General features: G+C 41.3%; 1 pseudogene; it reads left to right on the forward strand.

Annotated features, from left to right (window-relative positions):
- The first annotated feature begins 70,463 nt into the window (after positions 1-70,463).
- LOC124717452 lies at positions 70,464-70,581 on the forward strand (annotated as a pseudogene).
- Positions 70,582-72,089: the final 1,508 nt, after the last annotated feature.

Genomic DNA, 72,089 nt, shown 5'->3' on the forward strand with positions numbered 1-72,089 from the left:
CGTCCACTGTGCCTCTTCCCAACGTCAGAGCAGACTAGTCACGTGATTTTGGGAAGATACTGCTTGTCTACAGCTTGCAGTAATAGCGAAACTTGAATATTACACGTATTCGGCTTGTTACATATTCTTTTCTGCACGTTTGAGTTTTAGTAACAGCTATGGAGTACTATTTTCGTTACTATGGATGTAAACAGAAGTATGTGGAAGGAAGATCAGTCAGTTTTCATAGGTCTGCACAACAAATGTATTGTAATAAATGTCATACTAATATGAGTCATTTTGTACGTCGAAAAATATCGGAACGTAGTATTATAAAACCTTATATTTTAGAGATGATTTCTGCGTCTTTGTGGCCATATGCTTATGAGTCCAGTGCTAGAAAAATTTACAGGTGTGTCTGTGTAAACTGCTAGTCAGTCTATAAATACTGACGCTATGTACATATGTAGATAAAATATGTACATAAGAATCTGATTAATTTCTTCCAATTCCAGCAGGTTCTCAAACCCTTGTGTGTATCTATGTATTTCTTCATGAGGCAGTTACCCGTACAGTATCGTTGTAACGCAATTAATTAGAACATATTAGACAGTGTAAATCGCTGCAGTAGAAAACATAAATATATTGTTGACTGTCACTTCTCTTATTATTCCAAAATTCGACCACAGATTTTTTTTATTTTTTTTATTTTTTTGCGCAGTGTATGGTTTTACTTTCCTGATGAGAGGACGAAAAAATGTTACTGATATTTTACTTGCCTATAAAAAGGAAAAGCGTAAAAAAAGAAAAAAAATTGAAAATAATAATGACCGAGCAGATGGTGAAAATCGCTTGCGGTGTCTATTGTAACAAATTCATAGTTTCAAATGCGTCGTTTTCGCGTGACACTCGGGCGCTCTCTACAGCTTCTTTGTGATGTAATAAATTAGAACAGTGATACGACAATATGAATAAGTGCAACAGAAAACGTAAAAAATATTGTTGACTGTCACATTGTATCCTGTTATCGAAAAATCGTAAATAATACGGAATTTGAGCTATGATACTGTGGCGTAAAAGCGCAGTGCTATTGCCCTTTACATATTTAAACCAACTCCAGTTCCTGGTATCAAATTGTTCAGGTGTATTGTAAAACGCGTATACAAAGTTTCACGGTACTTCTGAAGGTGATCTGTCTGTAGCAGTGAAGCAATAACACTCAAAATGCGCTGAGTGCTATACGGGTTAAAATGCGCCGTCCCAAAATCACGTGACTTGAGCTGCAGGAGATGCTGTGGGCAGAATTGTGTTTCTGCACATCCGAATGCTCACTCTACAGACATTTATCCTCTATGGATCTACATAATGCAAGGTCCCTGGCCTGTCCAGCGTTTCTAGTATAACATTTTAGAATACTGGTTTCGTGTAGTTGCCATTAACATATATTACAGTCATTTAATCAATGATCACTGCCAATAAAATAATATGCTGGAACCAATATAAAGATTATAAAATAAATGAAGTGATAATTTTGAGGCACTGTGTTGTAGTGTTATATTCTGTACCCAAAACAAGTAGAAGACATGTTACATGGAATATTTTACAAATGTTTTTGGATGGGGTTCGCCTTTAGCAAAACACAATTTTGGTTTTTGTCCCAGACATGTTTCATTCACTGCAGTTGGAGCATCATCAGTGGGCTTTTTTTTATGGCTGTTAAACATAAAGGATGATCTTTACTGTTTGTATACATGTAATAGTTTTTAAACTGTAGTCACAGATTTTCGAAGAAACAAATAAAATTATGAATTCGTACCTTTTTACCATATGGTGTGGTTTTTCTGATGTGTTATGTTTTTACAGTGACTGATTTCTTTCACAGTTTGTCATCTGCAACCATATACAAATTAGTGTGGACAAAATTATTGAAGCAAAATTACGTTTTTGAGAGTGTTATGGCTATGCCTGAAATTAATTAATTCTATGTGGAAGTTTGTTTGTTTGTGTGTGTGTGTGTGTGTGTGTGTGTGTAAAGGGAGAGAGGGAGAGAGACAGTAGGTTTGAGGATTTTTCATTATTATATATATACACTACTGGCCATTAAAATTGCTGCACCAAGAAGAAACGCACTTGATAAACGGGTATTCATTGCACAAATATATTATACTAGAACTGACATATGATTACATTTTCACGCAATTTGGGTGCATAGATCCTGGAAAATCAGTACCCAGAACAACCACCTCTGGCCGTAATAACGGCCGTGATACGCCTGGGCATTGTGCCAACCAGAGCTTGGATAGCGTGTACAGGTACAGCTGCGCATGCAGCTTCAACACGATACCACAGTTCATCAAGAGTAGTGACTGGCGTATTGTGACGAGCAAGTTGCTCGGCCACCATTGACCAGACATTTTCAATTGGGGAGAGATCTGGAGAACGTGCTGGCCAGGGCAGCAGTCGAACATTTTCTGTATGCAGAAAGGCCCATACAGGACCTGCAACATGCGGTCGTGCATTATCCGGCTCAAATGTAGGGTTTCGCAGGGATCGAATGGAGGGTAGAGCCACGGGTCGTAAGACATCTGAAATGCAACGTCCACTGTTTAAAGTGCCGTCAATGCGAACAAGAGGTGACCGAGCCGTGTAACGAATGGCACCCCATACCATCACGCCGGGTGATACGCCAGTATGGCGATGACGAATACACGCTTCCAATGTGCGTTCACCGCGATGTCGCCAATCACGGATCCGACCATCATGATGCTGTAAATAAAACCTGGATTCATCCGAAAAAATGACGTTTTGCCATTCGTGCACCCCAGGTTCGTCGTTGAGTACATCATCGTAGGCGCTCCTGTCCGTGATGCAGCGTCAAGGGTAACTGCAGCCATGGTCTCCGAGCTGATAGTCCATGTTGCTGCAAACGTCGTCGAACTGTTTGTGCAGATGGTTGTTGTTTTGCAAACGTCCCCATCTGTTGACTCAGGGATCGAGAAGTAGGTGCACGGTCCGTTACAGCAATGCGGATAAGATGCCTGTCATCTCGACTGCTAGTGATACGAGCCCGTTGGGCTCCAGCACGGCGTTCCGTTGTTACCCTCCTGAACCCACCGATTCCATATTCTGCTAACAGTCATTGGATCTCGACCAACGCAAGCAGCAATGTCGCGATACGACAAACTGCAATCCGACGCTTATCAAAGTCGGAAACGTGATGGTACGCATTTCTCCTTCTTTCACGAGGCATCACAACAACGTTTCACCAGTTTCACGAGCAGTCGAGATGACAGGCATCTTATCCGTATTGCTGTAACGGATCGTACAGCCACGTCTCGATCCCTAAGTCAACAGATGGGGACGTTTCCAAAACAACAACCATCTGCACGAACAGTTCGACGATGTTTGCAGCAGCATAGACTATCAGCTCGGAGACCATGGCTGCGGTTACCCTTGACCTTGCATCACGGACAGGAGCGCCTGCGATGGTGTACTCAGCGACGAACCTGGGTGAACGAATAGCAAAACGTCATTTTTTCGGATGAATCCAGGTTCTGTTTACAGCATCATGATGGTCGCATCCGTGTTTGGCGACATCGCGGTGAACGCACATTGGAAGCGTGTATTCGTCATCGCCATACTGGCGTATCACTCGTGTGATGGTATGGGGTGCCATTGGTTACACGTCTCGGTCACCTCTTGTTCGCATTGACGGCACTTTTAACAGTGGACGTTACGTTTCAGATGTGTTACAACCCGTGGCTCTACCCTCCATTCGATCCCTGCGAAACCCTACATTTCAGCAGGATAATGCACGACCGCATGTTGCAGGTCCTGTACGGGCCTTTCTGGACACAGAAAATGTTCGACTGCTGCCCTGGCCAGCACATTCTCCAGATATCTCACCAATTGAAAACGTCTGGTCAATGGTGGCCGAGCAACTGGCTCGTCACAATACGCCAGTCACTACTCTCGATGAACTGTGGCATTGTGTTGAAGCTGCATGGGCAGCTGTACCTGTACACGCCGTCCAAGCTCTGTTTGATTCAATGCCCAGGCGTATCAAGGCCGTTATTACGGCCAGAGGTGGATGTTATGGGTACTGATTTTTCAGGATCTATGCACTCAAATTGCGTGAAAATGTAATCACATGTCAGTTCTAGTATAATATATTTGTCCAATGAATACCCGTTTATCATCTGCATTTCTTCTTGGTGTAGCAATTTTAATGGGCAGTAGTGTAGACATTGAAACCTAGATCAGTTTACTAGACTGTAATTTGCAACCGGTTGGCTGTGTAATTCCCGTGTTAGCTAATAAAAATTGTTCGTTACTGAAGGATGAGCCTGATGCCAGTTATTGTTGCCACCACCTGCCGCTTCGTCACAAAGTAAGACTGTGTCATTTAGCAGTGTAGCAATGAAAAAGTCTTTCCAGTGCTGTAGATTCAATATTTTCGAACATTAATGGGATACATTCTAGGGTCCGATTCCATTCGACGGACAATGACGCCATACCAGAGGCGGGCAAGGCAGCTTTGGTTTCAAGCGGCGGAGACGCTATACACAGGGAATCGTCAAAAGTAGCGGATTATTATTCGTAAACAAATGAATTTAGTATACAATAAAATTACAACCACAAATTGGTTCAAGTGGCTCTGACACTATGGGACTTAACATCTGTGGTCATAAGTCCCCTAGAACTTAGAACCACTTAAACCTAACTAACCTAAGGACAGCACACTCATCCATGCCCGAGGCAGGATTCCAACCTGCGACCGTAGCGGTCACGCGGTTACAGAGTGAAGCGCCTAGAACCGCACGGCCACACCAGCTGATTTACAACCACAATTCATACGTTTATCTGTTGTGAACTGTATCGAAACGAATTAAAGATAAGAGAACTAGATAAGCATCTTGATGTTGAAGCTCTTTTGTCTGTGTTTGCTTTAACAATAACATACTATGTTTATGAGTGGTGTCCGCCTTTAGCAAAACACAATTTTGTTTTTGTTCGAAACATGTTTCACTTCAGATGCAGCATCATCAGTGGGTTTTTTATTATTATGGCTGTTAAACATAAGGAATGTTCTTTACTGTTTAAATACATATAAATATTAATTTCTAAATCGTAATTGCAGGTTTCTGAAGAGCACATAAAATTGTGTATTAATACTTTCTTAGCACATGGTGTGGTTTTCCTACTGTAAATAAGAACAAAACAAAAGGAAAATATGTATGTGTGAAATAAATCACTATCGTAATTTATGGAATAAGAAAAGCATAGAGAGAACCTTTAAATTCCATTGGAGTATAGCACTCAATGAAGTAAAATAGCGTTGATTTATGAAAATATTTATTGATTCTAGCGGTACTACTGCGGGAAAGTGGGATTTTCGGGCGGGAAGAAACTAAAACGTAGCATAACAACGGGAAAATGAAATAAATAATAAAGTGTGTGAAACTGTAGCATGAAATGTGCAAAAACGACACATTAATCCCAAAAATGCCAGTACACAAATAAGGAAAATTCAGAATAAGTAACAAATACTGGAATCGATAACTAGCATTGACCTATATATGTTAATTCTAGTTGCTGATTCCAATACTAATTTTTTTTTTCAGTAGTTCAGAGAACAGTTACAGGTAAAGAAACCATATTACGTTTCAGTGCACATGCCAGCTGCAAAACCAATCTAAATAATGAACCATGCAAGGTTTTGAATTGGTAACTGGAACTGTCCTCTTATATAACTGAATTCTGGTTACCAATATTTATCATTTATTCGCAGTAGTTTAGAGAGCAATTACAAATGCAGAAATCCTATTACATTTCAGAGCACAACCGTGCCACAAAAATGATCTGTATAATGAATCATATAATTGTTGGAATCGGTAACTAGAATAGTCCTATTTAGGAGGTCAACTACAGCGGAAAAGTAACAAATATTGTGGGTACCGACTACAAAATCTTTTTTTTCTTTTTCATGGTAGTGAAGAGAGTAACACCACATGTAGAAATCCTATAATACTGTAGTGCATACACTTGCTTCACAAGTGGTGTAAATAAAGAACCATGAATGGTGGGAATTGGTAGCTACAACGTCTGACAATATACTTCGGTGAGTGAAGTCAGAAGTGTCGATCAGGCAACACCGGCGACCCGCAACGCTGCGCCTGTGGAGCTGCCGACCGCTGTTGACAACCTGCCCCACCGTACGTCAGTCGAGCACTGCGTGTGTTCCGTGTCACACCTGTTGGACGAAGTGCTTGTTTAGTGCGTTGGTTCTGAAGTGAGCACAGGACAATGAACGAGCGAAGGAGCAGTTTAAAGTTTTGTTTTAAGCTTGGCATGACACTGAAAGAAATGCATGCAATGCTGGTACGTGTTTATGGGAATCAAGCACTGCCCATTGTAATGGTACTTGAATTACGCAACCATTACGGCACCTCACCTGAACTTATCGATACCAGTAATATTCTACTGTGTTTCTGTTAACTACTTGACATATTTCTGAGACAACATTCAGATTTGATTTCATTTGTGATACATCGATATGTTTATATTGCAATGATATTATTCTTATGTGTATTCTTTCTTTTGTCACTATGATCTTTGACGTACTTGTAACTCGGATTTTTGGGAGCATAAGCGATTGTTAGTTGGTTGTTAACTTGTTAGAGAGTCGGACGTTGAGAAAGTCAAGTCGTGGACGTCATGTTGGAAAGACGAATATTGTCGTCAGCTTATAAAATGTGAACTTTAACAGTGACTGTGAGGAAGATGTTTTCAAGTATGTTTTGTATTAAGAAGTGATGTTTTGTGTGATACATGATATTGCAATAAAAGCAATTAAAAGGAAGTGTAACTTAAATTCGGAGTGCTGATAATTTTTTTACGTCACCATTGTGCTAAGTTTGAAAAGTGTAATCTTCAAGAATGGTTTGTGAAGCGCATCTACAAAAACTTTTGAATATAGCAGAATAAAACCTAGGCCCCTTTGCATCCAAGCTTGGAATCATAATCACCTAGATTTTCAAAATTGAGCCATGATAATACGAGATCAGCGTGGGAAACACAAAAAGATGAGTGCCTAGTTTTTTTATTATAACATGAAATGTCTATTAATAGTGCTCTAATGACACCTGCCACATAATATGACTGATGTTGCCCGAAAATGCAGTATTTAGTAGCATGAGCCACACCACAATCGTTATTAAAATTTTGACCTTTGTTGTGGTAGGGTTGTTAGACTATGAAGTGTGTGTACGAGTGGTTCGCCCGTTTTCGAGTAGGCTGGAAAGTGTTTTTGACAATCCCCATAGCGGACGACCGACGACCGCCGTCAGTGACGAAAACATTGAGAAAGTGACAACATTAATCACGAACGGCCGTCGATTAACTATGCGCATGATATAGCAGATGAATTGCAGATGAACCACGATCTGTGCATCAAATCCTTACCCAGGAGTTAGGGAAGAGGAAAACGTGTTGTTGCTTTGTGCCACATCACTTGACTGACGATCAGAAGCAGCCATGTTTAGGGGCTTCACAGGATTTTGTCAAAACAGTGGATGTGACACTCAATTTCTTGAATCGTATTGTCACTGAGGATGAAACCTGGTGTCTCCTGAAACGAAATGGCAAAGCATCAAATGGCCTTCTCCTACATGACCTCGTTGGAAAAAGGTCAGAGCCGAAAACTCACGCATCAAAAAGACGCTCATCACCTTTTTTTGGATAGTCAAGGCATTATTCACAAGGAGGGAACGACGTTGAATGCTGCACGATACATTGAAATTTTGACCCGTTTCATGCAACGTCTACACAGCGTACGTCTCCAGTACGCACGACACGGTTCCTGTTTTTTTTGTTCACGACAACGCTCTCCCACTCACAGCCAATATCGTCATAAAAGGGGGTGGTGCATCTTGATCATCCACCATACTCACTGTATCTCAATCCTCCAGACTTCTTCCTATTCCTGACTCAAACTCACTTTGAAAGGAAAGAGGTTTGACGATATTCCTGACATCCAACGAAACGTCACGCAACTTTTGAACATCATCCCAAAGGAAGACTTCATGCAAAGTTTCTAGGACATGTATCCCAGATCTCAGAGGTGCATAGTTATGGGAGGTGACTATTTTGAAGGACAGTAAGGTAACTGTAGTTCATAGTTCATCTAAATTAATGTTAAAGGACTATTCACCGAACTATATTCTCAGAGGTTGTATAATTAACCAATATTGGTCAATATTTGTTATTTTTCCGCATAGGTAAGAGAGAAATTGCAATTATACAAATAATATTATATATCAGTATGCACAACTGCTGGAAAAATGATCATGTAACATTTGGCATTGGTAACTAGAACTGAATGATACAGGTTAATTTTAGTGACCGATTCCAATATTTGTTACTTTTTGTGAGTGTAGGTTACTTGTGTACTGGCTTTTCTTTTAGGATTTCTGTGTCAGTTTCTCCACATTTCATTATAGTGTTCTTTTCATGTTTCTGATTTATTTCATTTTTCTTTTGTTCTGTTATATTTTACTTTCTCCCCACCCAGAACCCTCACTTTCCTAAGGAGTCCTGTTAGATTCAATAATTATTATTGAAAATCAATGCTGTTTCACAATATTACGACTTCACCATGGGCTGCATTTCTTACTCTCGTAAATTACGATAATAATTTATTGCAGACATATGTATCGGTATTTCTCTATTTCTGTTCTTATTTAATTTCGTTACCTCCAATTCTTAATGATGAAGTTCATGGCTAAGTAATTAATTGTGGGAACTGTGATTGTAATTTTATCGTATGCTACAGTCGTGATTACTAATATGATCAGTTACTTTCAAATGTTGCTCTATGTAGTGCCTTTGCCATAGGTATGACGTCATTGCTCAAAGCCAACGGGTGAAATCGGACATCAGAATGGAACCCATTATAATGCTTTCTGATAAACTGTACTTAGCATTCAGCTTTAATGATTGTCCCAAATCATCAGTAGGCTCCTTTCCTGTCATCATTATTACTGGGTGAAACATCATTAAATAGGTATTATTTGATACGGAAGAACTTAATGCGTTTGCCATTAGAACTTAAATTTGGCCAATTGATGAAACTAGAACCCGTGATGATTATCTGAGTTCATACGTCATTGTAACACGTTAAATGCATTCTATAATTAAGTGAGAAGGAAATTTACTGCATATTAAGGATATTTCAAATCACACAAAGTATAGTGAAATTTTACACTACTGGCCATTAAAATTGCTACACCAAGATGACATGCAGATGATCAATGAGTATTCATTGGACAAATATATTATACTGGAACTGACATGTGATTACATTTTTACGCAGTTTGGGTGCATAGATCCTGAAAAATCAGTACCCAGAACAACCACCTCTGGCCGTAATAACGGCCTTGATACTCCTGGGCATTGAGTCAAACAGAGCTTGGATGGCGTGTACAGGTACAGCTGCCCATGCAGCTTCAACATGATACCACAGTTCATCAAGAGTAGTGACTGGCGTATTGTGACGAGCCAGTTGCTCGGCCACCATTGACCAGACGGTTTCAATTGGGGAGAGATCTGGATAATGTGGTGGCCAGGGCAGCAGTCGAACATTTTCTGTATCTAGAAAGGCCAGTACAGGACCTGCAACATGCGGTCGTGCATTATCCTGCTGAAATATAGGGTTTCGCAGGGATCGAACGAAGGGTAGAGTCACGGGTCGTAACACATCTGAAATGTAACGTAGGCTGTTCAAAGAGGCGTCAGTGCAAACAAGAGGTGACCGAGACGTGTAACCAGTGGCACCCCATACCATCACGAAGTATGGCGATGACGAATACACGGTTCCAACGTGTGCTCACCGCGATGTCGCCAAACATGGATGCGACCATCATGATGCTGTACACAGAACCTGGATTCATCCGAAAAAATTACGTTTTGCCATTCGTTCTCCCAGGTTGGTCGTTGAGTACACCATCGCACGTGGTCCTGTCTGTGATGCAGTGTCAAGGGTAACCGCAGCCATGGTCTCCCAGCTGATAGTCCACGCTGCTGCAAACGTCATCGAACTGTTCGTGCAGATGGTTGTTGTCTTGCAAACGTCCCCATCTGTTGATTCAGGGATCGAGACGTGGCTGCACGATCCGTTATAGCCATGCGGATAAGATGCTTGTCATCTCGACTGCTAGTGATAGGAGCCCGTTGGGATCAAGCACGGCGTTCCGTATTACCCTTCTGAAACCATCGATTCCATATTCTGCTAACAGTCTTTGGATCTCGACCAACGCGAGCAGCAATGTCCCGATACGATAAACCACAATCGCGATAGGCTACAATCCGACCTTTATCAAAGTCGGAAACGTGATGGTACGCATTTCTCCTCCTTACACGAGGCATGACAAGGACGTTTCACCAGGCAACGCCGGTCAACTGCTGTTTGTGTATGAGAAATCGGTTGGAATCTTTCCTCATGTCAGTGCGTTGTAGGTGTCGCCACCGACACCAACCTTGTGTGAATGCTCTGGAAAGCTAATCATTTGCTTATCACAGCATCTTCTTCCTGTTGGTTAAATTTCGCGTCTGTAGCACGTCATCTTCTTGGTGTAGCAATTTTAATGGCTGGTAGTGTATATTCAAACAAAAGTGATTACATTTTCAGTATTTTGTAAACGTATTGCTTCATCTTCACTCGGCATTCTGTGCAGTTATCAGTGCAATAATCTTGTTGAGCATAACAGGTGTAAAATCTGGCATGTAATATAGATTAATCGTAGATATTGCTTCACAAAATATTACTACAGTCAACGTTATTGTGCGTGGAGTTTCTGAGTCTTTACTGCTTCGTGTGTTGCTACTTAATCACTCTTGATTTGCCATCTTCCTAAAGTTGATTGCCATTCGTGTTATTTTACGTGTCCTTACTGTGACAAAATATACATGGCATTTTAATTTGACCTTCCATATGTGCTTTTACCTTTACCAGCTAAGCACAAGCCAGTAATTGTTACGAAATACCGTAATCAACCAAACAGATACAAGTTCATAACTTGCTCAACTGTGAGTTAGCGACAGTAAGGCATCATTCAGTATTAATATTTTAGGTTAATTTCAGATACACAAGTAATTAAAATGTGGCAAGCAACATTACATTAATTAACTTGAATAAAAAGTTTCTTTCTGAACGATGTTGTACCGTAGCAATACTTAATGGTTCGATAACCATCAATGATAATCTTGCTGGCATTCTTTCAGTCGAAGTTTATCCTTCGGATCGTTGCCTTTCTGCAATGTACAGATCATTAAGTTAGATGGATCATTAAACCACCAGAGAGTGTGGATGCACTATAAGAGCTGCAGCTGCTAGAATGTAAACCACACAAATTTTCACAGAAAGTGTTAAACAAACGCACATGATTAGTTTTAAAGTTGACTTTCCTAAGTTTCACATCTGACGTCAGTACATTTCGAATTCTCTTGAAGATATCACGTATAGCTTTTCCGAGGTCTTCTTGGCGTTCTTTTATTTGTGCAGCACTATTCATAATCCGAATGATCAGTTCGTCTCTTGTTTTTACTTTTTCTTTGTAGACGTCGCCATTCAACGATCCCCACATGCAAAAATACACTGTAGATCCAACGAAATTGCTACAGCTGCCTCATATCGTGTAGGGCCCCCGTGAGCACGCAGAAATGCCGGCGCACGACGTGGCATGGTCTCGATTAATGTCTGAAGTAGTGTTGGAGGGAACTGACATCATGAATCCTGCAGGGCTATACATAAATCCGTAAAAGTACGAAGGCGTGTACAGCGAAGCAATTCTGGACGTGTGGAATATCGATTTGTGCTGCCTAAACGTATCAGGGGTCCCATATCACTCCAACTGCACACGCCCCACACCATTACAGAGCCTCCATCAACTTGAACAGTCCCCTGCTGACATGCGGGGTCCATGGATTCACGAGGTTGTCTCAATACCGGTACACCACCATCCGCTCGATACAATTTGAAACGAGACTCGTCCGACCACCCAAAATATTTCTAGGCATCAACAGTCCAATGTCGATGTTGACGGGCCCAGGAGAAGCGTAAAGCTTTGTGTCGTGCAGTAATCAAGGGTACACGAGTGGGCCTTCGGCTCCCAAAGGCCATATGGTTGACGTTTCGTTGAATGATTCGCACGCTGACATGATGGTCGAGCATTGAAATCTGCATCAAATTGCGGAAGGGTTGCACTTCTGTCACGTTGAACGATTCTATTCAGTCGTCGTTGGTCCCGTTCTTGCAGGATCTTTTTCCGCTCTCAGTTATGTCGCAGATTTGATGTTTTACTAAATTCCTGATATTCATGGTACACTCGTAAAATGGTCGTCCGGGAAAATCTCCGCTTCATCACTACCTCGGAGATGCTGTGTCCCATCGCTCGTGCGCCGACTATGACACCACGTTTAAACTCACTTAAATCTTGATAACCTGCCATTGTAGCAACAGTAACCGATTTAACAACTGCGCCAGACACTTAATTTCTTATATAGACCGTAGTGCCGTATTCTGCCCGTTTACATATCTCTGTATTTGAATACGCATGGCTTTAGCAGTTTCTTTGGTGCTTCAGTCTATAAATGAGTGATGTCTGGGGACCTCGGTGGCTAAGAAATGTGACCAATTTTGCCGATCCACTTTCCGGAGAATGTTGGGTTCGGATGATATGTCACTTGTCGACTAGAATGTACATGGGCCCCGTCATCTTGCCAGAACACACCAATCCTTGGTATCCAAAGGAACCTCTTCCAATAACTGATTTTCAAGAAACTACAGCTAACAGGGCCCTGCTTCACGTTGTTGTAATACAACAGCACCGGTCAATTGATTTAATGCTTTCATCAGATGAGAACCAACAGCCTTTAAGGAAACATTCCCCAGGCTGAGGCTAAGCCATGTCTCCGGAATATATCCTTTCTTTCAGGAGTGCTAGTTCTGCAAGGTTTGCAGGAGAGCTTCTGTAAAGTTTGGAAGGTAGGAGACGAGGTACAGTTAGAAGTAAAGCTGTGAGAACGCAGCGTGAGTCGTGCTTGGGTAGCTCAGTTGTTAGAGCACTTGCCCGCGAAAGGCAAAGGTCCCGAGTTCGAGTATCGGCCCAGCACACAGTTTTAATCTGCCAGGAAGTTTCAGCCTTTAAGGACTTTAGAAAGAACATTTTAACCATCAACTGTTTTATTTACCCTATATATATCATCTGTCGGTTTCGGTCATAGACTATCATCACTGGATGTAAGGTAAATATATCATTTAAAAACATATCCCACTTTATTTTTAAGCTGATACAACATCAAAGTTCTCACAGTTGAGTTGCTTCACTGCAAACATCTTGATGTTGTATCAGCTTAAAAGGAAAACGGGATAGGTTTTTAAGAGGTGTTTTTTACCCTATATCCAGTAGTGATGGACTATGACCGAAACCAATAAAACAGCTGATGGTTAAAATCTATTTTCTGAAGTCACCTGATACAACATCACACATTTACAGAGAACAGTTCTCAAAAATGTTGTTGGGACTTTTATGACAGAATATCACCATTAATTCAGGCCGAGCATCACCTGTAGCAGGAAAGTTGTTTTACTCTTATAATTCCTTAAAAGTGGCAGATTGCAGGCTATTATGAAGTAAGCACTTTGTTGGGGTCACCCACTGCCAGGCCAGAAACCTCTATTGTTTTGCAAGATGCATGTCTGAAGGACACTGCACAGTGGACATTAACCATAGACATTCAAACAATGTTTTCATGCCTAGGTAAATGCCGCGACAATAGTAAGTGTCTTCCTGTGCAGGAATCACTGCGATTGAGTGAGTGCAGGATGTGACCACATGGTGACACATGGATGTTTAGATCAGGCCTGCAAGCATGCTCAGATAACCGGTGTGGCTAAGATGACCGCTCACCTTAAGTGGGACACATGGGTTCGAGTTATGATCTGGCACAAATTTTCATATGTCGCCAGTAAATCGTGCAGCTGGAGTCTCATTGTATTCACAATTGTCAATATATTTCTTGTATTTCATAGAGCTGTTGTTCGCATTGCATAGTAGACCATTAAACACTGTGAATTGTGCAAATGTTTTGACATTATTTGGTTAGAAATGAAAGTAAACAGTATAGAAAAGATAAAAAGCTTTGTGTATTGTCTTCTATATATTGTTTGATGTGAAACTTCCTGGTAGATCGCATCTGTGGGCCGGACTGAGACTCCAGCCTGGGACCTTTGCCTTTCACGAGTAAGTGCTCATCCAACTGACCTACCTGAGGACAACTCAGAACCCATCTTCAAAGCTTTACTTCCACCATTATCTCACCTTGAAAGACAAAGGTCCCAGTTTCCCGTATCAGTCTGGTACAGTTCTATTCTGCCAGGAAGTTCCCTACCCAGCCTTGCCGCAGTGGCAATACCGGTTCCCGTCATATCACCAAAGTTAAGCGCTGTCAGATGCTTCAAATGGCACTGAGCACTATGGGACTTAACTTCTGAGGTCATCAGTCCCCTAGAACTTAGAACTACCTAAACCTAACTAACCTATGGACATTACACACATCCAGGCTAGTTGGTCTCGTAAACTAATTACTCTGGTCTCGTAAACTGACATATGGCTGGGAGAGCAGTGAGCTGACCACATTTCCTTCCATATCCGCATCCAGTTACGCCTGTGGCCTGAAGATGACATGGCGACCAGTCGGTACCACTGGACCTTCATGGCCTGTTCAAGCGGAGTTTAACTTAGTTTTACGATGTATCATATCAGCTCACACTCTACTGCAGAGTAAGTTGTATGATATGTTTGCAACTGCAAATTATCTGGGGCAAATAAATTTGATGTTCTGAAATATACTGCCTGACAAAAAAAATGAAGCACCCAGAAGGGAGGTAAGAAACAAAACGAAATTTCAGGGGTTGTGAAGGTATGCGATGTTCTTTCAGTGGGTGCAAAATCGAGTCAAATTCACGAATCATTTGGTATTGCGAGCCCTCTTATCAGTATGACGTTGCACCCACTCTGCCCTGGAGGCATGCACTGATTAGGTAAGTAAGGCTGTCATAAAGCAGTTCTTTCTCCTGCTGAGGCAAGCTGCGTGCAGCAGTTGTAACTGGTCCTGGATACCGACACTGATCAGAGTTGATCCCTGAGCTGGTCCTTCACGTGCAGGGTTTAATGGGTATAACTGCAGACATTTTTATTCGTGGTGCCTTAATATTACACAGATCAGTGTGTAGGTTGTTTTTTCTCTGCACCAAACAGCCTTTCCACAAACACAACACAAAATTTACCACCCCATTTTTTTCTGCATGGTCGTAAGTGCACCACTAGGTGGACTACCCCTGTCAGATAGGCTAACCGTTTTGCATTCACATATCCACACTACAACACATGACCTGCTGCCCAGGGGAAAATAAGCTTTAATGGCTTGCTGTTGCCGCCTGTACACTATGTTTTTCATATTAGGTGCATTGTGCTGCCACCTAGTGCCAGGTACTCCATATCAGCGACCTCAGTAGTCATTAGACATCGTGAGAGAGCAAAATGGGGTGCTCTGCAGAGCTCACGGACTTCGAACGTGGTCAGGTGATTAGGTGTCACCTGTGTCATACGTCTGTATGCGAGATTTCCACACTCCTAAACATCCCACTCTTTCCTATGTGATAGTGAATTGGAAACGTGAAGGGACAGATGCAGCACAAAAGCGTACAGGCCGACCTCGTCTGTTGACTGACAGAGACTGCCGACAGCTGAAGAGGGTTATAATGTGTAATATGCAGACGTCTATCCAGACCATCACGCATGAATTCCAAAGTGCATCAGGATCCACTGCAAGTACTATTGAAGTTAGGTGGGAGATGAGAAAACGGATTTAATGGTCGAGCAGCTGCTTATAAGCCACACACCTCGCCAGTAAATGCCAAACGACGCCTCGCTTGGTGTAAACATTGGACGACTGAACAGTGGAAAAACGTTATGTGGAGTGACAAATCACGGTACACAACGTTGCGATCCGTTGGCAGGGTGTGGGTATGGCGAATGCCCGGTGAACGTCATCTGCCAGCGTCTGTAGTGCCAACAGTAAAATTCGGAGGCGGTGGTGTTATGATGTGGCCGTGTTTTTCATGAAGGGGCTCGCAACCCTTGTTGTTTTGCGTGCCACTATCACAGCACCGGCCTACATTGATGTTTTAAGCACCTTCTTCCTTCCCAGTCTTGAATTCGGGGATGGCGATTGCATCTTTTAACACGAGCCAGCACCTGTTCATAATGTACGGCCTGTGGCGCAGTGGTTACACGACAGTAACAGCCCTGTAATGGAAGGGTCTGCACAGAGTCCTGACCTGAAACCTATAGAACACGTTTGGGATGATTTGGAACGCCGGCTTCGTGCCAGGCTTCACTAGGCGACATTGATACCTCTCCTCAGTGCAGCGCTCCATGAAGAATGGGCTGCCGTTCCCCAAGAAACCTTCCAGTACCTGATTGAACGTATGCCTGCGAGTGGAAGCGGCTATCAAGGCTAAGGTTGGGCCAACACCATATCGAATTCCAGCATTACCGATGGAGGGAGTCACAAACTTGTAAGTTATTTTCAGCCGGGTGTCCAGATACTTTTGATCACATAGTGTACTTTGAGGTCCTAATTAACCTAAAAACACACTAATCCTACTATCTGTAATTATGACTCTGCAAATGAAATAAATAACGATGCAATGTAGTTCAGTACACTGTTCTCAGACACCAGTAAAAATCTGCACTTATACCTGTTACACCCTGTACTCTACCACTCTGTACCTAAGACAGTACCTCAACATCAAGCAGACAATACATAGAGATACATACCACTTGTGGGAGAGCATTGTCCTGTTGAAAATTGGCACCACAGTACTTCACATGAGAGCTAACATGTGAGAACGCATCATCTGCGGGATGTATCATTATATGTGATCTGATGTCATACTCAGTGGGAGATCACACGATGATGATATGAGTAACATCACTGTGCCTCTCCAACACATTGGAAGAACTCGACCTCTCACCAGGTCGTCGCCATACTCGCCCACGATGGTCGTCCATGGCATTTCAGAACTGCGATTCATCACTGAGTGCAATGGGACACCATTCATCAGAAGTCCAAGCTTCCCAATCACACTGTAGCCTATACATTGGATAGTAATTCCCAAGTCTGACAGCTACTAGTCTCCGACCAGTGGTGCTGGATGACACAAATAGCGGTATGGAGTCCATTACTTGTCCTCAAATGACAAGCAAATGTGTGAAGGACTCCCCAATTCCTTGGTGTATGACACAGTGATTATACCATTTGGTGGTCATATCCATGCCGTCATTCTCTCATGCTCTCCAACATCGGGACACTGTCGCATCCGAATTCCTCGCAAATCCGGAAATTGCGCGATTCATCTGTCAGCAAAATGGAGACCCACAATGAGGCTGCTTTCAAACTCTGACAGATGTTGGTAACAGCATCTCGCATGAGAACGCGGCATATCTATGTCCTTCACCGTGATCATCTACGCTGCTCACACCACTTGTATACCCTATGAGGCCTGGTAAAAACACTGATGCACACTTGTGTACCTGCAAGGTTTAGGTGTTCGTTTTTCCCGCGCGCTGTTCGGGAGTGGAATGGTAGAGAGATAGTATGATTGTGGTTTGACGAACCCTCTGCCAAGCACTTAAATGTGAATTGCAGAGTAGTCATGTAGATGTAGATGTAGAATGGAGAACTGCCAGTCTATTCATTTACATATCCGCCAAAGATGTTCATGTCTATGAAGCTAATTTGACATCCACCCACCTGTGCCGAGTGCTTTCCTTTCTTTGTTAGGGAGTTTATTTGTACGTCACTTTCAAACGGAAGTTGTTGTGCCGCTCCAGTGTTTTATTAAATTGCTAGCACGCAGAAATTATTACCAAGAGTTTCTCCTCTTGCAGGCAATACCTCATCTGGTGTCCTAAAGGAGAGAATGGACTAAACAGTGTTAGTTATTGAATTTTTTTCTGTTGTGCACCACGTTTCCCATTTTCCTTTCCTTTGTGCGGCCTGGACGGTATAAATGAGTGAGTGGGTGAACTAGCAGAAAGCTTTAGGCACAGATTGTAACACTGCATGAATGGTCGTTCTGGGGTAGGGTAGTACCAACCCCCCAAGCGTGAACAAGTTTAGCAGAGACCAAGTTTGCAGGTCAGGGCAAAGATGAAACGTACGCGCGCGTATTGGCTGTCAGGTTGGCGCGCCACCCCCACCACGTTTGTAAGCGGGACGGTTAGGCGAATTCGGTTGGAAGAGCACTTGTTCCTGGGTCGTGGTACTGGACAGACATGGAGACGCAGCTCTCGTTTTGGTAATGTTAACATAGGTATTAGATTGTCTGAAATCTGCTCTGTAATGAGGTCCAGATGTTGAAATCAGGTGCGAAATTACCACTGAACCCCATAAGGGAATTGATTTTCTTAATTTACTCGAATTTCAGTAGACCTTGCGTTAGTGCCTTGTTCAGACAACACACCATGTGCCTTAAGCTCACGGTCACGTTATTGCTCTGTGCTTAACGGAAATTCAGTCATTCAATGTATTTTAATCTGCTCTTCCATTTACAGTAATATTTTGGGGATTTTTATTTATTTTCCATATGTTTTCTTTGTGAACTTGCTTTCGCGCCACGTGGTCGGTTGGAGCAACCGCCGCATTGATAAATTGTAGTTTCGGTCTGAAAATATATTGTACACGATGAATAATCATACGATAGTGAGCGAGTGTAAAATTGGGAAGGAATAATCGTGTGCGTCCATATTTTTCTGGGTTTCTGTTGGCTACTGAAACTTTGCCATGTGGGTTGAACAGCATTGAAGTGATGTTTGTTGTGCACCTCCATAACGATTTGATTTGTTGGCGATGTGGTGCGTTAAGTAAGATACTCGTGCCACTAGGAAAAGTATCGGATTTTAATGCCCACTGATTTGATAAAGATTTGCGAAATACTCTTCCACCCTGACCTAGTTTTGCTTGTAGTGTCTTTGCCGAACTTGTTCTGGGTAATCTATAGTAACTGAATGTCATAACCGTGGGTTTAGGTATAATTGTGCGGTTGTATAAAATTACATTGAAGCCAGGTCTGCGCTCCTCTGTCCCATTCCATAATTACGTGGCGAAACTGAACCATGTAAACTAGAGACCGGTTTTGATGATGTACATTGCAAGAGAAACACGACTAGTTGTTGAAATACCATCGGTACTGAATAAATATCAATTAATCTCTACCCTCGACTGATTATTTACTCCGTCAATCATAAAGAATAGGTATCAGTCAGTACCACAGTCGAATTCTGTGTCATGAAAGCAAATAAGAGCTATATACTGCCTATTAAGCCCTGTATAGGTGCCTTCTGTAGTGGTTCAAAAAAACATGCGTTATCCGTTGCGTTCAAATTTTTACCGGTTCGTTAAAACCTTCCGCTAGAAATTATTAATACCCAGCAATAACTCGCAGGGGCCAGTAATTTCGTGGACCACACGAATTTAAGAAACCATTTACTACAGACGGTAGCTTGCAGGAGCGGTAGGACAGGTCAAAGCGACGGTAACCTACCTACTTAGGTAGACTTTTACCACCACCTGTACTGGAAGGTTACGTTTCAACTTTCCTATTCTTTCACTTCTCAGTACTGTAAAAAATTTAACGTACAACTTTTTTCTATAATGTCTAGTGTGTATTTTGCTGCGGCCATTAATAAATTCCATCATAGTTACTTCCTTAATTCTGACACTTTATCCCAGCGACTTTTTGTATCACGGATGGTATCTCCTAACCTCACTTTCAGCGTACTATAGTGAGCTAAGGGCAACGGCCTTGCCGCAGTGGTAACGCCGGTTCCCGTCACATCACCGAAGTTAAGCGCCGTTGGGCTGAGCCAGCACTTGGATGGCTGACCGTCTGGTCTGCCGAGCGCCGTTGTCAATCGGGGACTACTCAGCCCTTGTGAGGTCAATTGAGGAGCTACTTGACTGGGAAGTAGCGGCTCCAGCCACGAAAACTGACCACGGCCGGCACAGTGGTGTGCTGACCATATGCCCCTCTATATCCGCATCCAGTGATGCCCGTGGGCTGAGGATAACATGACGGTCGGTCGGTACCGTTGAGCCTTCACGGCCTGTTCGGATGGAGTTTGGTTTAGTGGGCTACGGAAGTGGCTTCGTCTTAACACTCCAAAGTGCAAATCTGTGATGGCTGCTCACAACGGTAGTTTGCGGATTCTCGACAATCCGTTCACAACTATTACAACTGCTGTACAACTCATCTCTGGTGAAACGCTTCAGTTGAGAGATGTACATTCACAGAAATGTAAGAGTGGAGCATACAGTGCCAGAGGACCCACTGGACCAACGTGAAGCGAGCGATATTTAAAAACAGCATTTTCTGTGATTGTAGGACTGATTATACCATATTACATGTAACAAATACATTTCACGTGTGCGACTAAATGAGTACTGGCTAAAAGGACCGTATCTGCACCAGCCATCACCGCTTTTTCAAAGTCAGGAATCCGCACATTTTTCTGTCCTTGGTCGTTATTTTGCTGTCGGCCTTGTCCTAGTCCCTCAAGAGGCGAGGGGCTACAGCTACCTGTTAAATGTAACCAATATAATCTCTTAACACAAAGTCTATTATAAGGATAATATTGTTGGAGTAACATGGTGGTTATTTTTGATATCATCAGTCAGCAGTACTCCAGTGCATTGATAATAGCCCTCAGTCAAAAATATTCAGTGCTTTGATAATAATTCTTAAGATAAAATTCTTTATAAAGGGAAAATCTGCAACACTTTCCACAGAGTTCTGTTGGTACGCCGGCCGGGGTGGCCGAGCGGTTCTAGGCGCTACAGTCTGGAACTGCGCGACCGCTGCGGTCGCCGGTTCGAATCCTGCCTCGGGCACGGATGTGTGTGATGTCCTTAGGTTAGTTGGGTTTAAGTAGTCCTAGGGGACTGATGACCTCAGAAGTTAAGTCCCATAGTGCTCAGAGCCATTTGAACCATTTTTTTTTCTGTTGGTACAGATGCTTTATTATTCCACATATTACGAAAAGCACTATAAGAAAATATAAATGGAAATTCTGTACATACCCTGAATATTTAACTAGAAAATGTTCCTTTTCTTGCCGGCCGGCGTGGCCGTTTGGTTCTAGGCGCTGCAATCTGGAACCGAGCGACCGCTACAGTCGCAGGTTCGAATCTTGCCTCGGGCATCGATGTGTGTGATGTCCTCAGGTTAGCTAGGTTTAATTAGTTCTAAGTTCTAGGCGGCTGATGACCTCAGAAGTTAAGCCACACAGTGCTCAGAGCCATTTGTTCCTTTTCTTTTTTCTTTTTTTTTCTAAGAAAAGCCCGGTTTATGAGCACTGATGTTTGAAGCTTCAGCAAAAGTTTAATGATGTCGCAGGCTATACAAAAGGATTTTTTGAGTAGCTAGACAACTCTTCATCTGTTCCATGATTTGTATTTATTCACTCCGAGATGATGTTGTGTTTTTGTACCTCGATATGCTCGTCATTATCCTCTATACATGGTGATACAAAAAAAAAAGAACAGATTTCAGTTGTTTAGTACAGATAAACTATTAAAGATGTTGCGCTCGTAACTGGATAGAAGAAGTTCCAAAGTTTTGCGTTCGCACAGACGCTATACCATACACCCAACACGTGCAGCATGCTTTGCTCGAGAATCATCCACACGGTAGTGTATTTCGTTCAACACACAAATCAACAGATCCCTGTTTATTGAATCGACACCTTCAACAATTCGATTTCTCAGCTCTTGAAAAGTAGCTGCCATACGTGGGACCACGATTCTGTCTTTTATGTACTCCCACAGAAGAACAATCCCAAGATGTGAGGTTTGGTGATCTGAGAGGCCAAAAGCAATGAATAAGTTGTTGTCTGCCCATCTCTTCCAGTCCAGTGTTGTGAGACGGTACTCAGATAACGCCGCACCTCAACGTGAAAGTGAGGCAGGTCGCCGTCATGCGGAAAATGAAATCATTGGAATCTTCGTGAAGTTGAGGAAATAGCCGATTCTGCAGCATGTCCAGGTATGAAATTCTTATCATAGTCTACTCCCAAAAAAGAAAGATCCATAAGCTTTGTGAACAGAAACGACACAATACACGTTCAATTTCGGTGAATCTCTTCCTACAGCTACATCTACATGGTTGCTCTGCAATTCACACTTAAGTGCCTGGCAGAGGGTTCATCGAACCATTTTCATACTACTTCTCTACCATTCCACTCTCGAATGGCGCGTGGGAAAAAGAAACACCTAAATCTTTCCATTCGAGCTCTGATTTCTCTTGTTTTATTATGATGATCATTTCTCCCTACGTAGATGGGTGTGAACAAAATATTTACGCATCCGGAAGAGAAAGTTGGTGATTGAAATTTCGTAAATAGATCTCGCCGCAAAGAAAACCACCTTTTGTTTCAGTGACTGCCACCCCAACTCGCGTATCATATCAGTGACACTCTCTCCCCTACTGCGCGATAACACGAAACGACCAGCCCTTCTTCGCACTTTTTCGATGTCCTCCGTCAATCCCGCCTGGTAAGGATCCAGTAGAGGCTGTCTCTTTAGTGGGTTTGTCGCATCTTCTAAGTGTTCTGCCAACAAAGCGCAGTCTTTGTTTCGCCTTCCCCACAATATTATCTATGTGGTCTTTCCAATTTAAGTTGCTCATAATTGTAATTCCTAGGTATTTAGTCGAAATGACAGCCCTTAGATTTGTGCGATTTATCGTATACCCAAAATTTATCGGATTTCCGTTAGTACCCATGTGGATGACCTCGCACTTTTCTTTGTTTAGTGCTAATTGCCACTTTTCGCACCATACAGAAATTCTCTCTCTAGATCATTTTGTAGTTGGAATTGATCGTCTGATGATTTTACTAGACGGTAAATTACAGCGTCATCTGCAAACAGTCTGAGGGGGCTGCTCAGATTATCACCTAGATCATTTATATAAATCGGAAACAGCAGAGGGCCTATGACACTACCTTGCGGAACGCCATATATCACTTCTGTTCTACTCGATGATTTACCGTCTATCTCTGAGAGAAAATCACGATTACAGTCACACAACTGAGACGATACTCCATATGCACGCAATTTCATTAATAGTCGCTTGTGAGGAACGGTATCAAAACCCTTGTGGAAATCCATGTTCGACGAAGACGCCAGGATTCTGTGACACACAAATTCTTACATTATGTCGGTTTACTTTACCCGACAGATGAAACGTCTATTCGTCCGAAAACATGAGTCGTTAGTAAAATGTGTCGTCTGCCACATCCCGGAGAAATGACATGCAAAATTCGTACCTTCTGGTAATGTCTCCGGGATGCAACTGCTGCAGCAACTGCGACTTGTAAGGTTTCATATGCAGGCGTTCCCTGCAGAACACGCCATACCATTGTCTGAGGAAGATGAAGTTCCTGGCCTGTCCGCCTTGGGGACTTAACGAGGGCTCCATCTGAACGCCTCTAGGATACGCTTGACATTTTCACCAGACGTGCGTGGCCGACCAATGCTCATCCCTTTGCATATGCAGTTAACTTCCAAGAACTGCACGTTGCATTTGGATAATGGATTGACTTCGCGAAAATTCCAACACACAGTATGCTCTTGTATTATAGCCGCCAGTTTGCTACAAACAAACAACAGCACAGCTCTGTCAGAACTTTGAATCTTCCTCTATACAGTGATATGCGCAGTGTGTTTCTGTCTTCAATAGTTAGTGTGTAATAAACAACTTAAATCTCTTCTTTCTTTTTTAAACCCAGAATTCTTTTAGTAGCAGACCACTCACTAGCGGGCTCTCTACCTAAAACGACCTTGAGTGATAATTATCGTCTTTAATGCTCGGAAAAATTAATGTATATTCCTACCACTTGAACTCTGAACGTCAAGGACCCTGAATTTGGTATGCACGAGTCCAGTGGAAATACCTAAACGGCTTAAATTTCTAAACAGAGCTCATTTCCTGCAAACAGATGTTCAGATTACTATTGCCCAATGGTGCGGCCCATTCGTTAAAAAACGAGCATCGTTTTCGTCCTCTAGATACGAACAGATGATGACACGCTTTATCAGCGAACGACGCAGATAATGGTGATAATTACCGTCGAATAGTTCCACAATTAGATTGACTGTCATCGCAGATTTTTAACGATAACTTAGCTCCCGGAATCAAATTTTGTCGCATTTCATTCTGTCTGTTATCGATTCTTTCATCTCAGGCGGTTACTTGTGAACGTTGTATCGTGGTTTGGAGACCACGTTGAACTAATAACCGGTTGTGTAAGTCAGTACAGAGGTTGGCAGAAGTCATCGCCTTACCACCTACAACACGGCTATACCTGGAAAAGCCCTGTGTTGTTCATACCAACTTTTGGGTCGAGGTCCGACTTACTAGCAACAAGTATGTTTCTAATTACTAATAACTATCGTTACAGCTCGAAATCACTGTATCAAATACAATGACGGAAAAAAATCACAACACCAAAAAATAATGTCAGGTAACGAAATTTCGGGAATGCATTTGTCTAAGTAACATAATCAAGTCATTAACATTTTAAGATCACAGGTTAACCCATTATATCCCGAAATAATTTTTTTTTATTTTGTTGAAACTTCATATCCACCATCTATATGGGTTAATAATTATATTCTGAATGTTAATTTGTTATTGTGGCCTGAAATTTATACTTTTTTTAACGTATGATATATCATTTGGTAGTCAGTAAGGGATGGAATTCTTTCCAGATTTTTATCACACTTAAAATGTTGAATTTTTCATTATCGTCATTCAATAACAGCACAAATAAAGAAAAAGTAATGCTCAGATTTTTATAACTTTATTATTATTATTTATATTTTAAATATACATTATTTATTCATATGTTAAGGATACATGGTAAAAACAAATTGTTGAACAAACAAGTAACTTTAATGTATTACATGAATAAAAAGACATTTCTAAAACAGAAATGCATGACAAAAATGATGGTTTATCAGGAAACTGTCTTCTTAGCGCTGGTGATACAAAATGAAACGCGGCTTCGGATGGAGTCCTACATTGCATATTACACAATGGAATTTTGTGCATTTACCACACTGTCAACATCTTCTATTTTTGCTCTGCTCGACAATCATGTGTCCAGTATTATTAAATCTGATGTCTTCTTGCATCTGGGATAGAAATCGTAGTCTCACACCTTTTGGCTTTTCAATGTTGGGCAAGGTCAGAATTGAAAGTACTATACGTCTTGAAAATTCCAATAGGCTCTACTGTTATTTAGTTGCCTGAATAAGATCCACATATTCACAACATCCGCATTCAGGCAGAACCTGATCAATGGCCAGTACCATTTCTTTGATCTTATTCGAATGCGGTATAAACTTCGCAGTTTGCCAAAAAGGTCTACACCTCCCATGTGGCGATTATATTCCTGCACAAGGGAAGGCTGTAATATGGAAACCTTCTTTCTTGATTCTATATTCCACCTCAAGCATGTAGTCTCACCTAATACACATACATCCTGTACATTTGCCCCCAAAGTCACTTTACTATGTCATTCCATTTTACAAGTGTGATAGAATTTTCTGTATCACGTAACACACGAGTAGTACCTCTGGGTGTCTTCTTTATATCTGGCATAGGTGCCTTCTCCAAGCGGTCATTTCTCAAGGTTCCTATACATTGGATTCCATGTGAAGAAAGAGATTCAAGTAGGGGCAAAGAGTTAAAGTAATTATCAATGTAGAGTCTGCTGTTCAGAGGGATGTAGCCCACACAAAGCTTTTCAACAACAGACTGCCCCAGTGTCTTCTGGGGATCTCCTTGACTTGCCCCAACATATGGCTCAAATTTGATGAGATATCCAGTAGATGTAGCAAAACACCACCATTTGAAACCATAGCGAATTGGCTTGCCCCTTATAAACTGTTTCATAAAGTGGTGGCCATAGTAAGGCTCCATGGGCTCATCCAAGGAGAAATTTGACCCTAAAGGCTCTATGAGTTCTTTAAATTTCTTATTTAGATGTGAAACTAGTGGACGAACTTTATAAACTTTATCTTCTTTTTCAATGCTGTCATTATCACTGACATGGAAGAATCTGTGAATTTTGTCAAAAGAAATTCTGGAGATAGAATTAGAAACATGGGCATTGTTTGTGTCAGGTCAGGTCTCCCAGTACATACGTCTATGCATGATCTTACAATACCCAGATAAAAGCAAAATAGCAATGTATTTGTACATGTCATCATGACTTATTTGTATGTATGAGTGTTAGCAGACATAGGCCACATAAAAATGAAAAAGCTTGCATACTTTCCTTACTTTCATTCCATAATGTCATATGGTATAATATTTTGGGGTAACTCTTCAAGTCAAACAAAAGTTTTCAGAGTCCAAAAGCGTGTAATACGTATTATTTGTGGAGTAAATTCACGGACGTCCTGTAGAAACCTTTTCAAAGAACTGGGTATACTAACTACTGCCTCTCAGTATATTTACTCCTTAATGAAATTTGTCCTAAATAATATATCTCTTTTTCCAACAAACACCTCAGTTCATACATACAATACCAGGAACAAAAATGATCTGCACAAGGACTTAAAAGCACTTACTTTAGTTCAAAAAGGGGTCCACTACTCAGGAACACTCATCTTCAATAATTTGCCAGAAAACATAAAAAATTTAGTTACAAATAAAGATCAGTTTAAAAGGAGCCTGACTTACTAGTGGACAACTCCTTCTACTCCATTAACGAATTTTTTAATAGAAACAAATGATGTATTATATATATTCATACTATTAGTATTGTTATTTCAGCTTTTAAAAAAATTGATACGTTCCACATCCACGAGGATCTGCTCAGCATGGATCGATGGAACGAAAAACTAATCTAATCTAATCTGTTGTGTCCCTTTTGCGCAGCCTATTTTACTGTAAGTTGTAAGACATTTCCAGGGGCAGATGTGGACTCTGACCACAATCTATTGGTTATGACCTGTAGATTAAAACTGAAGAAACTGCAAAAAGGTGGGAATTTAAAGAGATGGGACCTGGATAAACTAAAAGAACCAGAGGTTGTACAGAGATTCAGGGAGAGCATAAGGGAGCAATTGACAGGAATGGGGGAAATAAATACAGTAGAAGAAGAATGGGTAGCTTTGAGGGATGAAGTAGTGAAGGCAGCAGAGGATCAAGTAGGTAAAAAGACGAGGGCTAGTAGAAATCCTTGGGTAACAGAAGAAATATTGAATTTAATTGATGAAAGGAGAAAATATAAAAATGCAGTAAGTGAAACAGGCAAAAAGGAATACAAACGTCTCAAAAATGAGATCGACAGGAAGTGCAAAATGGCTAAGCAGGGATGGCTAGAGGACAAATGTAAGGATGTAGAGGCCTATCTCACTAGGGGTAAGATAGATACCGCCTACAGGAAAATTAAAGAGACCTTTGGAGATAAGAGAACGACTTGTATGAATATCAAGAGCTCAGATGGAAACCCAGTTCTAAGCAAAGAAGGGAAAGCAGAAAGGTGGAAGGAGTATATAGAGGGTCTATACAAGGGCGATGTACTTGAGGACAATATTATGGAAATGGAAGAGGATGTAGATGAAGATGAAATGGGAGATATGATACTGCGTGAAGAGTTTGACAGAGCACTGAAAGACCTGAGTCGAAACAAGGCCCCCGGAGTAGACAATATTCCATTGGAACTACTGACGGCCGTGGGAGAGCCAGTCCTGACAAAACTCTACCATCTGGTGAGCAAGATGTATGAAACAGGCGAAATACCCTCAGACTTCAAGAAGAATATAATAATTCCAATCCCAAAGAAAGCAGGTGTTGACAGATGTGAAAATTACCGAACTATCAGCTTAATAAGTCACAGCTGCAAAATACTAACACCAATTCTTTACAGACGAATGGAAAAACTAGTAGAAGGCAACCTCGGGGAAGATCAGTTTGGATTCCGTAGAAACACTGGAACACGTGAGGCAATACTGACCTTACGACTTATCTTAGAAGAAAGATTAAGGAAAGGCAAACCTACGTTTCTAGCATTTGTAGACTTAGAGAAAGCTTTTGACAATGCTGACTGGAATACTCTCTTTCAAATTCTAAAGGTGGCAGGGGTAAAATACAGGGAGCGAAAGGCTATTTACAATTTGTACAGAAACCAGATGGCAGTTATAAGAATCGAGGGACATGAAAGGGAAGCAGTGGTTGGGAAGGGAGTAAGACAGGGTTGTAGCCTCTCCCCAATGTTGTTCAATCTGTATATTGAGCAAGCAGTAAAGGAAACAAATGAAAAATTCGGAGTAGGTATTAAAATTCATGGAGAAGAATTAAAAACTTTGAGGTTCGCTGATGACATTGTAATTCTGTCAGAGACAGCAAAGGACTTGGAAGAGCAGTTGAATGGAATGGACAGTGTCTTGAAAGGAGGATATAAGATGAACATCAACAAAAGCAAAACAAGGATAATGGAATGTAGTCTAATTAAGTCGGGTGATGCTGAGGGAATTAGATTAGGAAATGAGGCACTTAAAGTAGTAAAGGAGTTTTGCTATTTGGGGAGCAAAATAACTGATGATGGTCGAAGTAGAGAGGATATAAAATGTAGGCTGGCAATGGCAAGGAAAGCGTTTCTGAAGAAGAGAAATTTGTTAACATCCAGTATTGATTTAAGTGTCAGGAAGTCATTTCTGAAAGTATTCGTATGGAGTGTAGCCATGTATGGAAGTGAAACATGGACGATAAATAGTTTGGACAAGAAGAGAATAGAAGCTTTCGAAATGTGGTGCTACAGAAGAATGCTGAAGATTAGATGGGTAGATCACATAACTAATGAGGAAGTATTGAATAGGATTGGGGAGAAGAGAAGTTTGTGGCACATCTTGACCAGAAGAAGGGATCGGTTGGTAGGACATGTTCTGAGGCATCAAGGGATCACCAATTTAGTATTGGAGGGCAGCGTGGAGGGCAAAAATCGTAGAGGGAGACCAAGAGATGAATACACTAAGCAGATTCAGAAGGATGTAGGTTGCAGTAGGTACTGGGAGATGAAAAAGCTTGCACAGGATAGAGTAGCATGGAGAGCTGCATCAAACCAGTCTCAGGACTGAGGACCACAACAACAACAACATTTTACTGTCTCTCTCATCAGAATCTCAACCAAATCATCATCAAAAACTGTACGAAAAGGTCAACTGGAGTCGAATTTGATGTGTGGAGATGTTCTATTATATCAGATGTAGGATCACGAGATAACTCAAATTTTTGTGAAGAGTCTAATTTTTCTTCTATCCAGTGTCTTTTTTTCCTAACTTGGGATCGTGATTGTGATATGCAACAGCAAGGATTTTGCTGCTGAGGGGATAAAGATGTAGCATCTTCAATAAGGTTGTCACTTTTTACTACTCTTACCTCTGCAGTTTGTCCCAGAACCTATTTCCCTAAAACAGCAACAGTGGCGGGTTGTCCTTCTGAATGACTAGCTGCGTCATCTTTATCACTTTCCTCACCATCATGTGGTGGAACAAGCACAAATTCAAGTTCCTGGCATTCATGAAATTCATCAATGGCAGTTTCATCATGATCCTCTGTGGAGAATGGTATATTTAGAACCCCTTCGAAGTCGCTCTCCTTTTTCAAATTGTATCTGAAATAAATCGTATTAATTGATAGAAAATTATCCCTTAGTGCCCACCGTATGATATTTCATATGTCAAAATATAAGCCAGTACCACAACAATGCTAATAAAGTAAACTTTTTAAGTCTGTGCTAATATATTGATTTGGAGTATTCAGATTAGTAATCCATAGTAATATGTGCAAAATTATAACAATATACATCATAATTGTATCATTACTTACCGGTTATCCATGTCGAAAAGCAGCAGAATCAATAGCAATAGAATAAATGCCTTCCGCCACGAAATAAACGATCCTGTTCTTCACTGTTATTGTTGTTTCCAACAATGGACTTCTAAACTAACAATAAAAGGTATAAAAGAGGTTTCAATTGTTGACCATGAGCTTCTGGAAACTACAATGCCTAAGAATAGCATGCATATGATAAATCATATGATGGGATATAATGGGTTAAGGGGACCACACCGTGGTTCAGGTCGAAAAAAATCTATTTTCGGTTTTCATCATATTTCGATTGATCAAGGATTTATTTAAACACTCTGAAAAGGATATTTCTGAAAAAAAATTTTCGAGCATTTAAAGAGCATTTTCCTACCACGTGTGTTTATGTGCCACGCCCACTTTTCTATGACCCACTTTTCTGAACATATTTTAAATCTTCATATCGCCTACATTGCACATTAGGGATCTTTTTTTTTACTCCCGAGTGTTTTGGCTATCCTTGGAATGCAACAGTCGGTATTCTTTTGTTTCTGATGTTTGTAAACAACACACTTTCAAACACGCAGTTAGTTTTGTTGAAGTGTGATTGCGAGTAGTTGTTATAGAAAACTTGCAGGTACACTATGGGCAGGCAATTAGGAGAAATAAAGAATGGAGGGAATGAAGAGATATGTTTGGGCCATATTCTTCCATAAGTCCTCTACTGATGATAAGCCATATCGTGGATTGTGTCCATCAGGAGAAAATTCGTGGTGCAAATACAATAGGGCTCTGGCAACTGGGGAATCTTATTCTCACCAGCATTCTGTTCCTGCTGCTGTTATTACAGCAATTAAACCTATTTTCAGATATTTGGCTCATCCTGACCTAAGGAAATGTCAGCATCGGCAGACACAGAACCCAAATGAATGTTTCAGCAGCATAATTTGGAATCGCCTTCCTAAAATCTGTATTTGTAGGCATGCATACGATGAAACTAGGAGTTCATGACGCTGTTACTACAGTCAGTTGTGGTAATATTGGAAAGTGCTGGGTACTGAAAAAGCTGGGAATTAATCCTGGTGAAAATATGTTCACTGGGCTGCAACATTGCGATAAAATGAGGATAGCCGATGCAGACAAGTCTGCATCTGATATGGCCAAGAAAGCAAGACCAACATCGAGGAAGGTGAAAAAGAAGTTGGAAGACCTGCTAGAGAGCAAAGAAGGGCCATCTTATGCAGCAGGACAGGTTCAAATGGTTCAAATGGCTCTGAGCACTATGGGACTCAACTGCTGTGGTCATAAGTCCCCTAGAACTTAGAACTACTTAAACCTAACTAACCTAAGGACATCACACACATCCATGCCCGAGGCAGGATTCGAACCTGCGACCGTAGCGGTCGTGCGGGGTCAGACTGTAGCGCCTTTAACCGCTCGGCCACTCCGGCCGGCTAGCAGGACAGTTTTAATTACCAGTAAGTAACAAATTTCAAAAGTTTTTTCTTTAAACTCAATTTCCCACAAACTAAAATTTTCAGTACATATGCCCCATTATATCAGAAATTATCATATATAAATGAATGAAATTTTTAGAGACTCTGCATAACATAAAAAGCCACCTCTGGTACTATATTCATTAATATTCCCCAATTAGGAAGTTCACAAAAAATATTTTCTGCAGAAAAAAGTTAATATTTTTTGTTAATAAATTTAAAAAAGTATTTCTTAAAAACTATAAAATGGATAAAGTACATTTTACTACAGTTGACTCTATTAGCATAATGTAACATACAGTAAAAATATTAAGGTCCTGCATCAAGTAGTGTTTTTCAGAAATGGGTCAAATACTTGCCTAAATTAGATAGGCAGGGCGTGGTCGCCTTAATGTAAGCTCGAGATAAGCCATTGCAAATGTGAAATGCTGGTACTTTAATAACCGACGTAACCGCCATAATGTTGACTGCAAACAGGAACAAATTCCATTCATTGTGTCGTACAGGTGCCGGATGTCAGTTTGTGGGGTGGAGCGCAATGGCTGGCCCACTTGGTCGGTCAATATAGGGACGGTTAATTCTGTCGTGGATGACGCGAGAGTTTTCGTCCGATGATGTCCCATGTGTGTCAGACTGGAGATAGATCTTGTGACTGAGCAGGCCAAGGCAGCATGCTGACACTCTGCGGAGCATGTTGGGTTACAACAGTATAAAGTGGACGAGCGTTATCCTGTTGGAAAACACCTGCTGCGATGCTGTTCGTGCCGGCCGTTGTGGACGAGCGGCTCTAGGCGCTACAGTCTGGAACCGCGCGACCGCTACGGTCGCAGGTTCGAATCCTTCCTCGGGCATGGATGTGTGTGATGTCCTTAGGTTAGTTAGGTTTAAGTAGTTCTAAGTTCTAGGGTACTGATGACCTCAACAGTTAAGTCCCATAGTGCTCAGAGCCATTTGAACCATTTGATGCTGTTCGTGAATGGCAGCACAACAGGTGGAATTACCAGATTGACGTACAGATTTGCAGTCAGGGCACGTGGGATAACCAAGAGAGTAGTTCTGCTGTAAAAAAAACAATCGCACCCTGGACCATTAGTCCAGGTGTAGGTCGAGCGTGTCTAGGAAACAGAAGGGTTGGTTGCAGGCCCTCAACTAGCTTCCTTCTAACCAAAACAAGACCATTACTTGCAGTGAGGCAGAACCAGGTGGTGCCAAATGCTGCTACAATTGCTTCTACAGACGCATTCCGATGCGCCTCAGCCATCGTCGTACACCTTGCCTTACCCCTCAGTAGTGGAACGTGGCCGTCCGGAATCCAGTCTTCTCCCAACAGTACATTCTCGTGACCATTTTTGCCAGCAATTATCTACAGTGGCTACATTCCTGCCAACTCTTTCTGCAGACTATCCAACTTCTCATAGCCCTATTACACAGCCTCATTGAATCTCGTAAAAACTGATAATGGTGTCCTTTCGCTTTAAAGACATTCTTGACTAACATCAACTCACAGCGTCCGATCTGAAAGGTAACTAACGCACGCGATCGTTACATCATGTATTTAAAGCAAGCCTGGTTTCCATCCTCACAGTATCGCTACTAGCGTCACGCTTTCGAGATTATATTTGAATAGACATCGCCTTTCAGATGATGAAACACACTTACAAGTTTCGTTTATGACGCACAACTCCGTCTTGGCGTCCTGATAAATTTTTTCCCGTCAGTATATGTATGAAAAGGTCACACACAGAAGCGCTGTTTGAGAAGCGGGGTATGCCTTGATTGCCAGTTCCTGTTTGAGCTAGAAACATGGGGTAAACAGTTCTTGGTTTAGCGCGCCCCAGCGGCCATTTATATAGCCATGCTAACATCTGTTCTCTGTAGCTACGTTACAGTATATTAAGCAACGTTCGAACGAAGAAATGGAGCTGGCGCCCAGGCGAATTGTGCGAATCGATTAATTCCTATTCCAAACAATTTTTATTGGGCTGAAATTCATACTCGGGTAATGGCACCATTTGTATGTGCACTGTTCCGATTTTATGTGCAAAAACAGTCACCCTTCAATAACTCCGGGCTGGAGATTGATGGTCCAAATTCGATCCACCGGTCTATCGGACATTGGACTAAGATAACTTTTAACCGTTTGAAAAATATAATCTTGCTTAGTTCCGATTTTACAAAACGTTCGTCTGGGAGGTTTTTGAAGCACGCTACTTCTGTTCTTTAAACATGTACGAACCGGATCAAACTTTGCACGGAGATACGTAAGTGGATAAAGTCAAAACGAAATTTTTTATTGAATAATCTTTATCCGTTGTTGAGGTACGGTGTGTGATATTATTGGATTTCAGACATTTTGAATATGAGAAAAGGACAGCCATCGAGCTGTAGTTTGTAATGATACTAAGCATGACAACGCGAGAGTAAAGAAACGAAATCTGTTTATAAGGTGCGCCTATACCAAGACGCGCGGCCAGCGTTTAAAAGGTACTTTTAAACACTATGACTCGCTGGGCGCAGATATTTAAAATCATTGCCGCAGAGCTTGATAGCAAGAAGCTGCGAAACAGAAGAAAGAACAATTTATCATTTGTTAGGAAAATTCTAGATTCTTTATAGTTAGTTGTACTTCTGGTCGCCGATATGTTAACATGTACTTCATTACCTTTGAGGTTTGGTCGCCGTCTTGTTAAGACGTGTTGTGTAGCACCGCTACAAGTTATATTTCATTTAGTGTGAAAAACCACGTTATCACCAAGAAAAAAAACGCTTTTGTAAACCTTGTGACGATAAAAAATACTAACGCGCACGCCAAGACATTTAATTTTTACAAAATATCACACACACAAAAGCAGCGATTGTTGGACTACTCCATGTATGAGAAAAATATAAAAATGTAAGTTTTGTATTCATTGTAAATTTGTTAATGTTTATAGTTTAACGCCTTTGTTCTTTGAGAATATATTGATGCTTCACTGTACAGAAAATCTATGCTTATTCTTTTCTTTAAATTAACCACAAATAATGTTTATGTTTAAATGAACTTTGTTACAGGTTCGCTCTTTGTCGCGGTGTCTCGATTGTAGTTGAGAGACCATTAATGTGTTCAATTTCCGATCTGACAACTTTTTTTACAAAATTTCACTGTTCTGCATTCATTTCCAATTTTTTTTATTGAAGAGTCCGATTGCGTGAAAGCAATCCGGGTTAAGAGGTCATTTGAAAAGCTATTTTCACGCAATCAATCTGTACGTCTGCTGAACACAATCGAGAACCGACGCATCGGCGATCATTCATTAATTTTTCACTCTTTCCAAGTCGTACCAAAAAACGGCCAAGGAGAACTGTCGTGAGTACGCAGCCTAGTGTTAAAGGTTGCATTCTTTATCTTGTCGGCAAACATTGCCATAAATTATCATCGTCAATGTTATATTTGGTTAAATGTGAAAAGCAAAACCTTTTAATGCTAGATGTGGCGTCCGAACAGGGACTTGACTAAAAAAACTAATTTGTTCTTTTTATTTTCATGCTACCATCTGGAGAAAATTGGAAGCCAAAACCAGTGATAAAAAAAAGGACGCATATGCGGAAAATCGCAGTAATAATCCACAACAGCAATAAATAGCAGCGCGCAAGACAACTAATGTGAGTACGATTTTTCATTACGTTTGAAGCTTTGCGTACCGAGCATTCAGTCGGCTTGGGACATTCACTCTTTACGCTTTTTTCCTTTTCCTCAAGCAATTTAATTTTCAGATTTCTGTTTCCTTTTGCTATTAGATGCGCCTCTATCACATCATTTCGCTTAGAATAGTTAGAAACAGTTAGCAAGAATTTCCATTGTTGTGCATTTTAGTGAATCACAATGGCCGCTTATCTATGCCAGTTTCAGTGCTCTATAAGTGTTTTTCATTTATTTTATCACTCCCGTTGCCATATTGGCATTTTCGTGTGTCAGAGTTTCAATTGTTTATAACGCGCATGCAATATCTGAGAAATCTGGACGCGAAATCCTTTGCCACCTGACAAGTGAAAATCATAATTTAAAAAAATTATCTTTTCTAGCTCGTGCAGTGTAACTACTTTAAATTTACGATGGCTGATGAGCAACCAAGGCAACTTAGACCGCGCGCGGGTGTAACCAAACCCGAATCTCGAGGGAACAACAGACGACGAAGCGACACGTGAGCTGTCGGCGCCATAGACCGCGTCGCAGTCACGTGAATGCTCGCTGTCAGATATACTAAAATTGTTTGCTGATATGAAAACCAGTTTTGATGCAAACATGGCACAGCTTACAAACAAGAGTGATAACATTGAAGCTCACATGGGTAATCTTGACACTCGAATGGGACAGTTAACAAACCAAAGTGACAATATTGAAACGCAAATCAGTCAGTTAGCAAATCAAAGTGACAGCAGGTTCAACAGTTTAGAATCAAGGATAGAGGACACTCAAGTGCGAATGAACAATATAAATTCTGTTATTACCGACATCCAAGCACAAATCAAAAATTCGAATGACACCATGGAGGAAAAAATTAAAGCCATTACCACTGCTTACGCAAGCGAGCTAAACGCAAGCGTACACGCAAAAATTGATAGTGTTCTTTCGATGGTGGAATCCGCCGAGACCAATATTGGTAGCAAGTTGATAGATATGCAGGCCCAAATAGATGTGTGTAAATCAACTGCGAGTGACTCTTTGAAACATTACAGTGATGTTTCAAAGAGAGTAAGCCAATTGACAGAAGGTGTCAACCACATTGGCGAGCGAGTTGAAGACATTGTTTAGCAAATATCCGATGTCAATATTGACAAAATGATCGCAGATGTCAACACCGGTATAAGCAATACACTTAATAGGGAATTTGAAGAGTGGATGCAATCCAAAGAACAGTACATCGTCAGCAAGGTACACACTGAACTAAAGGGTACGGTTAAATCTGCTACAGCAGAAATGTTAACCGCTCCCGGTACTTCTGGTGACACTTTAACCAGTGAATTAGGTGAAATCAGACGAGCATTTAGCCACGATCTTCCGGAATGGAAACGTCAGATAAGCAATGATATAGATCAACTGAAACGACAAGTTACGGAATTGCAGGGTGACAATCAAAGTGAGTATTCGCTACCGCCAGAACACGATAATCGTCAATATCCCGAGTGTCAGGTACAATTCTCACCAACAGTAAATAATACGCGTGACGAAACTTCCACGTCACGTAGTCATGCCGATCAACTAACACTCGTTGAACTAATGCGAGACGAGAGTGTGCTAAAACACAGTTTTTCAGCCTTTTATACCTGAAAAACGAAATATACATCCCATGGTATTTGTAAAATCATTCACAGGTGCTTTTCCAGAATCATGGAACGACAGGCAGCGGATACAGTTCATCTTAGGCTATCTACACGGTGAAGGATCAATTTGGGGTACAGAAATAATAGACAAATGTCACACCTATGCAGATTTTGTAAAGCTTTTTTTGAATAAATTCTGGAGTTCAGGTATACAACAAAGACTCCGAAAGGAGGTTTTCAACGCAGAACCTTTCAACACCAAAGGAGGAAGTTTGAGACGTTATTTTGAAAAATATCTACGTAAAATTCAGTATTGGGATACGCCCATTTCAACCAAAGATGTAATCATGATCTTAAAGTCAAAACGTCCTGTGTCAATAAGAGAAAAACTAGTCAATGTGAGTGAAGAAGACCTAGAAGCCTTTCTTTCTGTTCTTGACAATTTGGATATGATCTATGAGGATGTGCGTGCGAGTGCGCGGAATAATTATAATAATGGACCGCCCGCTCCGCAGCAGCATATAACAAATTGCGTCAATGGAGTGTCGTACCAACATAACACGGGACATCCAAACGCTCAGCCTTACGGCAATCATAACAGTTTCAACCGCCGTAATGGAAAACAATATAACAAATATCCACACCAGAATAGATACAATCCGATTTATCAAAACACACAGCAACAATACGGTAATTCACCGACAAATCACAACGGTAATTACAAGTACCAGAACAAGACGAATAATGGAAATCGTCACAAGGGAAAGGAATGGAACAATTATAACAGACCACAACAGTACAGTCAGCCGAGTCACTTCACTCCCTCTCACCAAATGAATTTTTCACAGCCGAAAAATGCGACATTTTCTCACCAACCCAACCAACAGTTCAGGAACAATAGTCAGGACAATTCGTCGCATGCTTTTCCTGACACTGCCGGTCATAATAGCCAAGGAAATCCGATCATTTTCTACACACAGGCGAACCAAGCACCAAACGCGATGTCAAATAACACGCAATCAAGAGATGCACAAGTCGTATGGGATACGAACGCAAATTATCGACCTGGTATGTCGCAAAATACTAGTCAAGTAAAAATAACTGACATTTCAGCTCCACCCCAGTTGGAAAACCATTATCAGCTTCTTTAGGCCTCCACGGGGAAGCTGCGGAACCAATGCGGGGGGGGGGGGGGGGGAACTTCATTAAAAGACATATCAACGTAATTAGATACGAAGACGACAGAGACTTACGGGACAAACTATTAGACGAAAAGAACACCTACGAAAACAACGACCTTTGGGAAAACCAAGTACAAGCGTCAACTCTGATTCACATTTATGATATACCAATCATTGCCATCATCGACACAGGTGCAAATATTAATGCGATGTCTATGTGTGTATATAAAAAGGTGTGCTCTGTAACAAAAATTCCTTCACTTCCTGTACAAGGATGTACTGTATCCGGAGCAGTAGGCTCCCTAGTACAGAAGGTTAGCTTGCAAGTACAAGCAACAATACAATTTAAATCCGACTGTGTACAGTGCACATTTTTGGTAGTAAAGAACCTGTCAGTGCCATGCTTGTTAGGAATGGACTTTCTACGAAGAAATCGTGCCATCATTGATTTAGCTGAAGGTAAGTGCACGTTAAGACTAGATTATAGGACACTGGTCATACATCTAATGAGAACCAAAGTCAGGATAACCAACCTGGAACGTAAAGTGAAAATACGTAGACTTTCTGACAGGCAGCATTACCACCGTGCGGTTGACGAGTTCAGTGACGTCAACAATGACCCTGACATTACCAACTGCCGACGAGTTACGCATAAAAATTGTGGAAACAGACGGACTCGACGACAGACAGAAGTATGAACTACATGACCTATTATCAACATTTGTGAACATTTTTTCCAGATAACCAGGTATCATAGCAGACTATGAATTTAACATGAGAGTGAAACTCCATGATACTTTTTGCAAAACAACCTACTCAGTTCCGCAGTCCCGTAAAGAAGCCGTCAAACAAGAAATACGTAAAATGCTTAAGCGGAAAACCAATGAACCGTCCGACTCTCCCTACAGTAGCCCGTTGTTACCTGTTTTCAAACACGATGTAAGCGTCAGACTTGTCTTGGACGCAAGGAATATTAATAAAATCATCATTCCAGTATGCACAAGACCCGAACCACTGGAGGAACAACTACAAAAATTCCATAGTGTGAGGTTCTTATCCTCAATAGACCTCCGAAGTAGCTATTGACAGGTGAAACTATCATCATAATCGAGGAAGTACACAGCCTTTATCTATGCCGGCAGATCCTATCATTTTCGTGTAGTACCTTTCGGTCTCAACATTAGTTCTGGTGTTTTTATTGCAGCACTTGATCATGTGCTAGGACCAGAGTTACTTGACCAAGTCACCGTCCATGTTGATGATTTACTGATAGCAACGACTTCCTGGGAAGAACATTTAACTCTCCTACAAAAGATCTTTCAAAGATTCTCTGATTTTGGTGTTACCGCAAATTTACAAAAATCCAAATTTGCCAAGAAAGAAGTCAAGTTTTTAGGACATATAATTTCTTCGGAAGGAATCTCACCTGATCCCAGCAAGTTAACAGCAAAAATATCCCTGTGCCTTGCACTAAAAGGCAACTAAAAGGTTTCACTGGATTCGCTTCATTCTTCCGTCGCTTCATTCGGAATCAATCAATGAACAATCCCGCATTGTTAAATTTGCTCAAGAAAAACGTCCACTGGATGTGGACTTCTGACTGCCAAAAAGACTTTGACAAGATCAAAGAAGCTCTTCTAAAGAGTAACATTTTAAGTCATCCAAACATGAGTTTAGATTTCTGCATTTCTTGCGATGCATAGTTTCAAGGATTAGGTGCATGCTTATTTCAAACAGACAAAACTGATGGGCAGGAGGAAGTCAAAATAATCAGTTTTGCCAGTCGGGTCTTAACCGAATGTGAGAGATCATATTCGGTAACCGAATTAGAGGGATTAGCCGTTGTGTCGGCTTTTCGCCGCTTTAATTACTATATTTATGGTCACAAAATCAGAGTATACTCAGATGATCAAGCACTGAGCTTCTTACTCTCTTGCAAACTGTATCATCCTCGGCTTACTCGATGGTGTTTATTTCTACAAGAGTATGATTTTGAAATTATTTACGTAAAGGGCAAGAATAACATTATTGCTGATGCATTGTCACGTATGGCGGAAGGATCGCCGGAGCCTACTGAATTAATAGAACAGATTTCTAATCACAAAATTCTTCTTATGAAAGATCCTCTACATCGGAGTTACTTTTTGCGTCTTTGCCGTCAAATGAATACTCTTCAAGACACAGATCGCAATTGGCTAGAAATTAAACAGCTTCTTCAAAACAACCCTGATCACTCGTTGTCAATATTTTATAAAGTACACAATGGAGTTTTGTTTCACCGAACTTCTCTGTTGACAGGAAGGTGGTGTGTCTGTATTCCTAAAGATTATGTTAAACATCTCATTTGGTACACTCACCTCTCCTGGGGTCACTATGGTCCAGAAAAATGCAAACGCAAGATTTCAACATACTGCTATGTACCTAATCTTCACAAGAAGGTGCACCAATTATTAAGAAATTGTTCCATTTGCCAAAAGGCGAAACCTTTCAACTTGCCAAGCCTTACTTTTAAACCCGATACGCACAGAAAGACCAAACTAAATCGTCAGTTTGGATTATGCAGGTCCACTTCCTCAGGGAAGAGGAGGTGTGAAGTATCTGGTCGTATTGTTAGATCTTTTTACCAAACACGTGAGACTCTATGCAATGAAGTCATCTAATATACTTCCACTAATCAGACGTCTTGAGAAAGACTATTTTCCTCGCTTTGGCAAGCCTGAAGCCATGTTATCTGATAACGCATCAACTTTCGTGGGGAAACGATGGAGAAATTTCCTTGTAACCAACAACATCAGACAAATTTTGATATCCCGGTACCGACCGCAAAGTAATCCGACAGAAAGAGTATTCAAAGAGTTCAATCGTTTCATACGAACGTATATTCCAAACCAGCAGACACGGTGGATTGATTTCGTCACACCCTTTGAAGAGATTAAGAAAAAAGGCGCATGACAAACACATTAGCAAAGTCCTATCGTATCGTATAAATGAACGAGTGCTATTAAAGGCCCACTTCAAACCATCTTTGATTCATGATAAGAATCGCAAGTGGCAGCACTTGTATGAAGCACCATATATTATATTACGAAAGCAGCACATTGGTTGCTATCTATTAGCTGACCCTATATCTGGACGAATAAAGGGATTGTTTCATCACGCAGACTTGAAGAAATACCGAGTCAACCATTGAAAATATCTGTTAAGTTAAGCTGCTAAAATAAAATATACACACACTATAAGTTGTCATACTATGTGTGAAGTACCAACGTATGTAAGAGTAATGCACAGGACTAACACCCTGTCGACCTGCCACAACAAGATAAGTAATTTATGTGAGCACCTGAAGTAAAACACATTTATTGTAGGAGAGCAAGATTTGCCTTAGATGTAAGTTAGTTTTAAGTTAATTGAGCCATGAACGGCCACAGCCGAAAGAGCTGACAAATAAATATTATAGTAGGGACGTGCTAAGTGCCACCTGCTACCACTAGTTTTAAGTATAGCAAAGCTCTCTCCTCTTGAATGAAATAAATTAAAATGATCATTCAGACCAGAATGATTGCTCGTAGCTAAAAAAAAAAAATTATTAAGGTCGCTTACTCTAATGAGGTAAATGTTATGTTATGCATAAGGAGTGTGTGACAACAAATTTTATGATACCACCTATGAAACGCAGCAGGCAAAAAGCAGCAGCTTAGCATATAAGAATCAAGTAAGTCAATAACGATCCAGATAGCAGGAAGGAAGTGCGCAACTCAATTATTTTATTATAATACGGAGAAAACCGTATACGCTCATAACAATTTTACGGCACAGTGCAGCTGAAATACTTACAAAGATCATTTATAAATAAACTAATTTAGTACTAGATATATCTATTTCAGGTCCTCGAGATACGACGATTTTTTTTTAGATAACCAATTTTACGATACATGGAACAGAAGATAGTTAACAGACACAGTTCACTGCTAATGCATGGTTTAAGTAATTTTAGATATCCATAGAAAATTGTTTAGAGAGCTGGATCAGACGACACTGAAGCTACTGTATCGATTTAATTATACTATTTGTCATGAAAAACTAAGGTGATAATAATTTATGTTAAACTCATCATATCATACGTCATTAACACTGTGTCTTCAAATCTCTTCACTCCATAAAAGTCTTTTGTGTTTCCCTCTAACCAGTATCCTTACCATCGTACTTTATCCAGTAGAGAAGTGAGTTTTACGAGCTGGTTGCATGATTGATACATACAGGCTATACGAATGGATAGTTGTGACACATTGGTTGTCGACGGGCTATGCTTATTCTCCGCAAATTGCGAGTTCAGTTAAGATTTGTTATGTGCAATTGCACGACAGGGAACACCAAGCTTCCCAATTTCCCTAATGGTAGTTTGAACACGAACTGTTCATCACGTAAACGAAGCCACATTGACTATGTCTTCAAACTAACGACGTAATAGAAAATAAAAGAGCTGAACTTGAGAAAAGAGTAACTATTGTAAAAAGAAAAGAATAACAAGATTTAGAACAAAGTGTAAACCTGAAGTGCCTTGGAAGCACAAACTACGAACAAGAGACACGCTTTTCGTCAGGCCTTGTAGTCACAGAGACTAAATATTTCTTTGTAAATAATTTTTAGACATGATGTGTATACTAAATGTTAACTGTACTTTGTAGTAATAATGCAGTCAGTAATAAATGGACACATATACGCTGCTGCGTGTGAACCGACTATAGATAAGTAATTAATGGACACGTATAAAAGTGGTGCGTGTGAACCTTAACATGGCTGTGTGACTTTATGCTGCTGTGTAAGGCGTGTGACCTTGAACGGGACTTAGCCGCTGAGCGAGGCAGCCGGGCAACACGGGCCCTAGTATTACTAGGCCCGTGTTGCTGGAAAATCAAACGCTGCGTTGCGCAATCGGGACTGATAAGGCGCGCTGGCGCTGTGCGCGCCTGGTGGGGGACAGGAATTAATAATAACGTGTGAACTGAAAAGGTGATAACTCCGAGGACACGTGTGAAATAACCGCGTGTGAAGTAATGTTATAAGTACTTGTACCACGAAACCACGATGTAGAAAGCCGAAGAGTGAAAGTGAATAAGTGTTGTACTTAGCACAAACGGTACTGTACGCCTTTCCACGGACACATTCTTCGAAACAGCTGCGGGAGTCGCCGCATCTGGCTGCTTCCGTAATCCAGAGTCCATGAAAAACTGTGTAAAAACTCACACCACGGCTAGTAGACACCAAACGCTCTGCTTCTCGCAGAATACTGCTGCTAGGGTTGTGGAACTGTCAAGTTATTATCACGTGATTGTGACCAACGGACGTAACACTGTGTACGCTGAGCGCTCAAAATCAATTTTTCTTTGCACAACGAGCGCGGATGCCAAATGTGTTTGAAATGCATTCAAAATAAAATATGATATAGCAATGAATTAAGCACTCATGTACCTTGTGAAATTATAAAGACACTAATCGGAAGAGTCTTAAGCTCGATTTTGACAATTGCTACCGAATTTACTGACCAGGCCGAGTAATGACGAAAACGTGTCGAACCAAATAAAACCAGAAAAATAGATAAATATGAGAACTAAGCATTCCTAAGAGAATGAGACCTTATGTACATAAACAATTGTTATCCTTACGTAATCCAATTTTCTTTTAGACTAAGTTATTAGTAAGTAAGCACATTCTAATACAGATTTTTTCTGTATTTTTCATGTACGAAAACATAAATGGAAGCACGGACATGTGTCAAGTGAAATAGAGACCGCCACCATACGGCTCAACATGTTTCAGAACCAATCTTCCAGTTCCTGACCCACGACGTATTTCCAAAGCAACATCACACCCCGACAACTACTCCAACTTCCACAGTGAAAGTGATGCCCTACTTTTCCTCCACTGTGAAAGTGTAATCAATTTCCCCACTCAAGTGCAGTGCTATCATTTACACCCGAAGTTCTACCACTCCCAGTGCAACTCATACCTACCCAAGTGTAGTGAAACATTTTTTTTTTCTGCAGGTCATGAAAGCCACAAATCCTCGACGAAACAACGACAAAAATATTCCTCTAACATGTCATTGTAAAACAAGAATGTCAATTTTTTGTAACATATTTTTTCCACGAGTGCACACACCACCCATACTTCCTGCGAAGTCAACAAATTTGTTTCTTTGTTATTTTTTAATATTCATTATGCCATGTATAATGTATCTATGTATATGTATCTTTATCTTAATTTCATTATCTTTTACCGAGAAATGAACGTTTGTTATCCTTGTACAATACATTAGAAAGAGCACAGTTCAATTGTCATGTAGTTACCCTATGGACAAGTTACTATCAATTTCAGTCGTATGAATATACTTACCTGATACTCTGTATGTTAACCACTTTGCCTGATGTAGTGTGTAAAATCTATTGTAAAGAATTTTTGCAAGTAATACTAACTTGTTTCACGAAAGCAATAATATCACGACTACGCGTGAGTCGCGATGATCCTGACGGATCACGCGGGAAGCAATGTGATATTATTGGATTTCAGACATTTTGCATATGAGAAAAGGACAGCCATCGAGCTGTAGTTTGTAATGATACTAAGCATGACAACGCGAGAGTAAAGAAACGAAATCTGTTTATAACGTGCGCCTATACCAAGACGCACAGCCAACGTTTAAAAGGTACTTTTAAACACTATGACTCGCTGGGCGCAGATATTTAAAATCATTGCCGCAGAGCTTGATAGCAAGAAGCTGCGAAACAGAAGAAAGAACAATTTATCATTTGTTAGGAAAATTCTAGAGTCTTTATAGTTAGTTGTACTTCTGGTCGCCGATATGTTAACATGTACTTCATTACCTTTGAGGTTTGGGCGCCGACTTGTTAAGACGTGTTGTGTAGCACCGCTACGAGTTATATTTCATTTAGTGTGAAAAACCACGTTATCACCAAGAAAAAAAAACGCTTTTGTAAACCTTGTGACGATAAAAAATACTTACGCGCACGCCAGGACATTTAATTTTTACAGAATATCACACATACAAAAGCAGCGATTGTTGGACTGTATGAGAAAAACATAAAAATGTAAGTTTTGTATTCATTGTAAATTTATTAATGTTTATAGTTTAACGCCTTTGTTCTTTGAGAATGTATTGACGCTTCACTGTACAGAAAATCTATGCTTATTCTTTTCTTTAAATTAACCACAAATAATGTTTATGTTTAAATGAACTTTGTTACAGGTTCGCTCTTTGTCGCGGTGTCTCGATTGTAGTTGAGAGACCATTAATGTGTTCAATTTCCGATCTGACAACTTTTTTTACAAAATTTCACTGTTCTGCATTCATTTCCAATTTTTTTTATTATTCAAATAGGTCGCTTAGGTAATTTCATTGAAGAGTCTGACTGCGTGAAAGCAATCCGGGTTAAGAGGTCATTTGAGAAACTATTTTCACGCAGTCAATCTGTACGTCTCCTGAACAAGATCGAGAACCGACGCATCGGCGATCATTCATTAATTTTTCTCTTTTTCCAAGTCGTACCAAAAAACGGTCAAGGAGAACTGCCGTGAGTGCGCAGTCTAATGTTAGTTGCATTCTTTATCTTGTCGGCAATCATTGCCATAAATTATCATCATCAATGTTATATTTGGTTAAATGTGAAAAGCAAAACCTTTTAACGCTAGAGGTGGTTTGAAGACGAGCTAAATGTAGCATTTAGACTTCGTTCTTTTGTGAGTGGTTGCGCGGAGAAAGTTTAAAGGGAATCAAGTAAATAAAAAATGAATTCTTACGCAAACCTGATAACTCGCTTTCAAAAATCTAGGTTATTCGGATTTTCTTGTAAAAAACTGGTTTCTTATGATGATCTTTCTTTCGTTGGGAACCACAGTCATATACAATTTTTTTGGGTAAAAAACATTCTTCGTGAGTTTTTCACGAGCGCCACTTCTATGTTTCGGACTGTAAGAAGGTAGACAAATGCATGTAATTAATGGTCGCTCTGTTTTTTTGTGAAAGCTTCACCCATAGTCACGATATAACCAACACAGTTATAAACACAATAAAAATACCTATACCTGGTCATTCGTCGCCCGAGTGAACAAAATTCTACATCGGTTGCCAAGATATCGCGATCTGATGTTAAAATTATGGTAAAGTTGGGGACCAGAGTAAGAAATGTTCTTATCACACCACAAAAAGCACAAAAAAGACAAATATGTTCTGGGCAGTGTTAGGGATGTAAAAGAACGGAAGTACCTCTTCGATTTATATGGCAACTTCAAAGATATTTAAATCAAAATGGTTTGACATAGCTACGTTTTTTTACTACAATAGTTAACCTTATTTCCCCAGCGCAGTGAGCTCTCTTAGTTGCAAGGCGTTGGCCCATCTGTATCTTGCAATTTGTTGGCTGAAGTCCTTGATCCTGTGCCCAAAACACAGAAGTTGCGCCAGCAACATACAGTAAACAATATACAGGGTGTTTCCGTAAGAGCGTGCAAAAATTTTACAAGACATAGAAGATGCTCCACTGAATAATTTGAGGTAGGGAACCTGGGGTCGGAGAAGCCAGCTTAAGGAGGTAATATGAATAAAATTCCGTTAATGTGTACTTTTTTATTTACGTTAGTTACAGTTAACTGCAAATACCATCATTAACACAATGAATGTTCAATTGGTACTGTATCTAACAAAATGTGCTGAAACTGACGGCTATTGACCTCAAATCAAGCATGATAACGGCGAACAAGATTCTGATGCTCTCTGACAAATATCCCTGGTGTGTTTCCAATCACATCACAGTCAGCTACAATTCTGGCAACCAATTCCACCTCCGTATCCACTGGGGTCTCATACACTTTAGACATCACCGTAAGAAAAAATCAAGGGGACTAAGGTCAGGCGACCCCACAGGCCATGGAATAGAACCTCCACTTCCAATCCAATGACTAGGAAATGTAGCCTTGAGATGGTTGAGGACATCCATACTGAAGTGAGGAAGTGCACCATTATGTTGTATCCACACCCTGTCACGAACAGGCAAGGGTACGTTCTCCAACAACTCAGGCAGAACTCTTTGCACGAGCCTCAAGTACAGGTGGCCATTCAGGCGGCCAGATAGAAGACATAGCCCAATGAGATTGTCGCCCACAGTGCCGGCCCAGATATTCACGGCAAAATGTACTTGACGCTGTGACTCTACTACAGCGTGAGGGTTTTCTTCATCCCACACATGGCTGTTCCCGCTGTTCGAAATACCGACACGATCAAATGAGGCCTCGTCAGCAAACAGAACGATTTGGAGGAAATCTGGTCGATCAAATCCATTGCTGGAGCAACTACTGACACAATGAGACCCTTGGTGAAAAGTCGGTCATAAGCTTTGTGTGGACTCGTTGGGAGTGACATGGGTGTAATTGTTGTTCATGGAGTACTCGCCACACGCTAGGTACTTGTTGTGGGGTCCGCTGCAACACATTCCAGCACTGTTCAAAATCGGATGTGCGAGTGGTCCTCGTGTTGCCAGATCCCTCGTTTCTCCTTTCCAGTGAATCAGTCTCCCACATTCGTTGATCGAGAGAAATAAACACTCGTCGTGACGGATGACGCCTGTTAGGAAATCGTCCCCTGTACGGTCTTTGAGCAGCAAGACCATTGCAATGCACTTCCCCACACACAAGGTGCATGTCAGTGAGTTCTGTAAAATTGTACTGGTACTGCTTGTAATGAATCTGGGAGATGTGTTATTTTTTCTACCGGATTTGTCGATACCAAATTGTAAATGTTTTCTTATATTTTTTGTCAGAATTTTTGATTATAGTTTGCCTTATTATTTGTTAATTTACTTATATTTTTTAGAGTGAAAGCATATTTATTACTATTAGTAAATGTATCGAAGAATAGCAAAGAGACTGATTACAAGTGGAAGCTTGTGTGTTGTGTAAAATATCTTTGACGCTGGAGTCGTCTTTGACTATAGTCAGTCGGCAGTTAACTCTTGGTGTGTGTTGACGGAAGAAGAATGTGCAGGTCGCCGTCATAAATAATTTTGAATTATGTTACTATTTTTTATATAAACTATAAGAAGAAACTACATTCGAAGAAATGGTATTTGAAGCACCAAAAATGAGCCAAACACATTGAACCAGGTCATTTCTGCAGCCGACAAAGATGCATTGTGGAATCATACTTCCATTAGACAACTGAAGCCAAGACAAATATCGCCTTGCATACATTGAACGGAAAAGGTACTGTCACGAAATATGTCAAATTTAAGTAAATAAAAAAAGTAGTGACCATATTTCAACTTTGTGTCTCAGCCAGGATAGCATATTTCATGCTCCATCGTACTGTACCGTACGTCACTGAATAGCACTGAGTAATGAAAAGATCTGTCCTTGAATCATAGCACTTTCTGTCATGGGTCAATGTAAATACAATACAACAGAGTCACCTTATGGCCGGCCGGTGTAGCCGAGCGGTTCTAAGCGCTACAGTCTGGAACCGCGCGACCGCTACGGCCGCAGGTTCGAATCCTGCGTCGGGCATGGATGTGTGTGATGTCCTTAGGTTAGTTAGGTTTAAGCAATTCTAAGTTATAGAGGACTGATGACTTCAGAAGTTAAGTCCCATGGTGCTCAGAGCCATTTGAACCATTTGAGTCACCTTATGGACAAGTAAAGTAAACAAATCCTGCACCATGACTTCCTAGTATTCAGGCCCATCCTCCTTGTTTCCTTGCAGATGGTAAGTATCTATGGGGCCAAACTGCTGAGGTCATCGGTCCCTAGGCTTACACACTACTTAATCTAACTTACGCAATGGACAACACACACACCCATGCCCGAGGGAGGACTCGAACCTCCGACGGGGGGAGGCGCGCGAACCGTGGCAAGGTACTTTGTTCCACACAATATGATGTACAGAAAAACAAAAAAATGTACTAGGCAAGTACTGACCCTACTACCTTACACTCAGCAATGATTAACGTTGCCAGGAGACTATCATTATTGTCGCAACCCGGCCACTAATACGAATACAGTTGTCACTGTTTCCTAGACCCTCCGTTTGATCGTAGGCCTAGTTTTATTCGAACACATTTTAGAAATATTATATTCTCTCATACTTTCATAATCATTCTCCTAATGTCATAGAACAATTTGCAGACAAAATTTTATGGGACAGATCTGACAGAAATATAAAACATCCGTAATCATATAGGCACGTTTATCAGTTCTATTTACTAAGGTACCGTGCATATATGCAGGGTTATTACAAATGATTGAAGCGATTTCACAACTCTACAATAACTTTATTATTTGAGATGTTTTCACAGTCCTTTGCACACACATACAAAAACTCAAAAAGTTTTTTTAGGCATTCACAAATGTTCGATATGTGCCCCTTTAGTGATTCGGCAGACATCAAGCCGATAATCAAGTTCCTCCCACACTCGGCGCAACATGTCCCCATCAATGAGTTCGAAAGCATCGTTGATGCGAGCTCGCGGTTCTGGCACGTTTCTTGGTAGAGGAGGTTTAAACACTGAATCTTTCACACAACCCCACAGAAAGAAATCGCATGGGTTTAAGTCGGGAGAACGTGGAGGCCATGACATGAATTGCTGATCATGATCTCCACCACGACCGATCCATCGGTTTTCCAATCTCCTGTTTAAGAAATGCTGAACATCATGATGGAAGTGCGGTGGAGCACCATCCTGTTGAAAGATGAAGTAGGCGCTGTCGGTCTCCAGTTGTGGCATGAGCCAATTTTCCAGCATGTCCAGATACACGTGTCCTGTAACGGTTTTTTTTTTTTTTTTTTTTTTTTTTTTTGCAGAAGAAAAAGGGGCCGTAAACTTTAAACCGTGAGATTGCACAAAACACGTTAACTTTTGGTGAATTGCGAATTTGCTGCACGAATGCGTGAGGATTCTCTACCGCCCAGATTCGCACATTGTGTCTGTTCACTTCACCATTAAGAAAAAATGTTGCTTCATCACTGAAAACAAGTTTCGCACTGAACGCATCCTATTCCATGAGCTGTTGCAACCGCGCCGAAAATTCAAAGCGTTTGACTTTGTCATCGGGTGTCAGGGCTTGTAGCAATTGTAAACGGTAAGGCTTCTCCTTTAGCCTTTTCCGTAAGATTTTCCAAACCGTCGGCTGTGGTACGTTTAGCTCCCTGCTTGCTTTATTCGTCGACTTCCGCGGGCTACGCGTGAAACTTGCCCACACGCGTTCAACCGTTTCTTCGCTCACTGCAGGCCGACCCGTTGATTTCCCCACACAGAGGCATCCAGAAGCTTTAAACTGCGCATACCATCGCCGAATGGAGTTAGCAGTTGGTGGATCTTTGTTGAACTTCGTCCTGAAGTGTCGTTTCAATGTTATGACTGACTGATGTGAGTGCATTTCAAGCATGACATACGCTTTCTCGGCTCCTGTCGCCATTTTGTCTCACTGCGCTCTCGAGCGCTCTGGCGGCAGAAACCTGAAGTGCGGCTTCAGCCGAACAAAACTTTATGAGTTTTTCTACGTATCTGTAGTGTGTCGTGACCATATGTCAATGAATGGAGCTACAGTGAATTTATGAAATCGCTTCAATCATTTGTAATAGCCCTGTATTTGAATGCAATGCGTTATTTCGTATAACAAAAGAGACATTGGCCGAATTTTCGTAGTACCGAGCAGCAGGAACAAGAAGTAAGTCGATACAGAGCTTTAAACTAACGATGGACTTTTGCTTGCACTTGCGAACTTATATTGATTCCCTTCCGCCTTGCTGACTATTAGATAGGACCAATTTAACGCTAATTACGAAAACAGGAGTTCAAACTCGATACTGCAACAATAACTGCGAAATCTGCTTTCACTATTATTAAAGGATAGCAGGGCAAAAACCGTGTGTCATGAAACTACGCTGGCCATTGTGGCCGAGCGGTTCTAGGCGCTTCAGTCCAGAATCGCGCTGCTGCTACAGTCGCAGGTTCGATGGTTCAAATGGCTCTGAGCACTATAGGACTTAACTTCTAAGGTCATCAGCCCCCTAGAACTTAGAACTAATTAAACCTAACTAACCTAAGTACATCACACACATCCATCCCGCGGCAGGATTCGAACCTGCGACCGGAGCGGTCGCGCGGTTCCAAACTGTAGCATCTAGAACCTCGGGGCCACCCTGGCCGGTGGTCGCAGGTTCGAATCATACCTCGGGCCTAGATGTGTGTGATGTCCTTAGGTTAGTTAGATTTAATTAGTTCTAAGTTCTAGGGGACTCATGACCTTAGATGTTAAGTCACATAGTGCTTAGAGCCATTTGAACCATGAAACTTCATGGCAGATTTAAACTGTGTGTCAGACCAAGACACGAACTCGGGACCTTTGCCTTTTGCGGGAAAGTGCTCCCGTTCGAGTGTCGCTTTGGCACACAGTTTTAATCTGCCAGGAAGTTCCATATCAGCTCACACTCCGCTCCAGAGCGAAAATTTCGCTCTGGAAACTGTGTTTCATGCTCGCCACAACAAATGCTTTTCGACTCATTTAGCTTAAATTTGTTGAGATTTTTCGTAAATATCCGACACGTTCCGTTTGAAGCCACTGATCAGTTTTAGCAGTGGCTTCGACTGTTGAATGCACTTCTTTAATATACACAGCCAAATATGAGGCAGAAGTCAATATCTCGCCAGCGGCGCAGTGAACCCAAAATGGCGGCCACTGGCAAGCTGGCCGTACTTTCCCCATACAGGGCTATAGTCAGTGCAGCTCACTGACATATAAAGGTTCTGGTTTCCATTCCCGGCCAGACTGAACATTTTATTCGCTCTGGTACTGGCTGCTGTGTTGCCATCATCATTGACGCGCAAGTCACCAAAGTGACGTCAAATAAAAAGAACTGCCTACAGCCCGAGATGGGGTCACCCAGCCAATAATGCCATACAATCATTTCATATTTGTACCTTACTGTATGACAAATGCCTCTTGCTCCTTATGTTCCTCTAATCTTAAGTGCAGATATCTGATGGCGGCAGGTGCCAAAACGGTGTAATAAATAAAAAAGAACTGAATAGCAACCTAGATGGTTTTATTTGCTTTACACAGCAGTATCAAATGTTTTCACATCCTTGCGCATTTAGCGTTTACTTAAGCGCAGGAAGGGGATCACACTGTAAATACGAAAAAAAATCCCCATACCATTTCCTTCATGCCGAACTGTTGGCATTACATATGATGGCAGGTATAGCCCACAGAGGATAAGGTGGCTAATGCGCAGTGACCAATTTTCGTCCAAACCGTTGGACGAGTTTATTCATTTATTCGGAAGGGTAGGCTGAGAGCGTCTGAAACATTGCGACTGGTCGGCGATAACAGAACCGAGGCGCAAGCCCTGCAGTCTCTCTCAAACCATTTTTAACAGAAACTATTAGGTAAAAAAATCATATTTGCTTTGCTTGTAGTTTTAAATATCAGGTTGATGATTATGTGCCCATCATTTCGTTAATGGTCATAGTTATTGCGATGTTGACGTGGAAGTAAGACAATACTCGAAATTCGAAAAAGTTTGCAATGAACAACAGGAATCGCTATGTTTTTGCATTTGTTGCACATTTCATATTATGTTGTAACATATGAAATGTAACATATTGAATTTTTCTTCAGGCTTGGGTCGAGGTCTCTATCACCAGTCTCGAGAAAACTGATCTGACATAGTACACTCATTTGCGATCACGCTGCACCAGCGATAAAACCACCAGAGTGAAATAACCACAACGTTCGTCATATTTCATACACGATGTGAGACATCGAAAGGAGATTTTGGCAAATGGCACCATCCAAAGAGGAGAGTATTTTTCCATGTGGTTATTATGCAAAACCTCATTATGTACGGTATTATTCCACTAACGACAGACTATTTCGATTAAACAATGTAATTTTTATGGGTCTTTGATAGCTGGTGAAATGAGAAATGCTATGGATTTCGGAACAACATACGTAAAGATATTACACGTTTATTTTGTTCTGAGGATGTGCGTTTTCATAAGCTACTGACCTTACTTCCTCACTTAATAAACCACTGTTTCAGAATTCGGTCGCAATTGCCCCCACACAACATATTATGAGGTTGCTGTTGTTGTGGTCTTCACTCCTGAGACTGGTTTGATGCAGCTCTCCATGCTACTCTATCCTGTGCAAGCTTCTTCATCTCCCAGTACCTACTGCAGCCTACATCCTTCCGAATCTGTTTAGTGTATCCATCTCTTGGTCTCCCTCTACGATTTTTACCCTCAACACTGCCCTCCAGTACTAAATTGGTGGTCCCTTGATGCCTCAGAACATGTCCTACCAGCCGATCCCTTCTTCTAGTCAAGTTGTGCCACAAACTCCTCTTCTCCCCTATTCTATTCAATACCTCCTCATTAGTTATATGATCTACCCATCTAATCTTCAGCATTCTTCTGTAGCACCACATTTCGAAAGGTTCTATTCTCTTCCTGTCCAAACTATTTATCGTCCATGTTTCACTTCCATACATGGCTACACTCCATACAAATACTTTCAGAAACGACTTCCTGACACTTAAATCTATACTCGATGTTAACAAATTTTTATTCTTCAGAAACGCTTTTCGTGCCATTGCCAGTCTACATTTTATATCCTCTCTACTTCGACCATCATCAGTTATTTTGCTCCCCAAACAGCAATACTTATTTACTGCTTTAAGCGTCTCATTTCCTGATCTAATTCCCTCAGCATCACCCGACTTAATTTGACTACGTTCCATGATCCTCGTTTTTCTTTTGTTGATGTTCATCTCATACCCTCCTTTCAAGACACTGTCCATTCCGTTCAACTGCTCTTCCAAGTCCTTTGCTGTCTCTGACAGGAGGTGAGACTGTGTAAACTCCATTGTGTTTCGGTAAGAAAAGCAAATTTTAACATCTCAACCAGAGAAATGTGTAAGTGTAACTCAAAATTCGCCATTAATTACTCTTCCCTCAAAGTAATAAAGGCTTAACAATAAGGGTGAAATTAAACCGCTCTATTTTCAGCGGAATTCTTTTTAGATACTAATCAAACCAGAGATGACAGCAGATCTCTTTCGAACGCCACCGCGGTAGTGTTAGCACTGGGGCTCCTCCTTAATATTTACATAAAATGTGTGCTTAGGCTACAGTTTAGAGTGGCACTTCCCCTCCAGCACTCGGCGTTTCCCCTGTAGCGCCTTCTCGTACCCCCACCACTATCGCTCTCCCCCCTGCATGCCCTACTGTTTGCGCAACTACCGTCCATGGTATTCTGCACGCAGTGTATCTCCTGGCATTCGCCAACCACACAACCTTCCATCGGTTTGCCACAGGGTAAGGCATGTCTCATCACTCCAAATCCCTCGTTTCCACTCATATCCACGACCAGTGGCATCATTCTTTACACCACCTCAACTGTTCCTTAGCACTGACTAGAGAGATATATGGGTTATGAGAAGCTGCTAGATCATTGTAACCCATTGTTTTTAACTCCCTACACAAACTAGTGGTCGTGCGGTAGCGTTCTCGCTTCCCACGCCTGGGTTCGATTCCCGGCAGGGTCAGGGATTTTCTCTGCCTCGTGATGACTGGGTGTTGTGTGCTGTCCTTAGGTTAGTTAGGTTTAAGTAGTTCTAAGTTCTAGGGGACTGATGACCATAAATGTTAAATCCCATAGTGCTCAGAGCCATTTGAACCATTTTGGTAGCTGGACAGCAGATAGTACTTTGGAACTCCAGAGTGATTCCTTCTCCAAATTTCCTGCAATATTTTACAACCACCACTGCCGTCAACACACATTACGCATAAGGACCACAAAGATAAGATACGAGGAATTAGGGCCCATAAGGAGGCATATAGACACTCTCTTTCCCCTTGATCTAATTGCGATTAGGGCCCATAAGGAGGCATCTATGTAGATGAAGATGTAGAAGAAATCCTCGACTGTCCCTTCTAATGAAGAGAAAATACACACATCAAAATTAGTATTGCATCACCTCAGTTCAAAGAGTTCCGGAATCTGTACAGGAAATTGGAATGAGATAAAAAAAAAAAATTGGTTCTGAGCACTATGGGACTTAACATCTACGGTCATCAGTCCCCTAGAACTTAGAACTACTTAAACCTAACTAACCTAAGGACATCACACAACACCCAGTCATCATGAGGCAGAGAAAATAGGAATGAGATCAACATAAACATTATTTCCTACGTTTTTATTGCTCATGAAAACCACACATCACATGTTGCACCACCATACAGCAAGAAGACCTTTAGAGCTGGTGGTCCAGATTGCTGTACACACCGATACCTCCAATACCCAGTAGCTCGTCCTCTTGCATTGATGCATACTATCCACGAGTTCATCAAGTCACTGTTGGTCCAGATTGTCCCTCACCTCAACGGCGATTCGGCATAGATCCCACAGAGTGGTTGGTGGGTCACATCGTCCATAAACAGCCCTTTTCAATCTATCCCAGGCATGTTCTACATCTACATCTACGTCCATACTCCGCAAGCCACCTGACGGTGTGTGGCGGAGGGTACCTTCAGTACCTCTATCGGTTCTCCCTTCTATTCCAGTCTCGTATTGTTCGTGGAAAGAAGGACTGTCGGTATGCCTCTGTGTGGGCTCTAATCTCTCTGGTTTTATCCTCATGGTCTCTTCGCGAGATATACGTAGGAGGGAGCAATATACTGCTTGACTCTTCGGTGAAGGTATGTTCTCGAAACTTCAATAAAAGCCCGTACCGAGCTACTGAGCATCTCTCCTGCAGAGTCTTCCACTGGAGTTTATCTATCATCTCCGTAACGCTTTCGCGATTACTAAATGATCCTGTAACGAAGCGCGCTGCTCTCCGTTGGATCTTCTCTATCTCTTCTATCAACCCTATCTGGTACGGATCCCACACTGCTGAGCAGTATTCAAGCAGTGGGCGAACAAGCGTACTGTAACCTACTTCCTTTGTTTTCGGATTGCATTTCCTTAGGATTCTTCCAATGAATCTCAGTCTGGCATCTGCTTTACCGACGATCAACATTATATGATCATTCCATTTTAAATCACTCCTAATGCGTACTCCCAGATAATTTATGGTATTAACTGCTTCCAGCTGCTGACCTGCTATTTTGTAGCTAAATGATAAAGGATCTATCTTTCTGTATATTCGCAGCACATTACACTTGTCTACATTGAGATTCAATTGCCATTCCCTGCACCATGCGTCAATTCGCTGCAGATCCTCCTGCATTTCAATACAATTTTCCATTGTTACAACCTCTCGGCACACCACAGCATCATCTGCAAAAAGCCTCAGCGAACTTCCGATGTCATCCACCAGGTCATTTATGTATATTGTGAATAGCAACGGTCCTATGACACTCCCCTGCGGCACACCTGAAATCACTCTTACTTCGGAAGACTTCTCTCCATTGAGAATAACATGCTGCGTCCTGTTATCTAGGAACTCCTCAATCCAATCACACAATTGGTCTGATAGTCCATATGCTCTTACTTTGTTCATTAAACGACTGTGGGGAACTGTATCGAACGCCTTGCGGAAGTCAAGAAACACGGCATCTACCTGTGAACCCGTGTCTATGGCCCTCTGAGTCTCGTGGACGAATAGCGCGAGCTGGGTTTCACATGACCGTCTTTTTCGAAACCCATGCTGATTCCTACAGAGTAGATTTCTAGTCTCCAGAAAAGTCATTATACTCGAACACAATACGTGTTCCAAAATTCTGCAACTGATCGACGTTAGAGATATAGGTCTATAGTTCTGCACATCTGTTCGACGTCCCTTCTTGAAAACGGGGATGACCTGTGCCCTTTTCCAATCCTTTGGAACGCTACGCTCTTCTAGAGACCTACGGTACACCGCTGCAAGAAGGGGGCAAGTTCCTTCGCGTACTCTGTGTAAAATTGAACTGGTATCCCATCAGGTCCAGAGGCCTTTCCTCTTTTGAGCGATTTTAATTGTTTCTCTATCCCTCTGTCGTCTATTTCGATATCTACCATTTTGTCATCTGTGCGACAATCTAGAGAAGGAACTACAGTGCAATCTTCCTCTGTGAAACAACTTTGGAAAAAGACATTTAGTATTTCGGCCTTTAGTCTGTCATCCTCTGTTTCAGTACCATTTTGGTCACAGAGTGTCTGGACATTTTGTTTTGATCCACCTACCGCTTTGACATAAGACCAAAATTTCTTAGGATTTTCGATAGGGTTCATGTCTGCAGGACATGCTGACTACTCTAGTCGAGCAATGTCGTTATCCTCAAGGAAATCATTCACAAGATGTGCAAGATGGGCGTGCTAATTATCGTCCATGAAGACGAATGCCTCGCCAATATGCTGCCGATATGGTTGCACTATCAGTCGGAGGATGGCATTCACGTATCGTACCGCCGTTATGGCGCCTTCCGTGACCACCAGCGGCGTACGTCGGCCCCACATAATGCTACCCCAAAACAGCAGGGAACCTCCACCTTGTTGCACTCGCTGGACTGTGCCTAAGGCGTTCAGCCCGACCGGGTTGCCTCCAAACACGTCTCCGACGATTGTCTGGTTGAAGGCATATGCGACACTCGTCGGTGAAGAGAACGTGATGCCAATCCTGAGCGGTCCATTCGGCATGTTGATGGGCCCATCTGTACCGCGCTGTATGGTGTCGTGGTTGCAAAGATGGATCTCGCCATGGACGTTGGGAGTGAAGGTGCGCATCATGCAGTCTATTGTGCACAGTTTCAGCCGTAACACGACGCTCTGTGGCTGCATGAAAAGCATTTTTCGACATGATGGAGTTGCTGTCAGGGTTCCTCGGAGCCATAATCCGTAGGTAGCGGTCATCCAATGCAGTAGCAGCCCTTGGGCGTCCTCAGGGAGGCATGTCATCGACAGTTTCTGTCTCTCTGTATCTCCTACGTGGCCGAACAACGTCGGTTTGGTTCACTCCGAGGCGCCTGGACACTTCCCTTGTTGAGAGCCCTTCCTGACACGAAATAACAATGCGGACGCGATCGAACCGCGGTACTGACCGTGTAGGCATGGTTGAATACAGACAACACGAGTCGTGTACCTCCTTCCTGGTGGACTGATGGAACTGATCGGCTGTCGGCCCCCCTCCGTGTAATTGGCGCTGCTCATGCATGGTTGTTTACATGTTTGGTCGGGTTTAGTGACATCTCTGAACAGTCAAAGGTACTATGTCTGTGATGCAATATCCACAGTCAAGTCTGTCTTCAGGAGTTCTGGGAACCAGGGTGATGCAAAACTTTTGTTGATGTGTGTATATATGTGATTATTTTGTTTTAAGGGCCCCCTCACAGAAACAGCAAGAAACGTTAGGTAAAAGTTTTACAATGACGTTTTGCACACACAATGATAACGTTTATGTTTGTAGTCCTTTCTGGATACATGTTGGTGGCGATGGGCTTGAAAATATTTAAGATCGATTTTTACCTCTACATTTCGTAATGTTTCAGTTCCTGTGTGTTAATTGTGGTCCGCCCAACACTTCTTATATTGTTTCCGTGTACCTTGGATTCAGCGATAGGACGTGGGTTTGCGTTCCGCCGTGCTGCGACTTTTGTACACCAGTGATTCTTCCTTCATAGATTCACAGAGAAATAAATAAACAATTTTTGCTCTTAACAAAATTGTCAGTTAGATTTTCCATGTAATCATTTTCATTACAGAGCACTGTTATGTCTGCTAGGTACAACCATGGCTCTCAACATCTCATCACAGACAGAAGCAGCTAATAAAAACTGCTGTAGACAAATCTTCAATTCTCGTTTGCTACTTCACAGATGTTATGTTTCATGGTTATCATTACACTGCACAATTTACGGTAAGCTGTTATAAGATAATAAAGTTTATCGTCAAAACAAAAATAAGATATAAGACCCTCTTATGTTCCGTTATGTTTTGGTACATAACGTCTGCCCTCACTGGATACTGGTAGTTCCTTCGATGACAGTATACAGTATAGATACCATCATAGTTTGTATATGAAGGTCACATACAATCTTAGAATACGAAATCTTACTGTGCGTGTAACACTGCACAGGAATTTAATCCTTTATTCCAATCTTTTGTCGAGCAATGTATTTCTTATTTCAATTATCGAGACTGTACTCTTCTCCAAGCTTTTTATATTTTTTTTCAAACCGAGCTATGTTTGACTGAAGTAAATTTCACTGATTGGGCTACTGAAAAAATCTTAAGTTATTTTAAGTGGCACAGTCTTTGGCGTCAAAAAATTGTTTTAATGGAATCCACAGCTTAAGAATCCTCTCATGTGCGGGCATAAACGACAATCATCTTATTTTTCAGTGAGATAGAAGAGTCTGATGACAGTCATCAACGTATAAGCGGAACCCTTTAAGCTTCTCTGTCCTTACCGTGTACTGTATAATGAAAAATAATTAAATATTTTCTTGACGAGTATTTCAATGTCGACACTTAAGACTCCAGCAGCGCTTGATATAGTACTGTGAAGAATATGGACAGGGCATCCAATTCCTCCTATATTATTTCCTAGTTCTTCTTTAATTTGGTGGAACACATTCCGCTCGCTACGTCGATGAAGCCCTCCGAAGTTGGTATTGGTATTGTTTCTACAAAAAGCGATTAATTTATGTAACGGAATTTGCAGTTGTCTTAAAGTACAAGACAAGGTTGTTGTTTATCACCAACACTGTTCAATATCTAACTGGAGGTAATTATTAATGAAAGCTTTGATGGAAAGAGAGGAGTTTGTATAGGGGGTCGGAAAGTGGTGTCTATAAGATCTGCAGACGACATGATGAAAGGTCTCTGTTGGATTCCTTTCATGTTAGTTTCTTAAATCTGTTGTCATTTACGGCATAAATTCCTCTTCTAAATTTACTGTGGTGTTTCTATCTGTGAGGAGACTGAGCAGTGAAACGTGTTACTTTTACACATAAACAAGAACGATCTGTCACACTACTACACTTTAAAACACAGTTTATTTGTAATTCATGTCACACAGTCTCATCTGGAACCTACATGCGCTTTCTTTTATATACTGTATATGATAAGATACTGTCATCCCCCTTCCCTTCTGTGTGAGAGGATGAATGAGCAAATGTATTTCTAGTTGCATGCTGGATGGTAGCAGACAAGCCGTCTGCTAGAGAACAGTAGGACCAACGTCGGAACAGGTAGCTACGCTTTCTAAAAGCAAAGAGGTTTCTATCCTTAGTATGGTCCTGCTCGTCCCTTGTCATGTTGGTCACATGTCCCTTGGCTCTCTGGCCACTTCCGTTTGTATTTGTGAGCCACCCTCAGGAAGGGACCAGGTTAGTCTGTCTGCGGCGAGCGTCTGAAGTGGTAAGATCTCCAGGTAAGCGCATGTCTCCTAAGTCCGTAGGACAATGGATTTCTTAAGTTCAGCCTAACTGAAAATTTAATCACCTTTATTTCAGGTTTAGCTCTAAAATATCTAATGTTATCTTAAATTGCAGTGCAGTGTAATTTGAGTGTGAAGTTCAGAATATATTCCGGTAGTTGCTTTGTCACTACTTTGTGAGTAAAGTGGAACCACGTGTTGATCAGTAACTCTAACTAAGATCATCAATCTTAAATGCGAATGTTCGTGAGATTATAACGTCTCGTCTTGACAATATTTTTCAATATAGCAACTTTTCTTTATGTTCAACCCATGTGGGGTGTCCTTTGTGAGACCAGTACCACGTGCTTATACAATTGTGGAGTTACACTCTTTGTGTAAACCAAGTTGACCACGTGAAGCATGTGGTGTAAGCATTAAAAAGTAGCCCTCAGCTATTCTTTTCGGGAAGATTTCACAGAGAGTTAGTATGAATTTAGTATACCAGTGTGTGGTAATTTCATGACGGACAGGATTGTGCTACGAACGTAACTTCTTTGGGTGTAAATTGAATCGGTTGGTTGGGGTTAATTTCCTCTTGCATATGTTTCAACGTTCTTCGTGTGTTATTTTATGAATGCAGTGTTGTATGCAGTCTCCCAATCTTGGCTCCATATTTGATGTGTTCCGTAAGATTACAATCTCACATTTTCACAATCCTAAGTAAGGCACCAGCTTAGTTATGAATCGAGTTTAATATGCTGAAATTTCAATGATCAATGTTAAAATATATTTCCAAATACAAAATTCCAAATATAAATTGATTTATTTCTTTTTATTTAAATTCTCTTATATATATATATATATCATCGGTTGTCGTATGACTATTAAAAGATTATCATTAATGTTAGTCTGGTTGGGAATTTGGTAAGCTAGACCGGATACTTGGTGAAACAGTTGCTCAGTAATGCAAGGTTAACTTTCCCAGACAGCTCACAGCTTTTATTATCTTGAATATCAGCACCGCTTACAACTCAAATTAAAGCAACAACGTTTCAGTGGTTGTGATGGCAGAGAGTGCAAGAGAGAGGGAACAAATGTTAGGTGATCTAAACACAAAATTAGAAGAATATGGAATGAAGATTAACAAGAAGAAAACGAAAAGCATGGTAATTGGAGGAAAGGGGAGAAAATGCCGTATGAAAATAAGGGAAGAGGAAATAGAGCAAGTGAATAATTTTAATTACTTGGGAAGTGTAAAAATGTATGATATGTATTGCTCAACAGAAATTAGGAAAAGAATTGCAACGGCAAAAGAAGGATTAAAGAGAAAACGGAAATTACTTTGTGGGCCACTGAACAAAGATCTGAGGAAAAAACTTGCCAAATGTTACATCTGGAGCGTTGCACTGTATGTTGCGGAGACCTGAACATTGAAGAAGGAAGATGAAATAAGATTGGAGGCGCTAGAGATGTGGATGTGGAGAAGAATGGAAAACCTGAAATTGGAAGACCGAGTACGAAATGAAGATGTATTAAGAAGAGTTGGAGAAGAAAGAAACACACTGAAAGTCGTCAGAAAAAGAAAACGGAACTGGATTGGACATTCTTTGAGGAGGGACTGTTTATTAAAAGAAGGAATAGAGGGTATGGTGGAGGGAAGAGGAAAAAGAAGATATCAAATGTTGGACAATATCAAAAGAGACAAATATTCAGAAATGAAAAGACTGGCTACAGACAGACAAAAGTGGAATAGGCTTAACCCATGACAAGACCTGCCGTAAGGAAGAATACCATATTACTACTAAAGTGTCTAGACAAAACTTTGCAATTGTTTCTGATGTTTCGTTATTGACCGAATCCAATTTCAACAGCTTCTGTTGGATTTCTTCAGTTTCAGTAAGGGATTGGACAACTAAAGGTAACATCTTTCCAACCTTGTGGTTCGATGTGTCGGTGCCTGTAAAATGAAATTTCTTGCAAATATTATATGCACTCCGACACGGAGTGTGGAGCGAGAAACTTTTTAACAACTGCTGTAGCTTTGGTCCTGGCTGTAGACTGCTCGGCGGCGACTTGCGATTCAGGATCAACTTTATAAGCTGTTGTTAGTTCTGCAGTAGCAACGAGCAATTCTTCAGGGTATCTTCTTTAATCACGAATGTAGAAATAGGCTTTGATGTCGATGTTACCGCGGATCTATTTGTATGATTCTTCGTAGAAATGTGATGCCTCACATCTGCCTTACCTCTGTGAGTTACTGTGGTGAAACAGCTACAAATATCACACAATGGTTCCGGGTCCGTACGTCCTTTCTTGACAAAAGACCACTCTCTTGCGTAATCATCCGGAAAGTGACACTTTCTCTTTCCATCCTTAAGCATTTTCGTAAGCTATGATAAGATAAGTTTATTAGACGATAAACAGTCGACAATAACACATTAGTCATCGAAGTACACGTCACAATACACTTCACGCCCTACATACTCGCTGTAAACACTTCAAATATTATTAGCTTGCACTCGTTGTTCGCATTACGTTTAAAAATAATCTTCTCTAGACTGATCGTTATTCAAATAGGAACTGCCCTATTCTTCCGCGTGGCGCTGCTTAAAAAGTTCCAGCCCCGTACTTTATTATTATTATTATTATTTATTTTATGGAGTTCGTTGGACCACTCTAGTCAAAAATACAAAGTTATAAACAAGTTTTTACACAGGGATACAATTTGGCTCAACAATAACTTAATATACTACGGTATATTGATAATTTTCACTTATGGACCATCTGACAGCAACTGAATAAAACACAATTTTAGTGCCACTAAAATTGTGTTTTATTCAGTTGCTGTCAGACGGTCCATAAGTGAAAATTATCAATATACCGTAGTATTACGCGCAACTGAGGAGGACAGGACCACAAAAGTTGAAGATGTGAATAACTTAATATATTTACGTAATATAATTATTAGAGTCTATTCTTATATGAAAGGTGTTTTGCTCTTCTGTCTGCCCAATATTTCTTCATTCATTCAGATATTTTCTTTCTTTCTTCATGTGAGACCACTCTTCCTGTACTCCTTTTATTGATTTTCATTTGTAGTCTGGTTTGCGGGTCTTGCAGTATTCTGGTATTCTCTGTCTTGTTTTTTAGGTCATCTACTGTAATTTGGAGTTCTTTTATATCTTCTTTAATTTCTGTGATCCATTTAATGTCGCTCTCGCTATTCCACAATTTTTGTACTATTTTTTTACTAATTCAGTTTTCTGGAGTTCTCATCAGATGTCCAACGAATGTTCCTGATCGTGCTCATGACTGGTTCTATTTTCTTATAGACTGTTTCATTTGATGCTATTCTCCAATGTCCACTTATTTTATACTGTTTGTTTATACGTGCCCTAATTATTCTTCCTTCTATTTTTAGTATTCTGTCAATTTTTCCTGTATTAGTTGTTTTGAAGATAGTTTCAGCTCCATACGTTATTTCTGATTGTGTAACTGTTTTATAGTGCTTTAATTTCGCATCTATAGATAGGCTTTTTTTGTTCTATGTAGTTTTGGTAATGTAATTTGCGTAGTTCAGTTTTTTTTTATTCTATTCTGCCATGATGACTTCTCATTTAGATTGTATGTTATTATTTCGCCTAAATATTTAAATTTATCAACAATTTTGATTTCCTGTTCTCCTATTGTAATTTTGTTTGCAAGTGGTGGATCAGTTAGCATAATCTCCGTTTTTTTTTTCAAATGATATTCTAAGGTCTACTTTCTCTGCTACTTCTTGTAGTGATTTCCACTTGTTGCCTGGCTTCTTGAACGGTGTTGGCTAGGAGAGCAAGATCATCAGCGAATCCCAAGCAGTTTAAGCTAATATCATCCTTTGCACTTCCAATTCTTATCGTCTTTGGATTGTCCTTGTACCATTATCTCATTATGTATTCCATTGCACAGTTGAACAGTAATGGTGATCGGCACTCACTTTGTCTTAAGCCTGTTTTTATGAGGAATGGTTCCGAAATTTCTCCTCTAAACTTCACTTTTGATTTGGTGTTGGTTAGAGTGAGTTGTATTATTTTAATTAGTTTTGGATGGAGTCCTAGATTTCTTAAAATTTTTAATACTGAAGGTCTGTGGAGACAGTCATATGCCTTCTTAAAATCTACAAATGTTATTGCCAGAGGTTTGTTCCGTTTCTGCTGGGGAAGTCTGGTATTTTCTCGAATGATGGCGCTAGATGTAGAAAGTGCAAGTCGTCGATACAGGATTTGCAACATGCAACGCCATCTGTGAGAAGACCTTGTCCAGATAAACTTGTTGACATAAATAAAAGTAAGGAGACTGCATTTGCGTTGTGCACTAACAGATGGCGTTAGTTTAGTACGAGGGTAAGTCAATTATTATCCGCAATTTAGTTATATTTTTGCTTATTTTGGTAGTACTGTCGTTTTATGTTGATGACACATGCTTTGTTTATTTGTTGTTATATCTTTGCAATTTTCAAGCTCCTCGGTTAGTTTCGTTATCGTTGCCGTGCTGTTAATCATGGCTTCTCCGCTGTCTATTTGCACCAAAGAAGAGCAACCAACGTTCAGAGATCCGTTTTTTGTGGTCGGAAGGCGTATCAAGGGCCGAAATTCATCGAAGACTTCCGGTACAGTACGGGATTTGTGTTTTGCCACAACGGAGTGTCTACGAATGCATTGAAAAATTCCGAAATGGTCGCACGGTGAAGGAGCCAGACGACCGTTTACTGCCACAAATGAAGAAACCATTGAGCTTTCACGTGAAAGGATTCTCTTAGACAGCCGATTAACTAATGACGAAGTGGCACATCGTCTGCAAATTAGTCACGGTTCCGCCTACGAAAACATCCAGAACAGACTTGGGTTACATAAAGTTTGTGCAAGATGGGTCCCAAAACAACTCACATAGTTGCCTAAACAAACGCGTTTGGACATCAGCAATAAACATTTGGATTGCTATGGTAACGAACGGGACAACTTCTTAGACAGGATCATTACTGGAGACGAAACATGGATCCATCATTACGAGCAGGAGAGTAAACGGCTAAGTATGGAATGGAAACATCCAAATTCGCCGTGTAATAAAAAGTTCAAGACCCAACCATCTGCAGGAAAACTGATGCTTACGGTTTTTTGGGACGCACAAGGTCCAGTACTGGAGCATTATGGTGAAAGGGGCACAACAATGAACAGTGCACGTTACAGCGAGATGCTTGCTGCCAGGTTAGAGCCCGCAATTCGAAGCAAACCCCGAGGATTGCTGTCAAAAGGTGTTGTGTTGTTGCACGACAGTGCCCGTCCGCATACTGCTGCCCACACTGCTGAAACGCTCCAGAAGCTCAAATTTGAAGTACTGGATAATCCTACATATAGTCCCGATATTGCCCTACTATCACTTGTTTGGTCCGCTCAAACAAGCATTAACGCCCGTCGACTTGCCTCGGACGAAGCAGTGAATGAAGCGTTGCGTTCCTGGCTCACAGCTCAACCGAGAACCTTCTTTCATGAGGGCATCAGGAAGCTTGTACAACGATGGACCAAGTGCGTTGAAACGCAAGGAGACTATGTCGAAAAATGATATTCTTGTAAGTTTCCTATCTGATTACAATAAAATTTTATAACTACTTTGGGGATGATAATTGATTTACCCTCATACTGGAGCCAAGCTTGCAACAGTATTTTGCAAAATGTGGGCAAAATTGGGTCGTGATGGGGACAAGAAGATCCATAACAAAGGTGGTCCTGATATATCGGGACGCATAGCAATCCTTCCATCATCAGAATTCTGTCACATCTTCAACAGCATGTAACGGAGTATTTCTGCAGTGCATACTTAGAAGCTGTGATTGAGTTGCATGTGTGGTACAAATGGCTCTGAGTACTATGGGACTCAACATCTGAGGTCATCAGTCCCCTAGAACTCAGAACTATTTAAACGTAACTAACCTAAGGACATCACACACATCCATGCCCGAGGCAGGATTCGAACCTGCGACCATAGCAGTCACGCGTTTCCGGACTAAAGCACCTAGAACCGCACGGCCACCGCGGCCGGCAAGTTGCATGTGTCTGAGGGCACATTTCAGTAGAGAGAGTGATTACGGTACTAAGAAAAATATTTTGTAAAATGACAAAAAAAAAATTATATGCTGTAACTTAATCTTGAATTACTCCACAGTGTATTATGTGCGTATTTACAAGCTTGATAAAGAATCGACACTGTGTCTTCCTTCCGCATTGCTCAAGTTTAGTTTTTTCTGTTTACAAATTCATACGATTTACATCGTCTCATTTTTACTGTTTCTATTGTACGTGCACAATGTTCATTCTTATTTGTTTGTGTCAAAACAAATGAATATTTGTCTTGAGTCAGTTTTACCTTAATTATTCTTTTAGTACAGATATTTTAAGAGTTACACCGTTGCTTACTTGGCAGATTGTCTTAAATCAAATCGCTAATTAATTTTTGTTCAGAATGTGTCTTCGTCTATCCTGTGTTAACATTTTTGTGCACTATTAGTACATAACATTTGCTCACCCGGTTAGCCGTGCGGTGTAACGCACGGCTTTCCGGGCGGGAAGGAGCGCCGGTCTCCGGCACAAATCCGCCCGGCGGACTTGTGTCGTGGTTCGATGAACCGGCCAGTACGTGGGTGGGTTTTAAGGCGGTTTTCCACCTGCCTCGGCGAATGCGCGTTGGTTCCCCTTATTCCGCCTCAGTTACACTATGTCGCCGATCGCTGCGCAAACACTTTCGCCACGCATGCGTACACCATAATTACCATAATTACTCTACCACGCAAACATTGGAGTTACACTCGTCTGGTGTGAGACGTTCAAGGAGGGGGACGGGGGGTGGCGGCAGAGGAGGTCCACTGAAGGCCGAACAGCACAATAACCCTGGGTTCTGTGTGGGGCGGCGGTGGGGTGAGTGGACTGCTGACTGCTGTAGCCTGGTGGTGGGGGAGGGGGGGGGGGAGTACCACTGAGGGCTACGGCGGGGATGAAGCCTCTCCATCGTTTCTAAGTCCCCAGTTTCATTCAATACGATACAATATAACATTTGCAGTCGCATAATGTAACAAACAGTGCAAGACAAGAATGTATCTCTGATTATCATTGGTAATTATTGTACCATAACGCATTATATAAATATGCAAATGATCTCATCTGTGTGAGGGGAGACAGGCTGGTTGTTGCCGTGTGTAATGAAATGTTTTCTATGCGGACTTGTGAAAAGAACGTTACAAAGCGATTTGCAACTCATTACTTTCGTGACTCACTTCGTGTAACATTTCTTACGTCACTTGGTTCTCACTCTCTCATTACGATTACTGCTACTACATTGTCTAGTGTGATGAGTATTCACACGTACTTCACAGTTTCACTTCGCATTCATCTTCACATACATTCGCACACTCACACATAACTAATTTCTTGTCAGTAAAACCTTTCTGGTACCTATCGCCGAACGTATGCCTACTTTGCTCTATTTATCGGGACGTGCAGTTGCATCATTCCCATAATACCATGATCCCTAAATAAAATGACTAAATGCTTAGCTGCCCGTAGGTTAACCAACGTAATATGCATACTACAAACATTTTTAGCACAGTAGCCTGTGAAGTGTCACTTCTTATACTCATTAAATATTACCCATGAGTCCTCCACTAATAAAATTACACTTATTCCATTAAAATTTATATTAGTGAATTCACGAGTTGATCTTTCTGTTGTAGCTTATATTTCCTGACATGTCATGTCTGATGACGTTATTCCATACATTAAATCACATGCCTTACATCATGTAACATGTGTTGTGGTGTTCATAATGATTAGTGACCCCTTTCTCCAGACTAGTTACATTCTTTGTCTGTAAAGCTTTTGCAAGTATGTCTATATGGTGTAGATTTAGTTAGTTCGTAGCACAGTGTAGTTCGAATTTCGTGTGAAATAGTTCGTTTGTAGTTAATCACACCTTGTGCTTAGTAAATTTCTTTAGTTATTTAAGTGTGTGTATATTATTTACATACTTCTCCTTTTCTTCTCTCCGTATTTTTCTTATTTTTAAACTTAAAACCAATATTTATTGCTGTACATTTTTTAGATCCTCTTTCTCTCGGCATATTAACCACTTTGCTTCGCCTTTGAATGCTGTGTCTCATCAGCTGTTGATACTAGCTTACTAATTTTTTAGGGGCTTGTGCAGATACACTCTGCATATTTTTCCTGTACTAGGATATCTCTAGAGGTAGTAAACCAGGTGTCGAACATTCATTACGACATACAGTCCAGAGTACAATAACTACCATTTATGATCTAGTTTCTTATGCTTGTTAACATAGTGTGTTTGTGCAAGAGTAGTTCCCGACCTATGTGGGAGGTACACACACTTCCTAACCTTTCAGTGTACACTTCCTTCCCAGTTGTGGCTTTTTCACTGAGATTTACCAATGCTTGTCTCATCTTTTCTTCGGTTTCAGACTTGTGAAAAATTAATTCCGCTGGCATGAAACCAATTGAATTATGTGGTAAATTATTAACTGTTCTGAATCACAATAATAAGCAATGGTTTGCAGTCTAGCACCACACTTTATTTAACAGCCACAGAATATACATATAACAAAGAGTTTACAATATGTTATGTCTTACAAAGAGTATCATTGATCAGAGATATAAATGTCCGACGATTTCAATTCCCAACATTCTCCCTACCCTGGTCAACCTCCAGGGGGGGTGACCACCTGAACTGGTCATGCTACCTGCTGTCCTTCTGGTGTACACATTATTATCGTCCTTATTTTACTGTCTCTTCGCTGTACACATCTTTCTATTTTCCCTTTCTTCCACAAGCGTCTTAGTCACCATCTTCTTGAATCAAAGCCAGATCACCAGGTTGGAAGTCAATATACCTTTCAAATGCCCCTCTAACTTCGTGGAAGCACCTGAGATCCATGATATACTCGTTGGTCCATCTTTTCCAGTGGCACATTTAGCAGGCCTTCAACAACCAGAAACTGTGTTGGTGTCAGACGTTCTGCGTCATCTCATGGAGAGATTGGCCTTGAGTTTACTGCAGCTTCGATTTTGAACAAGATGGTCCAGAGTTGCTCTGCAGTTAGACTTGATCGTCCCAACACTTTCCATAAGCATCGCTTGACAGTGCCCACCATCCTCTGTCATCATCCTCCCCACCAAGACGCCCGTGGTGCAATCGTCTTCCAAGTGATTCCGTTTTTGGCGAGGAAGCTGTGAGTCTCTCAGGTTGTTAGTGAGCTCCATAGTTCCGATAATTCTTTGTTAGCGGCGTGAAAGGGCTTACATTTTTGGCGTAGATGGTGTGCAGCAATCCACGTCTACTAGCAAATCTCAGTAAAGCCATTAAAAATGTGTTTGTATTCGTACTGGAGCAGAGCTCCAAATGTACTGCACATATTGTTGCGCAAATGAAGAGTGTTATACGGGCTTTTTCCATGGTCATGCCTGTCTTGATGTAAAGAGGGACAGCAAAGCCTACGCCGGTGATAGTAAAAGGCTTAGTTGGTCTCATTCGATCTGTGGCTGGGGGAACTGCAATTTGTTGCCCTCTTGAAGTCTTCATGATGTTGCGTGGGAAACATGTAGGTAGGATTTTTTTAATGTTTTGATGGCCTTTAAGTACCCAAAATTCTTGCCGAAGTTTGGATAACACAATTCGGACACCAAGATGTCGAAGATAAATATGTGTTTGAAATATCAGGAATCTCGTGAAACGATGTGAACCATCTATAAGCAATGGATATCATTCCTCACTGCTGAAGTCTGTAAACTGTAGTCTACCTCCCAGATGAGTCCGTCTTCGGTGAATGAATGAAAGCGTCCAATTTTAGAACCTTGCAGGATCGGTTTACAGTTCCAGATTGCGTGGAATTCCCGGGTGAAGCACTGACGTTGGGCTGTTTTGATCCAGTAAGTGCGTGCATCTGCGAGCTCGAGTGCTGTCCAGTAAGTTTATCTTTGTGGCGATTTTTACATATGAATCGAACGATACAGCCGGTTGTGCGAATTAATCCCCAGTAGGAACTGAATTTGGCCAACGGCCTTGCCGCAGCGGTAACACCGGTTCCCGTCAGATCACCGAAGTTAAGCGCTGTCGGGCTGGGCTAGTACTTGGATTGGTGACCGTCCGGTCTACCGAGCGCTGTTGGCAAGCGGGGTGCCCTCAGCCCTTGTGAGGGAAACTGAGGAGCTACTTGATTGAGAAGTAGCGGCTCCGGTCTCGGAAACTGACATACGGCCGGGAGAGCGGTGTGCTGACCACATGCCCCTCCATATCCGCATCCAGTGACGCCTATGGACTGAGGGTGACACGGCGGCAGGTCGGTACCGTTGGGCCTTCATGGCCTGTTCGGGAGGAGTTTACTTTTAGTTTTTAGGAACTGAATTTGGAAATGTCTGTAATACTGGGAGGTATAGCAACTACCGCCACGTGTTTTAGATTCTTTCTTTCTTCCCGGAGGTCATGGCACGTACTTAGAGTACCAGATGGCCAACATTCTTCTGGGTGTGCAAGGCATGGCGGTCCTCTTCCCCCCCCCCTCCCCCCTCCCCAAACACGCGCAGTTTGGATTTTATTGCCAATAAGTCCCCGTGTTAGGTGATCCGCTGGCTTATCATTTCCAGGACAACGTTCTCCACTGACTAGGGGACTTATACGTCACTCTGCTACAGATAAAAAGACTTCCATCGATTCGCACCAGTGCGTATCCAGCGTAATGTCACTGCAACGTCCGTCCACAGTATCATATTAGTAAAAAAAAAAAGTGCACCTAGAAACTCGAGACCTGATAGTGTTATCCTTTTAACAGGTGCAAGTCTTTTCTTGCTACAGGCCAAGTAAATCACAGTGTTGGCGTGTGAAACATGGCGGATGTACAGAGCTGCGCCATACCCGCGTTCGAAGCATCACAAAATACGTGAAACTGAACGTCGCGGTATTTGTAGCTGATATCAATCATTGGATACTAATGCAAGACAATGGAGGTAAATTAGACTCCCAAGTATTCCACTGTGTTGTCAGAGTGTTGGGTAGCAATTCACTCCAGTCAGTTCCCCTAAAACAGGTTCCTTTGGAATAAAGTTTTGCCACGATTGACACAGGTCAGAATAATCCTAGTGGATCGTAAAATTTAGCTCCAGTCTGTAATAGTTTCCTTATGGTAGTAAGTTCATCAGATAATTTTTCTGTGACATCATCCGTGTTAATGTACAAGTTGTCCGTTGCTATGTTCCAGTTTGCACTTAAAACTTGAGTAGAAGTTTCTCCTTCGTTACTAGGTCCCCAATTCATTACAAATAGAATATCATATAGAACTCGCTACTACTGAAGACTCAAGTAGTGGCCTATTTAGTTAACTGAAAGTTCTATAGTTTCAAAAGAGCCTTAGTTCGTAATACACAGCGACAGCTTCAGTGTCGCCATCTGCACCAAACGCGAAGTCATCCTTGAAAACATTGTTGGCTAGTGCCTGCGCGGCGACTGGAAATGCGGTCTCTTAACCGTGTTCTTTCAGCGTTGCTGAAAGCTGGAATGGACTACACGTCAAGCTGAATTTTAAGTCAAGTGATACTTCGTCGTATGGTAGTTTCCGTGACTATCTTGAAAAACTTGATGCCATAGAAATCTTGTCAAATCCCTGTCATCTTCGTGCAAGATAA

This window comes from Schistocerca piceifrons, chromosome 9 (assembly GCF_021461385.2).
Source record: "Schistocerca piceifrons isolate TAMUIC-IGC-003096 chromosome 9, iqSchPice1.1, whole genome shotgun sequence".
NCBI classification, from domain to species: Eukaryota; Metazoa; Arthropoda; class Insecta; order Orthoptera; family Acrididae; genus Schistocerca; species Schistocerca piceifrons.